Here is a 72089-nt window from a genome sequence, read left to right on the forward strand (position 1 = left end):
TGTCATCACTAAATCATCGAGGGGCCCACATATATCGCTTTTATCCACATGGGGTAAAAGGAACGGATAAACTTCAACCCAAATGCTCGCTTGTACTCACTCATCAAATTACACACAACAATATGTTTTATAACATCCAAGTTACCGGTGCGTTTACATATGTCAATGTGTAACCGACTCGCAACTACAACTCACACGTCTCCGTTTGAAGAATATAAGATATTATCGTCTCATGATTACTCGTGATAAAATCCATGAAGTGATTCAAATGAGCATGGGTTTAATCTAATACTCGAATCTTATTCCAGGAGCACTCATGGATATTGCAGCTATGTCTAAAACATCTAGACATACTACAGACCCATTCATGACAGTCTTGCCTCAATACCTACTTCCAAAGTATGATCGACTGTGGACAGTTTGAATAACCTTGTTATTCGGGAAGTCAAAACATGCAAAGTGAAACACAAGAATAATACTAATCCTATATGGCCCCAAAACTTTTGAGTCATATTGATTACTCATTATTTATTGTATAATGTTTCAAATAATCAACTTAATACTTGAACTAAAACAATAGTTGTCCCATGCTACAAGCATGCACACTATGTTTACCTATGGTCCTTTCTTTGTGGAATAGATCAATTGAAAACATTTCAATGATGCTCATTTCACAATTCCAAATCCTTATGATAAATGTAAGAATCCAAGATTCTTTGCCATTTACTGAAATCTGTTAGATTCTAAACTAATATGCAATGATCCTCTTGAAATGAATATGCACAAAAGTCACAAAGACTTGGCAACAAACATTACAAAGTATTCCAATGGAGAGCAAGTCCATGGAAACGAAGTCTCACATTCAAAGTACATTCATTTGAACATCCTTCTTGCATTAAGTTTTCTAATCTTACACAGATTTAATGAATAACTTCCACCTACGGAAACATTTCCATATTCCCATTTTGACTATCACTTCTGAACAAGAGTTGCCTCTTTTCAGAATTTGTCAATATGTTCCTTCCAAAATTTAACACTATACTTCCAAATGTCCATGAGTAACCAATCTTTGGTAAGCCTCATATTTTCCTCGACAATTGCTTAATCATTTTAGTCATATACAGTTCTGGTCCTTTTTCCCTCTTAATGCCCTAGGCATTTGGAAAATTCAGAACACATAGAAATATTATAGCATATGCAATCGATCCTATGCCTGAAGCATATGGGATACGATTCATAATGTCTCACATAAAGACATGATCCTAGACCAGTCTTTTGCTATAATTTTTTCTATTATCAATGTTCTCAAAATTCGGACTATGAAGAGGGATGTCGTAATCATAATCAAATATTGAGAACGCAATTAATATTTCCATATATAGAATTTTCTTATATTGAACCATTCCAACATAACATTTATATATATATATTTGACTAAATTTGATTAAAATCTCAATCTAAGCTTGTAGAATTGAAATGAAGTATAATTTCATCTCCCTTAATTATAGCAAACCAACTTTTCAAAACCTGCAACTTTGCAAATTGAAACTTTTGTTTTCTATAATTAACATTGCTAACTTGCAACACTTAACATAATAATCATGCCCCCGCTAACAGGATAATTATCTTCTTATCAGCATAACACTTATGCTCCCACTAGCTTTGACATGTATCCAGAAATCAACTGGACTTCTAGAAATCAATATTTTACTGACTTTCATTACCAAAGTTCAGGTTTCTGATATGAGATGCTTCGATAAGACTTTATCTAAGCTTCCCAAAAACATACACCTTTCCTTAGATAGCTCACATGTGTGTCTAAACAATTTTAGAAGAGGGATGCCGTAATCATAATGTTTAGACCTTTTGCCCCTTCTTACAATTCGAATTATGAAGAGGGATTCTGTAATCATAATCGAATTTGAGAATGCAAATATCACAACTGATATCTTCTTAAAATCTACTTAGTGAAAGCGTTTCCTCACCATCATTTTCATGAATCGAAGAGAAACCTTATGACACTTAGATTTTATGGTGAATGTGTTCCTATCCATATGAATTTGTCAAAAACATAACCACAAGAGGAGGTTAGTGACAAATCCAAACTCATACGAACTGAACTCGTTCAATCTTAACTTCTTGCCACCTGGCAGCACAAGGGCCTACCATTTCTTCCAAGTAGTTATGCAAACAACTGGGAACTCAAAGAACTCACATGCATATTCAACTTTAACTGGAATGGGCGCGGAAACAAGAATATGTCAACACGATAGGCTATAAACCTCAAGACGTGTTCTAGTGATAAACAATACCCTTGATTAGTTCTTGAAACTTTTCAAGATCTTTAAGACTCCCACTGTCCTCTTGACATATAAGATTCTCTTGTCAAGAACCATTCCTTGACAAAGCAAATATTCAAGAGTTAGTGCGGATTCTTATCAAGACAAACACTTCACACAATTGACCTTAGTTGGTCTTTGTTTTATCCAAAACATCACAACTCACCAATTTCAAATGTACAAGAGTAGAAAACACTTTACTCTACATTTAACAAGTGTTATAAACCTTTCTTAAGATTAAGTCACTTGAGTTACAATCTTGGAGTATGACTCTAAGAATTTTTTTCGTACGAAGTATGATTCATCTTCTTGATTTAACCATTTCAACAATTCATGATTCCTCTTCATAGCCAAACAAATGCACCAAGATGTCCTTAGAGGATCAATTGTGATATGGTTTTTCATAATCATTAAGATGATCATAAAACATGATACTAAAGTACTCTCCCATCTTTTCAGATTGGCGAAACATTTATCTTTCTGCCTAATTTGATTCTACTCATTCGTCCTGTCATACATTGACACTTTTCCAATGTTTCAGAATTACACTTAAACTTGTAAGCATAACGCTATTTACTAAACTTTAGTAAATCATGACGAATAGCCTCATCGTCTTTGTGGTGGACCTGATCAGCGCACAAGCAAGTGTACCCGATCTCCTAGTCCTTCACTTGACTCACATATACATGTGAACAAGGAATTAGTCTTAATTTACCAAAGATGAAAATTCTCATTCATAATACAATAAAAGTTACATGATTCCAAGTTTCTATCCAACTGAAACGTGGGTGATGAGAATCTTTCCTTATTTGGTAAATTATGACACTACAACATCCTATGGTGCATATACAACCCTAAAAGCTTTGGATCTATGTTTTCTCTAATTATACATGCATATGGTTTCCAAAGCATTAAGCCTATAACTAGCATGCAATTGACATAAATAATATGAAATACTAGTTAGGATGGCATTAAAATAAGACCTTTCATTTTTTTTCATAACCTATGAATCTTAATGAACTTTTAAAAGAAAAAACTCTTCATTTTCCATAACTTGAGGACAAGTTATGGAGTTCATAAAAACCATTAAGGTCAAATATTCCATTTACACAATAATCAAATAATTTTTCCATGATCTAGATTAAACTCATAATAACAAGATAATTCATATCAACTATTTTACAAGAAATTAGTCTATTACATAAACTAATAAAATATTGAAACTATGACAATTATCTTTTATTTGGATAAGGATAATTATTTTCACAGCATAAAATCGAATTTTTATCAAGAAAACATTTTATAGTAATTATCCAAATCCAAATTAAACCAAGAAATCCAAAAATCTGCCAACCCCGTCACCACCTCGTGGTAAGTTTGACCACCTCGAGGTGAACAGGTAGAATAAAAAAAACGATTTTTTCAAGCTTTGAAAACAAGTAGCATCAAGTATGATGGAAAACAACCCTAGGCTCTGATACCATTGTTGGGTTTTGTATACTACAACATCCTATGGTGCACATACAACCCTAAAAGCTTTGGATCTATGTTTTCTTTAATTATACATGCATATGGTTTCCAAAGCTTTAAGCCTACAACTAGCATACAAATAACATATGTATAGTAAGACAAGTTTTAGACATACCTCTTGATGTTGTTGATGTTGCTAGGAAGACTTTGGCCTTTAAGAACTTAGTGCCCAAAGTGTTGCACCTCTAATGGAATCACAACTCACCTAGGACAAAGGTGACTCTTGAGAGAGAATTTCCATGCACCAAAAACACCTCCATGAACTCCAAGAACTAGTAGTATATGTTTTTAGGTTATGGAGCTTATATTTATATGTAGGATTCCAAGAGTCATGGGTATAACCCAAATCCATACCCATAGGTTTTATGATCCATGGTTCATGTGGCCCAACTCTTTATGTATCCATACATAAACTTAGTCCAATATGGATCATAAGCCCAACACATAAATATATCCAATTACCATAATTAGTCCCCATAGATTTAATTAGTCTCTTTCTATCACTAAATTAATTCCAAATTAACTCTTGATCAATACTAATTAAAACATATGATTTCATATTAATATTTTAGAACTTATAATATATTAATAAATCATATATAAGTTTTTCTCAAGAGTCCATCCTAACAAATTGTCCTGGTGCTATGCAACCCAAATTGGTCATGCTACTCTCGGGTCGAGTACATACCAATAATATTTATGGGCTTAGACATCTAATCCAACACTTATAACCCTAGATCCAAGGATCTACACTTGCACTTCACCCAAAACCTTTTGCTTCACGACAACCCCTCACTAGACCGGAATATAAAGATTCCCAAAGCATCGCTGAGACTACCAGTCTCGCTCCGGATCCAGCTACGAGGCGCCCAAGAGTCCAAATGACCAATCTACTCAACCTAAACACCCCTTTGCGCCACTCACTGACCACACACTCAATCATGTAACCCAAGATCCAAAACCTTGACCTAACGGTCTCTACCAAGCCCACTTGAATTGCCATAAACACACGGGCCTCGCCTACGGGTCCCACCCAAACTAGAGTTGCACAGGCCCAACCTTGCCTTATACCCCAATGGTCCTCAACCTAAAACAGAGAAATGCTCCCCGACAATCCTGCTCGTCGTGCCCACGGCACGAACTGATACTCCTCTAACTCGCGACCACCTCAACGATAGGCTACGTCAACTGGCGAATGCTACGATCCTATCGCAGTCTTACAACACTACTAATCAAACATGGTTACCATCCCTGGGTTCACTACACCCAAACCATCTCGACCCCAATTATATTGAGTCGAACGTGCATTCGATTGAAATCAATCAGGTGTTCAGGTCATGATTCGAAGCCCAAAGCCTCCATCAGACAAGAACATGAAGCAAGGCTCTAACACAACCCTCGACTTGGATCCATCTACAAGCCTGCTATGCGTAACAAAGAAGACCCCGACCAGCTGTTGGAAGTTTCCTGAACTCCCACTTACACATCCTCAATCCAAACTGCCACTTGGGTCGTCTCTCTTCCTGACCAGGATGTGAAACTTGCCCTAGTTCCATACCCGATCCAACTCCCAGAAATTCTAATCGATTCGCCCCCACTTAAATTCAACGAAGCTCTCTCATCCCATAAATTTGATGGATTTCCAACCCATCAAACCCCATATAGCATGAACCGCCTATGATATGTGATTACCAACACTAGCGTTCCATTACTAGCCAAACTCAATGATCGCTCAACTCTTGAATTCAGATAAATACTCCCATAGATCCCAACATCCCGGTAGCCCCAAATGGTTTCCACGATACCACACCAAATCCTTAAGTTCTTATGTTGGATACTAAAAACCATAACCCTTGCTTTGAACTGGCGAATCTTCACCCCAACTTCCATCCTCAAAGAACTACTAAATTCTAACCATCTACCACCCTTGCGAAATACAAAATTCCCCCTGGCACTTCGAATGATCAAATAACTCCTGCAACTGTCACCACCATCTACTCACTACCGCTCCTCCCCTAGTAACGGTAGTGTTTGAACCCAAAAGTTCTTCCATAGACGACTGCCAATCCCACCTGATCAAAAGATAAGACCCAAAAATTTCATTTTTAAATTAATAAAATCAGTATTCCAGAAACATCATTATAATAATCCAGATAAAATGAATGAGTCGATCATCACATCATATCAGAGTAAGTTAAGAAAATGAGGAACGAGGTGGTGTGTGATCTGAAATCATCCTGATCTCCTCCTTTTGAAAACAGAATTACATGAAACATAAACTGATAACCGTAAGCACAAAGCTTAGTGAGTTCCCCAAAATACCACACACAGCACAACACAAATAAACAACTATGTGTTATCAGCAACCATGGGGACTACCTGCAGTCCCAGTAGGCTAACAGCACGCCCAGTGGGTTATAAGCAACCCTGGAGACTATCAACATTCTCAGTCACATATAAACAACATAACACAATAATAACAGCTAGACCCAGCTGGTCATCACAGATACAACTATTCTACCACACAGGCTCATACAAACATGCTAGAGTCACAGAGACAGCTAGCATAATACATATATAATTTAGTGAGCCGACATTGGTTCCTTCGACTCATGAGCACCGGAAGAAGACTCACCTCGAACTGCTGACCCACACTTATAAATCCCGACTTTCGGTCCGACAAATCCTCGAGCTAACAACATCAAATAACATCCAATTAATACTTGAACTTCGATCCATAACTATCATCCCACAATTAAGGTAAAAAGACCATTTTACCCCTTATCTAGTTTGGTCCAAGACTAAGGCCCAATCCTACTATCCAAAAGGTCCAAAAACCAATTAATCATATAAGGCCCAAACATGGCCTAATTTTCCAAATTGGGCCCAAATCACTTTCATGGCCTTAACCCATGGCCCAATAGTGCTCCAAGACTAAAACACTTGAAATCAGCTGAACCAACAAGCCCTAAACATCTAGGAACACAAGAATGACCCAACCCGAAGGCCAACAATTTGAGGCCCACTCTGCTGAGTACGCGGGGCGTACTCAGCTCGCACTTGCAACGTACTTGCCTCAGTGCTTGTACACTAAGTGTACCTGCTTGTACGCCCAACGTACCCTCGCATACAGCCAATCTTCCATTTTAAGCTCTTATTCCATAAAGACTTTACACCACGACCTAGATCTGACTTCCTTGGACTGGTTTATCACGTAAAGTTACTAACTTTACGTTCATGCATGTCTAAATGAAGCTCTTAAGCTTAAAATGGACTTAATATGTGACTTAATGCATGCATGAGACCCAATACCCCATAAATTTGGCACCTTTATGCATAAGGAACACTCAATAAGCTCAAATCCAAAAGGATTAGTCCTTCAAACGTCTTTACTCAACAACCAACCCAAAAAGGGACCAAAAACATAACAAATCAAGCCATAAAGAGATCTAAACATCTACAAGCCAAGGTATGAACTTGGTACGTCCAAATTCTTACAAAAAGGGTGATGATTCTGGATCCATGAACTCCTCAACAAGCAAAGCACCCTCAATCTTTATCACTTCCTTCACAAAGGCCAAAATTGTAACACCCATAATCAGAAAGACCAAGAAAAGAAAGGAAAGGCTCTAAGTCAAGAGTCAACTCGTCGAGTCCAGGGAGGAACTCGACGAGTCGGAGCGGGATCCGGGGCATAGAGTAAGTGACCGACTCGGCGAGTCGGCTAGTGGACTCGGCGAGTCTGGTCTGGATGAGAAAAACCCTAATCCTGAGGGTTATGCCCTATTTAAAGAACATTACATCCCTTCCCCAGCCTCTTTGCTACCCTTTTGAGATCCAGAAACCCTAAATCATGAGTGAGAGTCCTTGGAAGCAATTTGGAGCCTAGATAAGTGGTTTTGTGAAGAGATCTTGAAGATCAAGACGCTTGGATCAAGGGGGTTTGCAGATATTTGGATTAATCTTCAGTGGGAGGTCATCTTGGAGGTAATAAGCTGTTACCTTCACCCTTTTTGCATCTAGATCTATTCTTGAATGAGATTTGAGGTCTATTTCGGGTTTGGGGCTTAGATCTGAGGTTGATACTTCAGATCTAGGGTTGTGATGGTCCAGAATGTCTTAAAGCAGCAGTCAATGAGTCATTGGTGAAGCCCCTTTGTCTTAAACCCTAGCCCTAGAGTATTTTGGGACTATATCTCCTTGGTTTCACGTAAAGTTTGCAACTTTACGTGGGGGGTAGACTATAGAAGAGTGGATCTATGGATTGGAGCCCCTGCATGGCTCGAAAAGCCACTGTATGGATTGAGAACTGGAGAGACTCGGCGAGTCACATGGGTGTACTCGACGAGTTGTATGAATATGTGCATGGGCTCGGCGAGTTGGAAGAACAACTCGGCGAGTCTGTTGAAGATTGCCTAGGACTCGGCGAGTATGTTCTTGGACTCAACGAGTCAGGTCGCAGAACCCCCAACCTCTTCTGGTTAAGACGCAGATCAGTGAGTTGAGCGGTGACTCAGTGAGTTGGACAGGATGGGACCTAGAGATCGTTGAACTCGACGAGTCCTGGGGTGACTCGGCGAGTTGGGTCGTATTTTGAGAGCTTCTGAGTTTAAGGACTCGGCGAGTCTTCGGGTTGACTCGGCGAGTCGAGTCAACTGGAAGGTTGACTTTGACCAGGACTTTGACTTTGACCAGAGTTGACCTAGTTTGACTTCTAGAGTTCAGTTTGGAACTAAGTGTTTTATTGATATTAGTAGCTCGGGGAGCTAGCGGAGCAGCGGTTCAGAGAGTGGTCGGACAGCAGCCAGAGGGTTATCAACAAAGTTCAGCAGTGCGAGGTGAGTCTCCTCACTGTTTGTATGGGTCTACGGCCACAATGCCGACCCATTTAGTTTATGTATGGTAGGAAGACCCGGGGGTTAGCCCTAGGCATTATGCATGAAAGACCAGGAGGAGGCTCCTGGCACACAGTATGTTATTATGTATGGTAGGAAGACCCGGGGGTTAGCCCTAGGCATTATGCATGAAAGACCAGGAGGAGGCTCCTGGCACACAGTAAGTTATTATGTATGGTAGGAAGACCTGGGGGTTAGCCCTAGGCATTATGCATGAAAGACCAGGAGGAGGCTCCTGGCATACAGTATGTTATTATGTATGGTAGGAAGACCCGGGGGTTAGCCCTAGGCAACATGTATGAATGACCAGGAGGTGGCTCCTGGCACACTATATACTATTATGAATTAAAGACCAGGAGGTGGCTCCTGGCACACTATATGCTGAGTAGCCTTGTAGAGTAGTATGTATAGTTGTCTTTATGATGCTTGCATGGAAGACCAGGGGGTGGCCCTTGGCACTTGTCTGTAAGACCCAGGGAGTGGCCCCCAGGCTTGACAAGAAAGACCACGTGCGGCCCGTGGCACTACAGCAAGACTATGTTTGGCACATAACACTTTACTTGATTATGGATATGTTTGTTATGTATGGCTCATGGTTACGTATGGTATGTATGGATTAGTTGGTTTGTATGGTATGTGGTAGCTGGGGAACTCACTAAGCTTCGTGCTTACGGTTTTTAGTTTTGGTTTCAGGTATTCAGTTTTCAGAAGAGGAGCTCGGAAGGGTTGCAGTGCACACACCATGACAAGTTAGCCTGGGATGTTTACTCTGATAATTAAACAAGTGTTTTGGAAATGAAACTATGGTTTGTCATATAAACCCTTTTAGTATGTTTGAATGACTTAATGCTATGAATCAGTAATGTTTTTAAAAGAAATTTTTGGACTCGAAATTTGGGATGTTACAAAAATAACCACCAAATCCTTCTCAAAAGCTCAAGAACACCAATATGAAGGCTAAGGATCAATTTTAGGGTTTTAGGAGGTTTGGGGGCTGGTAAAGAGGCCATTCCTAAAGAATTAAGATGTTTAAATAGGATACACACACTGAAAATCAGGGGATTATGTAGAAATCAAACATAGATATGGTAGAAAGAAAATATGGAATGAAGTTGGTACATTGAAACATGATATTATTTCATCCGTCAATCCCTTTCATTTCATACTAGAATTCATAAATGAATTCACCGTCAATTCATATTTTGGAAACAATATGCTCACAATTTCATGGTAATAATGAAATTGATCAAAGAAACAATTTTCATGAAACCTCATTCCAAGTTGGTTTAGACTCAAAACATCAGGAATTTAGTGAAAACCATTGTTGAGAATTGACAATTCAAAACAAAAATTGAAAAATATTTTTGGATTTTGAAAATTTTGAAAACAAAAGACAAAAACAAAGAAAATCTTTTTGTATTTTTGAAATTAAAAGACAAAAATAAAGAAAAATAGTTACCTAGTGCACCGGCCTATGAACCATGATACCCTCTCGCAACTAAGCAGTAACAATTAAACAAGAACAAAAGAAAATTAGAACTGAACAGTAAAATCAGATATCAGAAAAAAAATATAACAAATCTGAAATGAACGGTAGATTCCAATGGATTCCGAAGTTCGGAACATTTCAGAGAAAAATTAGTGAATTCCAAGATGAACAGTGCTTGTGATGACTTCCAAAGATCGGAACATTCCGGAATTATGCAAGTGATTTCAAAACAGACTTAGCCTCAATCATTCCGAGTTTTTGAAGAACTCGATTAAAAGAAACTTCTAGTAAGGCTTTTGTAAATATGTCAGCCAATTGATCTGCTGACGTAATGAAATGAACTTTAATGTTTCCGTCTTCAACATGATCTTTTATGAAATGATCTCTTAAGGCGATGTGTTTTTTCTTAGAGTGCTGAACTGGATTGTCAAAAATACAAATTACACTTTCAGAATCACAATAAAGAGGAATCTTCTTCATGCTAATTTCATAGTCTCTTAATTGACTTTGTATCCAAATATTTGTGATGTGTATGAAGCAGTAGCAATTTATTCAGCTTCAACAGTGGATAACGAAACGCAGGTATGCTTCATTGATTTCCAGCTAACAAGTTTTCCATCTAAAAATTGACATCAACCTGATGTACTTTTGCGACCAAGACCACAGACTCCAAGATCAACATCAGAATATGCATGTATAAAGAACCCAGAGTTAGACGGATACCATAACCCAAGAGAAGTAGTCTTATGAAGAGATATAAAAATATTCTTCAATTCCATCATATGTGGTTCTCATGGATTAGCTTGAAATCTCGCACAATAGCAAAGTGTAAGCATAATACCAGGACGACTAGTTGTTAGATACAATGAAGAACCAATCATCTACCTGTATAATGTAAGATCTGATGCAGGTTTATCAAGACAAGGAGTGAGCTTTGTCCCAAATTTCATTGGAAATTTAACATTTGAATCACCATTCATGCCAAACTTAGCAAGTAAAGTTTTTGTAAAAGCTTCTAGATTGATGAATCTGCCCTCCAAACTCTGTCTAGTATTTAGTCCAAGGAAAAAGTTAATTGGACTCAGAGAACTCATTTAGAATTTAGTTTCCATCAATTTACGAAATTCAAGAGTCGTATTAGGATCCATTGAACCAAAAATGATGTCATCGACATAAATTTGAACAATCATCAAGGGATTACCTGATTTCTTACGAAAGAAGGTAGGATCAACTAAACCTTGTTTAAATTTTAATTGCTTTATGAATCTAGTTAGAGTTTCCTACGATGCACGAGGAGCTTGTTTCAGACCATAAACAGCTTTATCTATCACATAACAATGATCAGGAAAATTTTCATTTTTAAAACCTAGAGGTTGTTATTTAATTAGAACAAGTGGCTTGGTACTCAAGTTTTTTATTTAACCACTTTTTTTTCTTATTAACAAATTAAAGAAAGTACGTTGCTAATTCTTTGCAGTTTACAGGGTCTTGATCTTCTAGAGACCCAAGTAGAAGTAGAAAGGCGTGGATCATCTTTTGCGCAACTATTAACCATTCCTGAACAAGATGATCCGCGCCTTTCCACTTCTACTAGGATCTCTGGAGGGTCAAGACCATGTTAAACTGTAGAGAATTAGCAACGTACTTTCTTTGATTTGTTACTAAGAAAAAAAGTGATTAAATAACATAAATGGTTTCTTCAATTTCTCTATTTAGAAATGCACACTTCACATCCATTTGATAAACTTCAAATTTTTTGTGAGTTGCATATGCAAGAAAAATACAAATTGATTCCAATCGAGCTACATGAGCAAACTTTTCTTCATAATCAATTCCTTCTTCTTGGCAATATCCTTTAACCACAAGACGTGCTTTATTTTGATCAATGTTGCCAACTTTATCCAGCTTGTTCGGAAAAAACCACTTGAGACCAACAACAGATGCATCTTTCGAAGTAGGAATTAATCTCCATACTTTTTTTTCTCTCAAACTCATTTAGCTCATCTTTCATTGCTTTGACCCAATCAGCACGATCAAGAGCAACTTTAACAATTTTAGACTCGACTTTAGAAATAAAATAATTGACCATGAAAAATTCTATTTTTGAAAATAATGCAGCATGTTTTCTTTTAGTTGAGCATGAGTTATAAATCCTGAAAAAGCATCTCCAATGACTTGTGTTTCCGGATGATCTTTTGTCCATTTTGTCAAAGGTGGATAATTCGGATCATATTCTCGATCAATTTTAGCATTTACTTCTTCAAGTTCCGATTGCACATCAGTGTCATCATGCATTGAATTCTCCCCATGGATATGATCATGATTATTTAAATTACCCCTGCACAAAATCATCATTATGTAAATTAAAATCAGAATTAGAAATTGAAGTAACAACTTCTTCATGTAAAAGTGGAACAGAATTTTCTAAATCCTCCCCCTCAGACGTATGATTCTGACTTTCTTCATGAATTTCAATGTTTTTAATTGCATCATCAACTAATTTCAACAATTCATCTTCTTTGTTATCTTTGGTTTTCTCTTTGGAAGAAATTTTCTTTTCTGGCTCATAAAAAAGATTCAAAAAATCTTCGTAAAGAGTCATAAGAGGACATGTTTGATTATTTGAAGATGGAAACATAATAGGTTTCTCTTTGTTGAGAATTCTTGACAAATTTATCATCGAAATAAACATAATAGTTTTCTTCAATTTTCTTAGATTTCTTGTTAAGTACTCGGAAAGCTTTTGAAGTTAAGGAGTGTCCCAGAAAAATTCCTTCATCAGCTTTAACATCAAATTGTTGGGATGTTCTTTTGAGTTGTAGATAAAACATATAGAACCAAAAACATTAAAGAATTTAACGTTAAATTGACGCTTATTCAGAATTTCATATGGAGTAATTGAAAATCTTTTATTGATAAATGAACAATTCTGAGTAAAGCGTGGAGCTCCAATTGTTTCATCCCACAAATATAAAGGAAGATTAGCAAAGGATAACATCGTCCTCACAACTTCACATAAAGAATGATTTCTCCTTTCAACTACACCATTCTACTTTGGAGTATAAGGAGATCAAAACTTATGATTAATTCCTTTGTTTATCAAGAATTCTTCAAATACTTGCTTTGTGAAATCCGATCTGTTATCTTTTATGATCTTCCGAACTGGTTTTTGCAACTACAACTCTATCTGCTTCACAAAATCAATCATCCTTTTTGTCTTTTCTGATTTTTTCATAAGAAAGAAAATCCATGTAAAACATGAAAAGTCATCAACAATAACCAAGATATATGTGTTACCCCCAACACTTTCAATTAATAAAGGACCACATAAATCAATATGAATTAATTCAAGTGGCTAATCAATTTTAGTATTAGTGATTGAAGAATGACTTTTTCTGCTTTGTTTTCCTATTTTGCAAGTTGCGCACAAATGCTCTTTTTAAAAATTTGAGATGTGGAAGACCATGCACATGATCACCAATAAAAAATTTGTTAATATCTTTGAAATTGATATGCGAAAGTCACTTATGCCATAACCAACTATCTTCCGAACATGATTTAGCAAGCAAGCAAAATGAAGGTTTTCCTTGAATCAGTTTCATATTTATGGGATACGTTTCTCCTTTTCTTTTTGATTTCTAAATCACTTTTCCTAACGCTTTATCAATGGTTTCTAATCCATCTTCGTCAAACGGTACTTTGAGACAAGAACCTACAACAAGTTAAGAAACGCTTATTACATCATGTTACAATCCTTTAATATAACCTACCTTTCGAATTGTAAAGTCTTCATTCATAATTATGTCATATCCTTTGATTTCTCCAATTGCATTGTTAACAAACTTCACGTTTCCACCATCTTTAAAACTTTGAAATTCTCTTAACTATGATTTCCTTCCAGTCATATAACGAGAACTGCCACTATCAATATATCATTCTGAACCAAATTGCTCGTCATGAATTACCTACCAAATTAAACCAATTTAGGAACCCAAACCATTTTGGGTCCTTATGAGAGCGTTGATTTTGAATTCAAGACAGGAAAAATCTTAGTTTTATCAATACAAAATGATTTCTTAATCACAATATTATCCAATCCTTCTTCCTTTTTGAAAACTTGAGATTTTTTGTCACAAAGATTAATCTCAACAGATGAAGTTTTTCGATTTGAATGAACTTTTCTTTATTGTGTCATTTTCTCGAAAATTCTTCTTGTTGTTGTTTTAATTTGGCTTCATATGCTTTTCGAATAGCATCTTGATCCAAATACTTTTTCTTTAAAACCTCAACATATCTTGAATTTTCAACATTGATTTTTCCTTGTTTTGAATAATATGATTTTGGTGAAAATGTTGATTTTGCTTTTGGATGTGGAGATTAATGAACATTTTGATTAAAAGATCTTGATGAACTTATAAACTTTTGATTTGGATTTTTAGAAACATCATTAACACTTTTATCATTAACCCTATTTTCCTTTTTCTTCCAAAATTGATTTCTAGCATTCAAAATTTTCATATATCTAGCATTCATTGTCCTTTTATTTGCTTTGATTTCTTCAATTGATTTTTGATTATTTCTTTTTTCCTTTTGAATCATTTTTCTTAATCTCTTTCTTTGAAAATCAAATTGGTACATCTTTTGTGACACTTGTTCCACCATCATATAAAATATTCACCTTGTTTAAACGTTTCGAAACATATTTTCCTTTGACTGTCCAATAAGTCTTTTCAGAAAAACCTTTTGTCTCATCACCATTTTCAATTGGTGCAAACAAAAAATCCTCTTCACAACCTTTTTCATTATCATCATTGACAATTGATGTCAATTCCGATGTATCATTCTTGTTAAGAGCCATTTTCACAAAAACTTAATTAGGTGTTTTCTGAACTTTTGGAAAAATTGTGGCTTTTACTGTCAAATTTTCAAATCCTTTCTTCACAACATGATTTTCAAATTCAATGGAATCTTCCAAAATCAAATTTCTTTTTGGTTCATCAATATTTTTCACAAAATAAGAACAACCAACTTCATCTTCAACCAAAATCTCACTCATTTCGCTTTCATCAAAATCAGAAGTATTTTCATTAGAATGGTCTTCTTCCGATATCAACTTTTTGCATTACAGGTTATATTTCTCAATTGAATTTTGTTTGACTTGTTTTTTATCCTCTTCAATTATAATATTGTTTAATATCAATTTATTTTCTTTGGATTTAGTGAATTCCTCAAGCTTTTCAAGTCCAATCCTGTAAGAATCATGTAAAGATTCATCTGATGAAATCACATATTCACATTTATAACATTCAGCATCAATTTTATTTTCTTTCAATTCAAGAAATGGAAGAATCATTTTATGCAATTTTTCACCAATTTCACAATTAAGATAAAGTTGAGTAATATTATTCTACAATCTTTTTGCAATTAAACAGAAAATATTACGCTGCTTAGTGATTAACCTATTATCCCTCTTTAAATAATAACATCATCTTAAAGTTTAGTTATTTCTATTTTAAGGGCTTCTATTTTCATATTTCTCTCCTCAATTTTGAAGATTTCCCTGCGAAAACTAGCATTGAGATCAGAATTCTTAATACGAGATCGCTTAAGACATTCTCTAAAATTAGAAATTGTGTCACACAATTCCGATAGTCCGGACTCATAACGAGTAACAGGAATATTAAGAGATTTAAGAATAGAGTGTACCTTGTTGATTACCTTCTCACTTTCTCCAACGTATTCTATGACACCCTTTGCAGTGAAATAGGCTTCCGATATGTCACCTTCATCAGTGAAATATTCTTGGTTAACGGAATTTGTGCTTCCGGCCATCAAACATTTTCCTGCAATGTTACTCTTTTCTTCTCTCACAACAAAGATTTTTCCATGAGTTGTCCTCCAAACTTCATCATCTTCGGAATCAGTTGACCACACTTCATGTCACATCCACAAACCGGTAAAACGGCGGAAACGTTCGGGGCGGATGACTACATGTATAGTATCACAAGAATTGCATAATAGTAATCAAAGTACAACAACCATGATGTTGATAAAGTATAGTTTTACATCTGTGTTCAAATCCATGTTTACTTGACACCAAAATGTATGGTAAAAACAAAAAGATGTAAATCAATGAAGCTCCGTCTTCTCAAAACCTGTGGGTACCTGTTTACTGATTCCCTAAGAATACAAGTAGTTCTGAAAAGAGTGTCAACAATTAAGTTGGTGAGTTCATAAGCATATTTGTATGAGAAATCTGTTATTTGTTCCTTGAAAATGTAAGTTTGTTCTTCCAGAAAATCCTATAGTTTCTGTTGTAAATGAATTGTAGTCTTAATACTCTAAGACCAAAACGTGTAAATGTTGTTGTACTCTGAAATAGTATGATGTAGTTTTAATCTACATAAAACCATAAAATGAATGTTTCTAGAAATGTAAATTTCTCTGTAATGGAAAATAGTATACTGTAATTGTATTTGTATGAAATTCCGTGAATGTATGTGTCTGAATCCACCAGTTGTACTGTAAAATACTGTATTATAGTTCTATATTTAATAAAACTATATAAAGTTGTTTACGTATTCGTACACTAATCGTATTGTTCAATACCCAATTGTGAGTTATTATAACCATACTTGATGACCAAAGATGGCCTGAACACGACCTTCTTCAGACGTCGGAATTCGTACGACATTTGTCACACCAGGCCTGCCGGCCTAACTGTAGCTAACAGTTTAGGTGCGGGATTTTCAGTCCTGTATAGATCTATACACAAGTGTCACGCTCTCCCTCCAAGAGACTCTGGTTATAATTTCAGGGCTTGGATGGTACTTACATAAGTACTTGAACTATATCTCGCAAAGTTATATTGACGGTTACGTGTAGAATAAAGAAAAGTCATTTTTTATTAATAAAATCATATGTATGACTCATAAACTATAACTATTATAGTTTATATATTTGTATTGAATCCCAAACTAGTAACGTAGTATGTATATTTTAGTAAAAACGACAAATGAAACTCTTTGAATAGTTTTCATATTAACACAAGATTTCCTTGTGTTTTACTTGTATTCCCCCCCCCCCTTTAAAATATGGAAAATAGTGAAAAACTAGGGGTATGAACTCACTTGATTCGACGAAACCATGAAATTCTGCTGAAAACCGGGTTTTGCGTTGGCAAAGTTTCAAGCCGAAAAACTCTTTTCTCGGAGACTTCGGGTGTTCCGGGGCTTTCTTCTAATGCTAGGGAGGTTCCCTAAGATTTGGGGGTTCAGAGTGGCTTGAGAGGGTGTAAAGTGTGGAAGAAGGAGAAATTTTGCAAACTAAACTGGGAGGTCTCGCATGCTATTTATAGGAGGAGCCTGGCCTTCGGAGCGCAGGGCGTTCCGGAGTGCAGGGTGTTCCTTCGTACGCAGCGCGGAGGAGCGAGGCGCGTGTCTGGGTTCGGAGCTTCATACGTGTCATGCATGCGAAGTGGTTAAGTGGCCAACTCCGGACCAGGTGTCTGCAAACGCGGGACGTTCCTTCGGATGCACCGCGTTCCCCTTCGGACACACCTCTAAAATTGTGCCTCAAATTTCAAAAATTCATAACTTTTGCATACGAGTTCCGTTTTTTACGTTCTTTATATCCACGCGTAGGTGAGACCGTACTCTACAACTTTCATTTAGACTCTGTCGGCTAATTTTTAATTTATTTTTAATGTTATAGTTTTAACAAGCCGGGACAGGAAAAATCCGTTAAAAATTCATAACTTCTTCATTCGACATCCGTTTTCGTCTGTTATTTTACCGTTGAACTACTATTGACGAGATCTCCGATTCTCATTTAGGTTGTGTTGGCTAAAAATCACTCGATCTATAATTCGAATTCCGGGCTACACACTGTTATGCCAAATCTTAGAAAATTCATAACTTCCTCATACGAAGTCAGATTTCGACGTTCTTTTATGCACGTTCTCGGTTTAACGTATACCATGACTTTTATTTCGATTGCTAAGGCTAAAAATCATTTTATTGTAAACTCACTTTTTACGACACACAGCGTCGTACCTATTCTGTCGTGAAACTTTGATAGGCCATAACTTCTTCGTTATAGCTCAGATTTCGGCGTTCTTTATATTTCCGGAATCCTTGTCACGACCACTATAACTTTCTTCATAGATATCGAGTTTATCTAACATTTTATTTTTGACGCTTATTTTCATCTTAATTTATTATATCTTTATTACTTTAAAACGAGTTACAATAGTTGACCTAGACTATTACATTGACTTGAAATAACGGGTTGTTACATTATCCCCCTGTTAGAGGGAATTTCGTCCCGAAATTGTTTCTAATGTGGTACTCATGAACTAGGGAATAGATGTGGATACTTCTGTTTCATCTGATCTTTCTGTTCCTAAGTGAATTCAGGTCCCTGCTTGGCATTCCAGCAAACCTCCACTATTGGTATATGTCTTTGTTTTGTTCTCTTGATTTCCCTGTCCATGACCTCCACTGGTTCTTCTACGAAATGTAGACTCTCGTTTAACTCGATTTCCTCGAGTGGTATTACAAGAGTCTCGTCAAACAGACACTTCTTTAGATTAGATACGTGAAAGTGGGATGAATGTTACTGAGTTCATGTGGTAGATTGAGTTTATATGCTACCGGACCGATTCTAGCAAGAATATTGAATGGTCTGATGTACCTTGGATTTAATTTTCCATGTTTGCCAAATCGTATCATTCCTTTCCAGGGTGAGACCTTTAACAGGATGTGGTCACCAACCTGAAATTCCAAGGGTTTTCGTCGTTTGTCCGCATAACTCTTTTGTCTGTCTCTACAAGCTTTCAGTCGTTCCCGGATTTGGACAATCTTCTCTGTTGTTTCTTGAATGATCTTGGGGCCGGTTAAAGTGTTGTCGGGTACTTGTTTCTTTTCCAGTTATGTATCACCCACTTTAGCTTAGCACAGAGGGGATCTGCACTTACGGCCATAGAGGGCTTCAAATGGAGCAACTTTGATGCTTGTGTGATAGCTATTGTTGTACGATAATTCAATGAGTGATAAATGGGTATCCCAAGCTTTACCAAAATCTATCACACAAGCTCTCAACATGTCTTCCAGCGTCTGTATGGTTCTCTCGCTTTCCTATCAGTCTGGGGATGATATGATGTACTCACGTCGAGTTGGGTTCCCAAGGACTTTTGTAATGATTGCCAAAACCGTGAGGTAAATCTACTATATCTTTAATAGATAATGGATATTGGCACACCATGGAATCGTACTATCTCTTTAATGTACGTCCTTGTTAATTTCTCCATTTTGTCAGTTTCTTTTATTGGCAGGAAGTGCGCGGATTTGGTTAATCTGTCAACGTTTACCCAAATGGTGTCATGACCACCCGTTGTCTTGGGCAACTTGGTTATGAAATCCATAGTCATCCGCTCCCACTTCCATTCGGGTATTTCTGGTTGTTGTAGTAAACTCGAAGGCTTCTGGTATTCTACCTTGACTTTGGCGCAAGTTAGGCACTTGCCCACATAGGTAGCAATTTCAGCTTTCATGTTTAGCCACCAATAGAGTTTCTTGAGGTCCAGATACATCTTGTCTGAACCTAGATGAACTGAGTATCGAGTTTTATGGGCTTCGTTCATGACAACATCTCTATAGCAACCAAAATTCGGTGTCCAGATCCGATTCATGAGATAACGAACTCCGTCACCCTTGATTTCCAAGTTCTTTTCCATTCCTCTTAAGGCTTCTACCGTCATATTCTCGAGTTTCAAGGCTTCCAGCTGAGCCTCTTTGATCTGAGCGGACAGGTGTGAATGGATTGTCATAGTTAGAGACTTTACTTGACGGCCAGAGTATGCTTTTCGACTAAGGGCATCTGCTACTACATTGGCTTTGCCAGGATGATAGCGAATTTCGCATTCGTAATCATTGAGTAGTTCTACCCATCGTCTTTGCCTCATGTTCAGTTCTTTTTAATCGAAGATGTACTGGAGGATTTTATGGTCTGTGAAGATTATACACTTCGTACCATAAAGATAATGCCTCCAGATTTTTAGAGCAAAAACTACTGCTCCCAGTTCGATGTCGTGCGTGGTATAGTTGACCTTGTGGTTCTTAAGTTGTCTCGAGGCATAGGATATAACCTTTCCTTGCTGCATAAGAATGCAGGTTAGCCCTTTCCTGGATGCATCGCAGTAAACTACAAAATTTTCCATCCTTTCTGGGAGGGATAAGATCGGGGCGCTGCAGAGGGCTTGCTTTAGTGTCTAGAAGGCAATATCTTGCTTTTCTTCCCAGTTTAAGGTTACATCCTTCCAACTCAAAGCGGTGAGTGGCTTTGCATTCTTGGAGAAATTTTGGATGAACCTTCTGTAATAGCCAGCGAGGCCTAGAAATTGGCTAATCTATGTCGGGGTTTTCGGGGTCGTCCAGTTTTTGATAGCTTTGATTTTGGAGGGATCCACATGTATCCCCTCCTTGCTGACCACATGCCCTAGGAAATCCACCTTTCGAATCTAGAATTCGCACTTTGAGAACTTCGCATATAACTTCTATGCCCTTAATGTTTCCAATACTTGTCGCAAGTGTTGGCTGTGTTCTTCCTTACTTTGGGAATAGACTAGAATGTCGTCGATGAAAACTATTACGGACTTGTCTAAGTAAGGTCGACACACACGGTTCATCAGGTCCATGAACACTGCGGGTGCGTTCGTTAAATCGAAGGGCATTACCACGAATTCATAGTAACCGTAGCGAGTTCTAAAAGCGGTATTTGGAATATCTCCCTCCTGGACCCGTATCTGATGGTATCCTGATCTCAGGTCAATCTTTGAAAAGAAACTTGCTTTTTAAAGTTGGTCGAAGAGGTCGTCGATTCTAGGTAAAGGATATCGGTTTTTGATAGTGCGTTTATTTAATTCCCGGTAGTCTATGCACATGCGGAATGATCCATCTTTCTTCTTCACGAACAAGACCAGTGCTCTCCAAGGTGAGAAGCTTGGTCTTATGAATCCTTTATTTAGAAGCTCGTTTAATTGGCTGGATATTCCTGCATTTCAGATGGTGCTAAACGGTACGGGGATTTGGCTACAGGGGTAGCTCCGGGAATCAAGTCGATTCGGAACTCGACTTGGCGCTCAGGAGGAACTCCTGGGAGATCCTCTGGGAATATATCAAGGAAGTTACAAACTTCAGGGATATCTTTGATACTTTTCACTTCTTGTTTCTTATCTACCACGTGAGCTAAGAAGGCACAATATTCTTTGCGAAGATACTTATGGGCCTTGATGCAAGAAATGATTTGGAGGTTCGTATCGGGTTTGTCGCCATAAATAATGAGGGTTTCACTACTTGGCAGATTAAGACTAATGGCTTTTTCATAACATAGGATATAAGCACGATGTGGGCTTAACCAATCCATGCCGTTGATAACGTCGAAGCTTTTTATTGAGACCGACATAAGGTCAATTTGGAAGGAATAGTTGTTTAGAGTAAGTGTACATCCTATGTATATGTCGTTTGTGCTCTCAATCTTTCCGTTTGCCATCTCTACGGTAAATGTGTCTTTTAGTGATTGGGATTTTGTTTTAGTAGATGTTTGAATTTATGGCTCACAAAGCTTTTCTTCGCACCACTATCAAATAGAATGCATGCGTAAGAATTGTTGAGAAGAAACGTACCGGTAACCACGGTAGGATCTACTATTGCTTCTTCGTGACCAATTGCCAATACCCTTCGTACACCGCTAGCATTATTTGTGTTGGGACAATCCCTCTTGAATTGTCCTATTTCACCACAACCATAACAGGCCTGACTTACTCCAATATCGGGGACTTGGGTGTTAGGTTGTGTCGGCGCCTTACAGAAACAGGCGGTGTGCCCCTTCCTGTTGCAATTTTTACAATGCATTTCTCTACAAACTCCCGTATGATGTAAGTTGCATTTATCACACTTGGGAAGATTTCCAGCATATCGATTGGAAGGTGCTGGAACAATAGGAGCTGTAGCAGGAACAGTAGCTAGAACAGTAGCAGGAACAGTAGCAAGAACAGTAGCAGCGTGTACTGCCACAATTTGTTGCTTCTTTGAAGGCTCTTGTGATGATTGCCCCTTTCGATTGTTCCAAAACTTCTTTTTGTTGCCTCCTTCCTTGGGTTGCTTGGTAAAAGCTGTCATGGAGCCTTGGTGAACTCCATGATCCATGAGTGTTTGCGCCAGATGTTTGGCACTGTCAAAAGTAAGTGGAGTTAATCCCTAGATATAACGTTTCCTTGGATCGGGGGAGTTAATCCCTAGATATACCTCTCCACTTTCTTACTTTATGGGTTGACCATCCCGGGACATAGAATAGCCAAGTCACTAAATTTGGCCGTGTATGCAGCAATGTCGGAGTTTTTCATCGTCAAACCCCAGAGTTCTTGCTCTAGTTTATGTACCTCGCCTCTCGGGCAGTATTCTGCTAGAATTAGGACTTTAAATCTTCCCAGCTCATAGCATTGGCTACTGGGAGATACAACGACTTGACATAGTCGTTCCACCAAGAGAGAGCTCTGTCTAAGAAAGTGCATGCTGCAAATCTCACTTTGCTAGCTTCAGGGCACGCACAGATTTCAAACACCGATTCTATTTTCTCAAACCAGCATGTTAGATCAATGACACCTCCGGTGCCATCAAAAGATTTGGGTTTGGCATTCGAGAATTCTTTATAAGAACACTCCCTTGGGTGTTCGAGACTTTCCCCGTGATTAGAATTGTGGGCACCACTACCTGCCCCACTAGCACCACTTGCGTTAATTTGAGTCATGGCGGCTGCTACGGAAACTGTTACAGTAGCCTGAAAGACCGCAGTATCCATTGGTGGAGGTGGTGGCTGTGGATAAGGTGGTGTTGCTGTGTTGTTGAAACGCCTGGGATTTCTTCGAGGTGGCATAATTTTGCCATAAATTCAAAAATAAAATGATGATAAGTTTTCAATACTGGCTATGGGAATTCTTAGTGACTTACGTTTTGTGTTCCAACTTTATTATATTTGTAAGTAATTAAGAAAATAGAAAATCTACTAATAAGTATATGATTTCCTTAACAACTTATGAACTCAATGGTAATATCTAATGAAATAAAATGCATGCCAATTTCATTGATGAAATGTTTTAGTACATGGTTCCGAAAAATTTCACCTTGATAAAGGTCTAGAGTACATCAATGAACGGGGAAAATTTTGATAGCATTACGACCTCTGAATAGTGTAATCACTTATTCAACTGGTCGAACTTACATACAATGAAAAATTAGTACTAACGCTTACTCAAAATACTTAGTCTATAATATACATGAGTAGCATAAGAACTACTCGTAGTGCATGGTATTCAGAGAACTGTGGGATGGAGTCATGGAGGTTTGCATCTCCCTTATTCGGTGCTCAGCCTCAATGACACGCCTCTCCATTATATCTTGATGTCCCTGAATCTTTCTCAAATCAGCTCGATTTGTGGTAACTTCCATTTGTAGAGCCTCGATGTGATCTCTAGTACGGTCATGATCTTCGTCTACACGACGAAGGCGGACTGTAGTAACTTCTGTAGTGGCACGAACTTCCATGACTTGGTTGGTGGTTGCTCTTGCTTGCTCGCCTTGACAGGCTATGCGACGAACTATGACAGGTAAATCCCTGTCTGTTGAATCTCCTTTACTGAGGTTGTAGAAACCTCGTTCCATCCCGTAAGGATGGCACTGTCCTTGCTCTCGACTCCATTTTTTTAGATCCACTGCCCATCTGGGCGTCGAGCCTTGGAAGTTTTGTCGAGGATTCTGAGCATCTTGTGGTGGATTGTAAACTTCTGGTTCCGAGTCAGTGTCTTCCTCTTCTTCTTCATTTTCTGAAATTTCTTCAGGATCTTCCTCTGGATCTTCCTCGATCCATCCTTCGTTTCCTTGGTTATGGTAGTGGGGATCTCCGGGGAGGAAAAATCGTGCCATAATGTCTATACGAGAGTAGAGGTAAGAAGCATAGAAAGAATCTAAGCATCTGGTTTTATAGTATCATAAAATACTCCTATAGTATTTTAAATTTATATGATAAAGGTTCTTTGTATGGTTTGTTGGTAAGTTTAGACTCATAGTTCACTACAACCATTCCTCGGCATACATTAGTCACATCCTGGATAAATATAGTTGATCAGGCTATATTCATCCCATATCTAATTACATACCCCGAGACCTACTCGTAGTGTTCAATTTATCTACTACTTTTTGTTTTGTTATTGCTATGACACCGAACAAATAAGTATGATTGTACTTATACTTTTACAAAAATATCGTAATATTTTAAAGTATACTTGTGCGAAAAATGTTACGTCAGAGAGTTTTTGTCCCATTGTATTTATAGTTTGTATATCATATGTGGTTTGATATACTTAGTTTACTATAAACAATGCTCTGATACCAATCTGTCACACCCCCAAATCGGTAAAACAGCGTAAACGTTCGGGGGCGGATGACTACATGTATAGTATCACAAGAGTTGCATAATAGTAATCAAAGTACAACAACCATGATATTGATAAAGTATAGTTTTACATATGTGTTCAAATCAATGTTTACTTGACACCAAAATGTATAGTAAAAACAAAAAGACGTAAATCAATGAAGCTCCTTCTTCTCAAAATATGTGTGTAGCTGTTTACTGATTCCCTAATAATACAAGTAGTTTTGAAAAGAGTGTCAACAATTAAGTTGGTGAGTACATAAACATATTTGTATGAGAAATCTGTTATTCGTTCCTTGAAAATGTAAGTTTGTTCTTCCAGAAAATCTTATATTTTATGTTATAAATGAATTGTAGTCTTAATACTCTAAGACTAAAACGTGTAAATGTTGTTGTATTCTGAAATAGTATGATGTAGTTTTAATCCACATGCATAAAACCATAAAATGAATGTTTTCATAAATGTAAGTTTATCTGTAATGGAAAATAGTATACTGTAATTGTATTTGTATGAAATTTCGTGAATGTATGTGCCTGAATCCACCAGTTGTACTGTAAAATATTGTATTATAGTTCTATATTTAATAAAACTATATAAAGTTCTTTACGTATTCGTACACTAATCGTATTGTTCAATACCCAATTGTGAGTTATTATAACCATACTTGATGACCTAAGATGGCCTAAACACGACGTTCTTTAGACGTCGGAATCGGTAAGACATTTGTCACCCCAGGCCAGCCGGCCTAACTGTAGCTAACAGTTTAGGTGCGGAATTTTCAGTCCTGTATAGATCTATACACAAGTGTCACACTCTCCCTCCAAGAGACTCTGGTTATAACTTCAGGGCTTGGATGGTAGTTAGATAAGTACTTGCAGTATATCTCACAAAGTTATATTGACGGTTACGAGTAGAATAAAGAAAAGTCATTTTGTATTAATAAAATCATGTGTATGACTCATAAACTATACCTATTATAGTTTATATATTTGTATTGAATCCCAAACTAGTAAAGTAGTATGTATATTTTAGTAAAATGAACACAAATGAAACTATTTGAATAGTTTTGATATTAACACAAGATTTCCTTGTGTTTTACTTGTATTCCCCCCCCCCCCCTTTAAAATATGGAAAATAGTGAAAAACTAGGGGTATGAACTCACTTGATTTGACGAAACTATGAATTTTTGTTGAAAACCGGGTTCTGCGCGGGAAAAGTTTCAAGCCAAAAAACTCTTTTTCTCGGAGACTTCGGGTATTCCGGGGCTTTCTTCTAATGCTAGGGAAGTTCCCTAAGCTTCGGTGTTCAGAGTGGCCTGATAGGGTGTAAACTATGGAAGAAGGAGAAATTTTGCAAACTAAACCGGGAGGTCTCGCATGCTATTTATAGGAGGAGCCTGGCCTTCGGAGCGCAGGACGTTCCTGAGAGGAGCGCGGCGCGTTCCGGAGCGCAGGGTGTTCCTTCGTACGCAGCGCGGAGGAGCGAGGCGCGTGTCTGGGTTCCGAGCTTCATACATGTCACGCATGCGAAGTGGTTAACTGGCCGACTCCAGACCAGGTGTCTGCAAACGCGGGGCGTTCCTTCGGACGCAACGCGTTTGTTTTCGGACACACCTCGAAAATTGTGCCTCGAATTTCAAAAATTCATAACTTTTGCATACGAGCTCCGTTATTGACGTTCTTTATATCCACGCGTAGGTGAGACCATACTCTACAACTTTCGTTTAGACTTCGTCAGCTAATTTTGACTTTATTTATAAAGTTATATTTTTAACAGGCCGGGACAGGAAAAATCCTTTAAAAATTCGTAACTTCTTCATTCGACGTTCGTTTTCGTCTGTATTTTTACCGTTGAACTACTATTGACGATATCTTCGATTCTCGTTTAGCTTGTGTTGGCTAAAAATCGTTCGATCTATAATTCGAATTCCGGGTTGCACAAAATCTTAGAAAATTTATAACTTCCTCATACGAAGTCAGATTTGGACGTTCTTTTTATGTCCTCTCTCGGTTTAACGTATACCACGACTTTCATTTGGATTGCTAAGGCTAAAAAGCATTTTATTGTAAACTCACTTTTTACGACACACAATGTCGTGCCAGTTCTGTCGCTAAACTTTGATAAGTCATAAATTTTTCATTATAGCTCAGATTTTGGCGTTCTTTATATTTCCGGAATCCTTGTCACGACCACTATAACTTTCTTCATAGATATCGGGTTTATCTAACATTTTATTTTTGACGCTTATTTTCATCTTAATTTTATATATATATTTATTACTTTAAAACGAGTTACAACAGTTGACCTAGACTATTACATTGACTTGAAATAACGGGTTGTTACACTTTAACTCTTCCATCACTATCATCTTCTTCAACTATCAGTGCTTTTCCGTAACTCTAGGATTTTCGAAGCTCTTCTATTTTCTGAGTGTAGTAAGCTTCATCTTTATTCTTTTTTTTTCTTCTCTTGCATCTTTCTCAGCATAAATTTCTTTGCAAAATGATTTTTGCCATGATAATAGTTACAGTCCTAACCAGAGTCACCAACCAATTTCTTCTCAACGTTTTCTTCATCTTTCTGAAACATCCTATAACCTTCTCCTTTTTTTCCTTTTCAGGAACGGAGTTCTGATTTGGCAAAGTTCCATCACCACTTTTCCTTTGTTAAACTTGTTTCCTTTGACTTTTGAGTAGTTTTTCTTGAAAAACTTTTTAGGATTGCTTAATTACCATGAGTTCTTTGACTTCACTTGTGAATTCATCATCAGTCAAAGTAGTTTTTCTTGAAAAACTTTTTAGGATTGCTTACCATGAGTTCTTTGACTTCACTTGTGAATTCATCATCCAGATTATCAGAATCAGAATCATCTTGAGCCACCTTGGATGATTTGCTTTTAAATCCTTCCGATTTAGAAAAAAAATAAAAATAAATAACTAATGGACTTGTATTTGGAACACGTTTTGCTTCTTTAAGAACTTCCTTCTCATGAGATTTGAGAATTCCAACCAATTTGGCAAAAGAATAGTCCTTAAATTGTGCATGAGCTTTGACAGTTGAAGATAGAAGAGTAGTTTGAGTTGAATTTGTGTCGCTTCTAATTCTCATTTTTCTTGTAGTGTTAAGCAACCGACAAGAACTGAACAAGAAGATTAATACACCTTTTTTTTAAGATACCAACGTATTTAGCGTAATGCTAAAAATCCCTTAAAATTCCATATTATGTCATCTTTGTTAAAAGTCGTTCACTACAAGTTAGTATTAGTGGCGATACAGCATTAGCGATAACATGTTAGTATTAGTGGCAACACAGCATTAGCGGCGACATAGCATTTGCGGCGTGACACAGAGCATTGACGGTGACATGTGGAGCATTTGCAGTGAGGCAACAACGGCAACCTTTTTGCGGCGACGCCTGTGGCTGCTAATGATCGTGTTTCTTGTAGTGGTTCCATTTGAAGTCACTTAGATTTACGAACTTGCCAATTCTAAATCCCTTTAAAATTCCTAGACATTGATGCTTATACAACCAATTACTAGTTATATGGCACACAATATAAACTTAAATAAAAATAATTAAAAATAAAAATAAATAAAATAAAAATAAAAATAAAAAAATCTTAAGGAGCAAAAAAAGGTCGAAGACATCAAGCTTAGTAAAATACTGTGTTGGAGGTCTTCAAACGCTTGTAGCCATACATTTTCACAAATCCTTTTTATAAACAACTGATTCAAGAGCACATAATCTTAATCTTCACTACAAGAAGATTGGGCAACAGCGGCGACGCCTGTCGCCGCTAAGGGTTAGGGTTGTCGCCGTTAATACCTTTACCGGCGACGTGTCGCTGCAAATGCGTCGCCGGTAATTCTTCGTCGCTAATACGCTTCTTGTCGCCGCTAATACTGCACGTCGCCGCTATTGACCTGTCGCCGCTAATACTGAGCGTCGCCGCTAAAGGTTTGTCGCCGCTAATACATATATGTCGTCACAAAAGATGTCGCCGCAAAAACTGTTTTGATTTTTTTTTTAATTTATTTATTTAACATTAAATTTATAATCAATCCAAATATTAATCCATATAGCATTTATAAAATCTGATAACTTTTTATAGAAATATTAATCCATATACAATCAATCCAAAATATTAATCCATACCACATTCTAAAGTATTCTTCCAAATTACAAAACATTTCATAAAATCCTAAAGTAACTACTCGTCCTCATCATTTCCTTCATTATTTGGTGGCGGCAATGAGCGAAACCACTCTTCCAATGCTGCAGAACAGGTCGGGTCCTTTAGTATTGTTTGCAGCGTTTAAGGACATGCCAGCCGGTACACATAAAAGAGGCAGCCTTGTTCTTTGACAAAGGATTGCGCAGGTCTATCGAGGATATGGTGGTATGTGGAGGCCCCTTCTTTGGAGACATTCAGTGGCGTCTGGTTTCCTTACCTATTCGTTTCGGTGGTTTGGGTTTGTACTCGGCATACGAGGTTTCCTCCTACGCATTTGTAGCCTCGAGGGCCCAATCTTTGGCATTACAAGACCACATCTTACGTGACAGTGCCGTATTTGGTATGGACTCGGATTACCTATGTGTTATGACCCGTCTTCGCGATACGATTCCAGGAGTTGACTGTAGCGGTTTCACTAATAAGGACACCGCCCCCCCTAAATCCCAAAAAGCTTTGGCGTGTGCCCTTTTTAGCAAAATCGTCCAAGATATGGAAGTCGACTTCGACATGACTGTCAGACAGAAAGCAGTCTTTGAGTGTCTGCGGGCACCTCATGCTCAGGATTTTCTGCTTACTATACCTATTGATGGTCTTGGGTAACATATGTCTCCTGTGGAGTACCGAACTATCCTTCGCTACCGCCTCATGATTCCCCTATTCCCAATTGACGAGATATGCGCAGTTTGCCGCAAGGCATGTTTGGATACCTTTGGGGAACACGCGGTTCATTGTAGAGAGCTCCCTGGTTTCAAGTACAGACATGATATGGTTCGGGATGTTCTCTTTGATGCTTGTCGGCGTGCTGTTATTTCTGTGAAGAAAGAAGCGCCAGTGAACTTTTTGACAGACCCGCAGGATGGTAGGTCCATACTTAGACCGGCTGACATTTTGGTCTTTGGATGGATAGGAGGGAAGCATGTGTGCGTGGATCTTACTGGGGTCTCTCCTCTCGTTGGTTTGGGGAGCGGGGGTTTCACAGCAGGGCATGCCGCTTTGAAAGCCGTTGCGTGCAAAATGGTAAAGCACGAGAATACATGTATAGAAAATCAACATGTGTTTGTACCTTTTGCATTCGATACATTTGGGTTTCTCGCACCAGAGGCGGTGGAGCTCCTCAATAGAGTCCAACGGGTCATGCATTCTAATGTCATATCTCCTAGATCCACAAATGTTGTTTTCAAAAGAATTGGTTTTGCCATCCAGAAAGGGCTAGCGGCGCAGCTTGTTGCCCGTTTGTCTTCCATCGATATGTATTAAACTATCTTATTTTATAAAGTATATTGAATCGCCCATCATAATAGCATTATAATTAATTATACCATTCTACAAAATATCAACATATCAACATATCAAATACACTTAAACATACATCTACTTTCCATTATAGCATTTACTTTCCAAAATATTACCAAACTACAAAATATCAACATATCAAACCATAACCAACATATCATTATACCATTCTACTTTCCATTATAGCATTGTACTTTCCAAAAATTACCAAACTACAAAATATCAACATATCAAACCATAACCAACATGTCATTATACCATCCTACTTTCCATTATAGCATTGTACTTTCCAAGAAATTACCAAACTACAAAATATCAACATATCAAATCATAACCAACATATCATTATAGCATTCTACTTTCGATTATAGCATTTACTAACAATTACTTGTGATTGTGGTTGTTATTGTGTCACTGGTTGTTCCTGATCGTACATGGACACAAAAGTAGGGGGTTTACGCCCAATGCCTCTGATATGTCTGCGTCGAACACCCAATATTCTTTCAAAACAATTTTTTATATCAGTTGGTGCTAGACCGCTTGCTTCAGAAGTAGCTTAGGTTCGTTGGTTGATCTCCTCGAGTAAAGCATTCTGTATTTCTAAAAAATAATAAAAATCATAAAAATTAGATTACTAAATACCCTTGACGATATAAACACTTATATGAAAATACAAATTAACCACTTACGTATTGTTGCTCGACTGCAGGACTATAAAATACCAATTGGCGATTGGAATTCGCCTTACGAAAAACTTCGATTCGACTGATATCCTATATATATAAATATACCCGAGGAGCAAAGAGAAAGTATGTTGCTATTAATTCAGTTTAATTTTTTAAACTAATTTTATTTTATTTTAATATTAACATTAACTTGATTTTAAAACTACTTTAATTTGATTTTACAATTAATTTATTATTTTTTATTGATTTTTTTAAAATTAATTTTATTTTATTTTATAATTAAATTAAAATTACTAGAAGTACGTTGCTATTAATAACCTAATTAAGCTAAAGTTGTAATGACCAACATTAAGTCACTAAAAGTATGTTACTATTAAGTTGGTTTTATAATTGATTTAGTTTGATTTTATAAAGGTAACTTAATTTGATTCTAAAGGTAAATTAATTTGATTTTCTAATTAAACAAAATCAAACAAATGTATATATACATCCAATTTCAATTTCATGCCAAATTTCATTTTTAAGCCAATATGGTATAAACAAAAATTACAAAAACATACACAAAATGCATAAAAAACTTTGGATTCAATTAAAAGGATTTTTCCATAATAGGGTAAACTTTGAAGATTTTAATTGAAGTTTCTTTGTTTAAGACTAGATTTTTAATTATTTTTTAGAGCAAGGGACCAAAACCGTACAAATCAAAAGTTGAGGGGCTGATCATATATATTTTGTAATGGAGTTTGGTTAAATCAGGAGGTTTGATACCTCCTGATTCCTCGTCATCGATCCTTCATGCGCAGAGAAGCAAGAAAAAAAAATACGGATGGTCTTGTGTTTATCGGTGATCTAATAACAATTCAAGAGGGAATTTCCCAGATATAGCATCAATTTATATATTCATGAACAGATAATAAGCAAGAAAAAAAAATACGAATGGGTCTTGTGTTTATCGGTGATATAAGAACAATTCAAGAGGCAATTTCCGACATAGCACCAATTTATCATCCAAAATAAAAAAATAATAGGAAATAGGAGGAATTTGACCTTGAATGTGGGCAATTTCCGAATTGAGATCAATGGTCGCCGGTTTTGGGGGAAGGTGTGGCGGTCTTGTGGCGGCAGGAGGGGCTAGCACCGACTTAAATCTTCGTTCTCCACTTAGTCGACTGGTGAATGAAAATGAGAAGCAGCAACAAGAAACGAGAGCGAGAGAAGGAAAGAAACAGCAGGAGAAAATGTCGCGGAAAAGGGAACTGGAAAGGGATTATCTGCACGGGTATTAGCGGCGACAGGCAATAGCGGCGACAACTTGGAGGGAAAAGTCAGCGCGTTTTCGCTTTCCTCTACAACCATTGGATTGAAAACAAATCGGACGGATGGGGTAATGTAACGCGTCAATTACATGTCGCCGCTAAAGGAGTCGCCGGTAATGCCAAGATTTCTTGTAGTGCTTGTAACTCGGACATTTCATAAAACTGTCCAAATAAATTCATCAAAGCCTTTTCAATTCATAGAATGCTTACACGTTCATCATCTGATGGCTGCAAGCACTGCCAATTGGATCAGATTTGCATCTTATAACTACATGTCAAAGATAATAGAACATTGTTGTTTAAACAACCAATCTTTGTATTAATTCAATAATAGGAATCAAATAGTATCAAACATAATTGGGGGTGGCGTTGGGTGGTGTTGGAGCCGATGCCACTTTCCCTCCACGTTCTGATCGACTGTTCTCAGCAAACTTAAGACTTGCTTGGTGCATCCCTTTCTGTTTCTCCTCCTCCGTCCATTCAGCAATATAATAATTCTCTTCACTACCTTTGACGATGTCTTGACTGGCCGGAAAAAACATACTTCCCCATTGTGGGAAGTGAACAAAACTTACAGGAAGTGTACAAAGTATGATCATGATACCCATATAAGACAACCCTTTGGCAGTCGAGAATGAGGCAGACGCAAAGAATATTAATTGGGTTAGCCCTGATCCAAAGTTCCCTCCGGCACCGGTCATACCAGAGATGATACCCATTGACCGCCGGGAAATGAAGGGAACGATGCCGAAGGTGGCTCCGCATGCTGCCTGTGCACCGATGGAGAAGAGCATCATAAAGGTGATGGCTAATGGTAGCGAGTTTACTAGGCCTAGGAAGACACAGCAAACACCGCCAGCTGTTTGGAGTAGCCATAGGTTCCAGAGTCGACCTCTCATTCCAAATCGTTTGGCCATGTAATCCGATGTGAACCCTCCAAATGGACGAGCTAGAAGATTTGCCATTCCGAAGCAGGCAGCAATGATTCCGGCAAGGTGAAGCTTTAGATCAAATCTGTAAATAATTCAATGGAAAACAAGGTTTATTTAATTAATTTAATTGCACATATAATCAAACATTTGTGTAGTGTAAAACAAATCCAAACCTGTCATAGAAGTATTCTGCGATCACATTATCAATGGTCAACTCGACACCCATGGAATAACCGTAGAGAAGTACAAAGATCCATGTTCGATAGTTTCTCACAGCATACCACAATACCTACAAAACGAGAAACAAATTAGAGACAAAGGACATACCATAAATGGAAGGTATATAAATGATGAATGGCTTAGCCATCCTAATTAGGTATAAAGGTTTACCTTGCCGAATTTATCTTTGGCAACATCACCCTTCTTCTGTAGAGCACCGAGATTACCATCAGGCAAATCTTGACCAAGAGTCAACACAAATATCCCCATGATTACGTTAAGCCACCCTGGTATGAAAAACGCGATCCTCCAAGCCGTGAACGGCGTTGCCCCGGCCTTCTTGATGATCTCAAACAACACCGGCATCAGGAGTTGCGTGGCTCCACTGTTGGGTTAATCGGTTATTTGAAAAGCAATAGGAAAGTTTTTTTTATTAGTTTTGTTTCCTAGTTTTAGAATAAGAGTCTGAAGTCTTTTTTTTATGGTTTTAGAGGTTCATAAGGTATCTAATTAATTAGTATAAAAGTAGGCGTCATATGTTTTAATGCAATTACTAGTTCTTTCTTTGTTTTAACTTTAAGAGCAAGTTTTCTTCCACTACATTCTTCTTCTGTTTCCGTGTTCCTTGCACCACAAAAGAAAACTAGTTTATTTTCTTACACTTGGTATCAGAGCGCGGTTTCGTTGAAGGGGGTGTGATTCGAGGTTGATTAGAAACAACCCCGATTTCTTTTAATCGGGCTTGTGAGAGACTAACCGGAGGCGCGGAGTAAACGAACGGGAAGACGTCAAAGTGGGTGGCTTTGATTCGGTTCGTTTTGCGGGTGACGGAAGACGGTAAAGGTGGTCGTGACCTTGTCTTGTTATCCGGTGGAAGAGTGCTCTCGGAACAAGCTTGATTAAAGAAGTCGGGGTTAAGGAGAAAAGGATGTTGTTGGTTAAAGAAGGAGGTTCGTTGACATATCAAGTTCTGGTTTTGACTCCAACGAATTATCCGGTGTGGGCGGTTAAAGTCAAGTCGATTATAGATGCACATGGTATATGGGAGACTGTCGAACCGAAAACGTTAGATAAAGCACCAGATCAAAAGAAGTCCAAACAAGCTCTTGCTTTTTTGTTTCAAGCGATACCCGAAGACATGGTGTTGCAAATGGCGGGTTACACCGACCCAAAACAAGTGTGGGATGGGCTAAAAACACGGTATTTGGGAGTGGATCGGGTGAGAACAGCTCGACTTGCAACCTTAAAAAGGGAGCTTGAAAGTTTACGCATGAAGGAGGATGAAACGGTTGATGATTTTGTGACAAAATTATCCGGTTTAGCGTCAAAAGCAAGGAGTCTTGGATATGAGCTTGAAGAAGGTGATTTGGTAAAAAGGTTACTAGATTCGATGCCTAAGTCGTTTCTTCAAATCGTGGCTTCAATAGAGCAATGTTTCGAGTTGGATTCAATGTTATTCGATGAAGCGGTTGGTAGATTGAAGGCATACGAGGAGCGTATAAGAGGAACCGAGAAAGTGGAGGACACTCAAGGTGGGTTGTTGTTGGCTAGTGACGAAAAGTCACATGTTTGTAAGCATTGTGGCAATGAACGTTCAAATCGGGATGACTTTGGACGTGGCCGGGGAAGAGGTCGGGGGTCCGGGAGAAGTCGAGATGGTAATGAACGTGTCCGGGATAAAAGTCACGTTAGATGTTACAAATGTGGTGAGCTTGGTCACTATAAAAACGAGTGTCCTAAATGGGAAAAGGAAGAAGCGGGTCTAATCGAAGAGGAACCGGCATTGTTTTGAACGAGTGGCTCGTATGACCAAACCGATTAAGGGGGTGATTGTTGGGTTAATCGGTTATTTGAAAAGCAATAGAAAAGTTTTTTTTATTAGTTTTGTTTCCTAGTTTTAGAATAAGAGTCGAAGTCTTTTTTTTATGGTTTTAGAGGTTCATAAGGTATCTAATTAATTAGTATAAAAGTATGCGTCATTTGTTTTAATGCAATTACTAGTTCTTTCTTTGTTTTAACTTTAAGAGCAAGTTTTCTTCCACTACATTCTTCTTCTGTTTCCGTGTTCCTTGCACCACAAAAGAAAACTAGTTTATTTTCTTACATCCACCACCCATGTTCCCCCACCCAGCCGCCGTCCCGTTCACCAGCCCGATGATCTTGCTGTTAAACATGGTGCTCATCCAATATTGGCACGACACAAACGTAGCCAAAGAAAATCCGATCATGAATCTAACGGCTATGTAGCCAATAGCGTCACTAACAAAAGACATGCAGAAGACGGTAGGTGCTGACATCATGATGAGGAAAGCACAGCCGTAACGAGGCCCCAACAAGTCACATACCGCACCCATAACCAGCCTGGAGAAGATACTACCGGAAACTGAGGCAACACCGGCGTTCCCGATGTCAGCTTTGGTGAGATCGAGGTTGTCTCGTATGATGGGGACCAATGGAGCAGCAGCGAAGGTGGAGACGAAAGTGGTGAAGAACGAGATCCAAGAGAGGTGGAAGGTTCTCATGTGAGGGTTTGCAAATGAGAAGAGCTTAAAGACTTTTGCCTTGTGTTCAGAGTCCACAGGGAGGTCAAATTTTGCCGTGGTATCAGTGGCGACTATCGGAGACGCCACAGAGAACGCCAGCACTGGCTCCCGGCCGGTGACTCCATGCATGGAGGTTCCTGGAGAACCTTCGATCTCAGGCATTGTAACTTTTGTTTCTCTCGAAATTAAAACGATTTTTGTTGTTGTTTTATTGATATATTTTTGTAATCATCAAGAGTTTATATAGGTGTTTGAGGGACAAAGAAACACTCATATTGTGATTATATGGTACTACTGTAGGATTTAATAATCCAGGCAGATGTCATCATGACTAAGGTTTAAATTACTATATATGGTTAACACTACTAGAAAAATTAAAAATACCTACGAAATTTTCCTACGGAAATATTTCGTCGGAAAATACCGACGGAATACCTACGGAATTCCGACGAAAAACGATGCCCTAAAATACTGACAATATTGTGACGGAATACCTACAGAATACCGACGGAAGACAAATCCGTCGGAAATCCGTCGGTATTTACCGACGGAATAGCTACGGAACTGACAAAAAGACTAATTTGTTTATTTTCCATCACAAATCCGTCGCTAAATAGTAATTTATTAATTTTTTACTATTATTATTATTTATTATTATTATTATTATTATTATTATTATTGTTATTATTATTATTATTATTTCCGTTATTTTTATTATTATGTCCTACGAATTACCTACGGATTTTTTTTATTTTCGACATTTCGGGCACCGGACGTCGTTTTTTTCGCTTCGTTTTTTTTCGCATCTCTATTATAAATTATTGTATATAGTTTTCCCAACTTATACCAGATACCTAGATGTTTATAGTGACGTACTCATTTTGATCGGTTACACATTTCACACTTTAAAATTACAATCACATTAACATATGTACATATACATACATACACATACACATTGACATATCCATTCATATATGCCCATAGAAACATAAATTCATATATATCCATACCCATAGAAACATACATTGTTAGACACACATTCACACATACACATAGATTCATATACAAACATATACATACATACACATATATTCATACATAAACACATTGACCAACCTCTATGAATGTATGTGTCTATGGTTATATGTGAATGTTTGTGTAATTGTGTATGTGTATGTATGTATATGTACATATGTGTGTATGTATGTGAATTAGGGCTGTTCAGTATTTGGATAAAACCGAATTGTCCAATTGGACAATTTGGATTGGACTATTTGGTTCGGATATTCCGATTTTTGGATTGGTTTTCGACAAAACCAAATTATTATTTTGGATTTCGGATTGGTTATGGTTTATAAAATAAGAACCGAACAGTCCAAAAAAACCGAATAACAATTTATTATTTATTTATTTTTAATATATATCTATAATTATTTATTAGTAATTTTGTAATTTATTTTTTGAAATAGGTTCAAAAAGTTTCACCTAATAAAAATTATTAATATGCGTTTTCTCTCAAAAGTTTTTTATCTATAAAATATTAAAATATAATATACCTACATAATAGCTGCTTATAAATTTCAAATCGTAACTAAATAATTTGTTTTTTCTTCTTGTGTAAAATTCGGTAATATTATAATTATATTTTGTTTTAAAATGTTTTAGTTTTTAAAAACCGAATTATGAAAACTGATCCAACCGAATTGTAAATGGATCGGATCGGATCGGATTTGAATTTAGTTTGGACTATTCGGATCCATGTTTTGAAAACCGAAATCAATTTGGATTCACTTGATTGGATTGGATTAAACCGATCCATCCAAACGAACACCCCTAATGTGAATGTATGTGAAAGGAGTAACTGTGCGAAAGGAGTAACGGATCTAAACGTGCACGTGGTTATACACACATATATATTAGGTATAATTTGGTGATAGTATAGATAATCATATATAAGAGAGGTATGAAAAAAACGAAGCGAAAAAAACAACGTCCGGTGCCCGAAATGTCGAAAATAAAAAAAAATCCGTAGGTAATCCGTAGGAAATTACCGACGGAATAGCGACGGACAGCCCCATCCGTAGGTATTCCGTAGGTAATTACCTACGGAAGGGGCTGTCCGTCGCTATTCCGTCGGTAATTTCCTACGGATTACCTACGGATTTTTTTTTATTTTCGACATTTCGGGCACCGGACGTTGTTTTTTTCGCTTCTTTTTTTCACACCTCTATTATACATGATTATCTATAGTTTTTCCAAATTATACCTGATACCTAGATGTTTAAAGTGGCGTACTCATTTTGATCGGTTACACATTTCACACTTTAAAATTACAATCACATTAACATATGTACATATACATACATACACATAAACATTGACATATACATTCATATATGCCCATAGAAACATAAATTCATATATACCCATAGAAACATACATTTACACATACATTCTTAGACACACATTCACACATACACATAGATTCATATACACACGTATACATACATACACATATATTCATACATAAACACATTGACCAACCTCTATGAATGTATGTTTCTATGGTTATATGTGAATGTTTGTGTAATTGTGTATGTGTATGTATGTATATGTACATATGTGTGAATGTATGTGAAAGGAGTAATTGTGCGAAAGGAGTAACGGATCTAAAGGTGCATGTGGTTATACACACATATATATTAGGTATAATTTGGTGATAGTATAGATAATCATGTATAATAGAGGTGTGAAAAAAACGAAGCGAAAAAAACAACGTCCCGTGCCTGAAATGTCGAAAATAAAAAAAAATCCGTAGGTAATCCGTAGGAAATTACCGACGGAATAGCGACGGACAGCCCCTTCCGTAGGTAATTGTACATATGTGTATGTGTGTACCGGACGTTGTGTATGTGTATGTATGTATATGTACATATGTGTAATTGTGTATGTGTATGTGTGTATAGATAATCATGTATTGTAACATCCGGAATTCCATGTATCATAATTTAAGTATTTGTTATGAGATGAGAAGAGGGACTCGACGAGTTGACGCCTAAACTTGTCGAGTAGGATCGCGACTGATGACTCGGATTAATGAATGGACACGACGAGTCGGAGAGTCGACTCGACGAGTCCGCGCTGTATGCAGAAACCCTAAATCTTTGGGCCTGTGACCTATGTAAGGGTCCTTATGGCCTTTATTTGCGGCCACTCATACCCTTGAGAGACACCATTCGAACCAAAGAGCATAAAGAGAGAGAGTGGGAGCTAAATTCTTCACCTTAGAGCATTCTTGCAAGGAAGAAGGAGGGGGTTCAAGCTAGGCTGATTGAGGAGCTCAGATCTTCTATCACTTTTTCAAAGGTTGTTGTTTGAGGTATGAATCCATGCCTATTTTCGTGTATAAAGTAGACCTTATGAATATAGGGTTTCTTTGCCCCTTCTTTAGTTGGAATATGGAGCATGTAGAGTCCCATTGAGGAATAGACATTGGATCTGGACCTTGAGAGGTCCAGAGAGTCCCAACTGTGACAACCCGAAACTTTTTCCGTTATCCTTACCCAGTTTCCGTTAATAAACTTTGAGTTTTCATTAAACTCCGTCAAATTTCTTGGTTTGGGGAAAGACTTTACGTTTTAAATAAATAATATGTATTTTATACGAGTCGGAATAAACCGGAAATCACGCGAAAAACTTGAAACTTCACTCGAAAATACCGAGTTCACGGCCAGGACGAGTTTACGGCCGTAAACTCGTGTACGGCCGTAAACCCGTTTACGGTCGGTGCCAGGTGGACCCCGCCACCGACCATACCCCTGGCCTATAAATACTGGACCCCCACCCTCATTTGAACCTTCTTGGCCGGAAACACCCACTTTCTCTCTCTAAACCTCTTGACCGTAAACACCATAAAGCCCTCCTTTCACCCGAAAAACGCCGGAAATCGTCATTTGGGGCCGTTTGGAAGCCTCTGGAACACTTCTTCGTCGAAAACAAGCACCCTTGTTCTTGAGTTTACGGCCGTAATCCTTCAGATCTTCAAAAGCCGCAAACTCAGTTCACGGCCGTAAACCCAGTTCTCGGCCGTAAACTCTATACACGGCCGCAAACCTTGTTTACGGCTGTAAACCCCATATACGGCCGTAAACAGCTCTTTTGTGGGGAAAAGCCTGTTTCCTCGATTCAACCAAGTCCCAGTAACATTCCTTAGGAGGATTCAGAGGACACGCATGGACTCACCGAGTCACTCGAGTGCACTCGACGAGTCTGGTCAAAGTGGGACCGTTGACAGGAGTTGACTTCCATTGACTTTTAGGGTTTGGTCAACAATTGGACATTTGGATCGTTGGAGGGGTAAAATGGTTTTTTCCCCTTCTTAGAGACTAGAGGAAGGGATTAGTCTAGCCTTTGAGAATCATTGTTAATTAGAGGTAGAATTACTTTATGTGATTAGGCGGAGGCTAGATTGGTACTTCGAGTTCGAGACTTTCCGAGATTACCCGAGGTGAGTCTTCTCACTATATTTTACCTAGAGTGGTATCTATGTGCAGACCGGAGGGTCTTATGTGTATGTGTATGTTTGAGATTTATGTGCAATGTGTTATATGTATGTTATGTGTTATATAGACCGGGCCAGAGGGTCCAACGATTCACGAGGCCAGAGGGTCCTCAACCAGACTGGACCGGAGGGTCCAACGATTTAGACCGGACCAGAGGGTCCAACGAGCTACGGGACTGGAGGGTCCCGCTGAGACACATTGACCGGAGGGTCATACCGAGTTATAGCCTCGAGTGGCTTATGTGCTGTATGTGGTATTTTGGGGAACTCACTAAGCATTTATGCTTACCGTGTTATGTGATATGTGTTTCAGGTACCAGCGAGGATCGCGGGAAGGCGTCAGCATGATTTGTACACACTGATAGAGTATTATGCAATTGTATTTGAGATTCTGGGATATGTTTCTACCGAGATAACTTTTGATACATTTGATGTTTTGAGATTTCATCATGAGATATGTTATGTTTTAAAATTGAAAAACTGTTTTGAAAATTTACGTTGTTACATGTATAACAGAGGTGTGAAAAAAACGAAGCGAAAAAAACAACGTCCGGTGCCCGAAATGTCGAAAATAAAAACAGTCCGTAAGTAATCCGTAGGAAATTACCGACGGAATAGCGACGGACAGCCCCTTCCGTAGATTCACACACGCACATACATTCATATACACGTATACATACATACACATTTACATCATTTTTTATAGTACTTATTTATTTATTTTAATAATTAATAAAATAAGAGGATCTCTCTCATGGCCATAGCTGCTAGAGTTCAATTGAAGTTTTCTCTAATATATAATAAACGATAATGATGTTTTTTAACAATTTAAAATGAGATATTATTCGTTGAGACTTAATAGTCGACGTGTAGTTATAATAATACAATTTATTTTAAATGAGATGTTTATTAACGATAATACATACACACTGTTATGTTTATATTATTATTATTTTCTTTTATATTATTAATATTTTTATTTTGATTATTGTTTTTATTTTTTTAATAATAAATATAATTATAATAATACAATTTATTTTAAAAAAGAGAATGCAAATGAGATTTTATTTTATGTTTTGTTTTTATTTTTATTTTAATTTTGGTTGGAACGGTGACTTCACGAAAAAAATCAAATACATCCGCTTAATTCTCTGAATATTTTAGAACTCCCTCTTTTTCTTAACTTTCCCTCTATTCCTCTCTCATCAATAATCTCTCATGTCGCCCTCCTTCTCGTTCGTTCTCATGCTCTCACATCTGCAATCTCCATCATCGATTCCACTTACACGACCGGCCTGCCGCCACTCGACCAAAGCTCCAACTTCCTGGAACGTCTCACCACCGCTATCACCGCCAATTCAGGAAGACTGGAAGACGATGCTCACCAAACCCTCATCAATCTGCCTCGTCTCTCTCTCTCTCTCTCTCTCTCTCTCTCTCGCTCTCTCTTCTGATATTACATGGGAAGACTTCACTGCCACCGATCCACCATCGTAGGTCAACAACCATCGTCACTTGGGCTCCAACTCCTATCTCCCACCGCCATCAGATTATCGATTAACGAGAAATAGCACAGCAGTTACAAGTAGGTGAAGCACCAGTCGAGTTTGTAGTTCGTATCTTGTAACCCTCTCGTCAAAGTCGTAACCCACGTTGTTCACCCATCACTCATCATTGTTCAATTAGCTATCTCTTTTCAACCATAGACCATACCCGCTCAATCGAAGGTTCAATGTGTAACAAGTCTTTATCAGGTCAGATTCTTACTGTTCTGAAGTTTGATTTCTCGATTATTGAATTTGTTATTGTGTTAATATCTTGAGTTTGTTGCATTGAAATATGTTATTGTGTTAATTTGTCTATTCTTTGAGTATTGCATCTGTTAACATCTATGTGAAGTTTAATTTGTCGATTCACTCATGTCTATTCATTGAGTATTACATCTGTTAGCCTATTACTTCCATCTGTATTGTGTAATTAAGAGTCAAAGCAAGCTAGAATTGATATCTCAATTTTTTTGCATTTGTTGCTTCCCCTGTCTAACTGAGATCAGATCACATGGTTTGTGCTTTGTGGTTTGTTGAAGATACAATAATTAGAAGTTCATTTTTATTTTTGGTGTAATCATAAGTTCATTGTAAATTGTAATCAGAAGTTCATTGACCTTACACAATTACAGTAATCAGATTGTTATTGATTGGTTTTTATTGATTTATTTTTGGTGTTGACTCAAAACTTGAGAATTTTTTTGGTAGTGTAACAATGAGGAACCCTGAATTTGAAAGAGGAGGAGCTACGATGATATTTTTTATGTGTTAACATTACCCAAAAGGATTTGCTAATAAGATGATATTTTTCACTATTATGCACATTAGTAATTAATACTTATTTTCATATTGTTTTCAGGTAAGCTTTTACATTGTTAGTTTGATTCAAGATTGTGGCTCCATTTCACTATTTCAGTGGATAATACTTGCAATATTTGTGGGACAATAGTTGCAAGATAGAGGGCCAAAGTAAGAAGGGAAGACAAGGTTAGAAAGAAAGAACCATTTTATGTTTCTTGTTTGTTGGGCATGCTTTTTAGTCAAGTTACTACATCTTGACTAGTAACTTCTATCATCAAAAGAAATATAGACATGATTCTATTAAAAAATCACTGAAACATTGCAATTGCTTGTCAAATATATAAGTACATTGCCCAAATTGACAGCGGGCGTGAAGTATATTGTTATTCTCTACAATTTCCATTTTTTCCATGTCTTTATTTTATAAATGACTGATGTATTGAATCTGCGATTGTTTTCCAGGTCATCATCCAAGGGCTTAAGAATTATAAAAACTTATATTCGCTTGTAGATTTGCTCATGTAAGTGGTCATTCATTTTTATGATTTTTGATGTAAATTAAGTACAAGGAATATTTTATACAAAGTAGGATAAGAGAAGTGAAATGCATTGTATTTGTATGAATTATATTGACTTGTATTTAAGATATTTTTGTGAAATACACTGTATTTGTTTGACTTATATTGGTTGAATAAGAATTTTATTATAAGGTTATTCTATTGGGTGTTTTCTACATTTTAGGCAGAAAAAACTGATTTTTTTTTAATTTTTTTTACTAATTTAGTGACGGATTACTGACAGAAATTCTGTAGGTAAATATTCCGTCGGAATTCCGTTGGTAAGTTGGTCAAACCAGGTTCTGTTGCTATTCCGTAGGAAATCTGTCGGTAAAACATTCCGTAGGTATTCCGTTGGCAAATTCCCTACGGAAAAGTGTCGTCGGTATTCCGTAGGTAATTCGTCACAATTCCGTCGGTAAAATTTACCCACGAGCGTTTATGCTACGGCCCGTTTTCCGTCGCAATTCCGTAGGTAACACCATATACCTACGGAATACCTACGGATTTTGCCGTAGGTAATTTCAGATTTTCTAGTAGTGTAAAGGGTTGACAAACGAAAAGGGTTAAATTTGTTACCTAGTGGACATTCCCAAAAGGTTGTCAGAGATACAATCTTTAAAGAATCCAAGTAGCCGCATCCTATAGAGAGGAACAGTATCTGGGCTTATCGAATATTGCAAACGATACTTAGATTTTTTTTTGGAAACGGCAAATGATTAAACGGAAGCCTATTCGCATATTTCAACGAGCAAACGATATTTAGATGATTAACAACATATGTTGCAATATGTAACGCTAAATTATTTATTTATTTATTTTTTAACGGCAAATGCATTACTAGCAAGAAGCTAGCAAAAGATTACAAAGTACAAGCATTAATAGGAGACATGCACCGATCAAACCAACAAATAGATTTAAACAAAGACCTATGTTTGATCCAATTGAAAGCAATTAATTGGATATCATCTGCCGTTCTAAAAGGGGAACATCTCCGGTTGTTGAACACCAATAAGTTTCTCGCCTTCCAAATGAACCACAACACCGTATATAACAAGGCCAAAAATAGCTTCTTCCGCTTTTTACCAATAAACGAAGCTTTTAAGCACAACAAGAAATCTTCCATGCAACTCGGAATCAGCGGCATCACACCACACCAAGAAGAAAACCGATTCCAAATCAAAGAAGAAAAAGAGCATGAGAAAAACACGTGGTCGACGTACTCCTCAACATTTCCGCACATCGCGCAAACAGTGGAGTTAAGCACAATCCCTTTTTCAACCAAATTACAAGCTATCAGAATCCTGTTCAAAAGCATCCTCCAAACAAAACAATTAATTTTGATGGGAATCCAATTTATCCAAAAGAAGTTCTGCAAAGTACCACCATCATACAACTTCTGTGCCATCAGGTTCCTCAATGAACGGACCGAAAAACTTCCTGTCAAATCACCTTTCCACAACCAGGAGTTCGGACGATTACAGAAGCGGGAACCCGCAACAACATCTCTTACTCTCACCAGCTCCTCAGATTCAATGCCCCTTCTTGGTTGCCTTTTCCAATCACCAATACACACAACCTTTTCATCAATCATAACCCTCTCTGAGACCATGCAATTCTTATTAGCTTCAATCTTATATAAGCCCGAAAAAGTATCTTTTATAGCCAAATCACCGCACCATTTATCCTTCCAAAAATGAGTTTGATCACCAATCCCCAGATTTCTACAAAAAAGCTCCTCAAGGGAGATATCCCAATCCTTAAGCTCCCAAGCGATTTGGAAAATATTTCGCCAAGTACCTGGAATACCATTCTTAGCAAACGGTTTCCCATCAATACAAGAGGTATTATGCAAGGCTTTGATGCAAGATGTCCAAAGAGAGTTACTTTCAGTTTTTAACCTCCACCACCACTTGGCAAGAAGCGTAATATTCATAGAACGAAGATCACCAACACCAAGACCACCTAACTTTTTAGGTTGCGTGACTTTCTTCCAAGCGACTCAATGTATCTTTCTAGTGTTATCGTACCCGCCCCAAAGAAACCGCCTTCCTAATCTTTCTAATAACTCAATCACCTTTGAATGAGCTTTGAAAATAGAAAAACAGAAGAGCGGAAGACTCCTCAAAACGGACTTACTAAGAGTGAGTCTTCCTCCAAAAGAAAGATTTCTAACCTTCCATGAAGATAGCTTTGATTTGAATCTATCCACAATGATATTCCAATTCTTAGCAAGTTTCATGTTGGCGCCAATAGGAAGCCCGAGGTAAGTAAAAGGAAAAGAACATGGCTCACAATGAAGAATATTCGCAAAACGAGTAACATCAAGATCGTCCACTCCAATACCAAAAGCTCTACTTTTATGAAGATTCACTTTCAACCCCGAAGCCATGAAAAAACATCGAAGAATTCTATTCAAATTGACAAAATTAACTTCGGACCATTCTCCCACAAACATAACATCATCTGCATACATAAGGTGAGATAAAGTAGGGCCATTATGAGGTAAAGAAATACCTTTAAGGAAGAACCGATCACAAGCTTCCTTCATTGAGATGCTAAGACCCTCCATTGCAATAATAAAAAGAAAAGGAGATAGAGGATCTCCTTGTCTCACACCTCTCCTAATAGTAAATTCATTCATAGGAGAACCATTTACCAAAATCGAAGCTTTCCCGAAAGAGAGACATCCTTTCATCCAATTTCTCCATTTGACCCCAAAGTTCATTTGATCACGAATAGAGTCCAAAAAACTCCAAGTAAGAGAGTCGAACGCCTTATCGAAATCCACTTTGATAAGCACTTGTTTTTTAATCTTCTTCGCCCAAGAAAAAATCTCATTAATAATAAGCGGACCATCAAGTAACGAAAATTCATGTAAGGCTAAATAAACATGACAGCTTTGCACCTCAACTCAATCTAAAAGTAACGAAAATTCATTAATATTCTTCTTTTTTTCTCCAAAGGCTATTCATTCAACTTCATAAAACTCAATGAATTGTTATATTATTATTCTATATTTTATACAATTATATTAATTCTTTCTCAAAATACATTGAAGTCAACATAATTCAATTAAACATATTTTTAAATAAATATTTAAATATTTATTTAAGTATTAGAAATCATTTTTCTTTGCTCCGTTGAACTCCAAACATATTGAATACGATGGTGGTATCTCATAATAATAGATTTTTATCCATTGATTGACAACCAAACATCCTATCTCATTCAACTCTTATATTGAACTCTCCATTATGGATGTTCTAATGATCATATAAATGGTAAAACATGTACATTTGCAATAGTTTGCTAACCAATTAGTTGAAAACGTAAAATCTATTAACTTTTTGAACATTGGAAATATTATTAAGCATGAATCTAAATAATAAAATCATTACAAAGTATTAGGGGTTTTACAACACCAATCCAACCTTCTCAACAAGGTCGATCCCTTGATTTTGAAGACCTTATACGAATAATAAAAATCATCAATAAATATAATCTTTTATATATAAAAAATTTATTAATACTAAAATAAGATCCGACACTTAACATTATATTAGTAACTAAGAACCATGATGGAAGTCACAGGATTTCAATGGACTTGCAAAAAAGTAGCAACATATTTCCAACAAAAAATTTCGCTTATGTAAAACAAAATTGGCCTCATTGACAACATGAGCCATGTGTGTTCACACAAAATGCACATCCTACGAGTCAACCCTGCCTCTTAGTACTATTGAGATTATTCTTTCTGCTATTCTCAGTTGTACGTTACTACATGCACTTTTTCGACCACAAAACAACTAATTGAAGGTATAGAACTCGCATGGATCTTGGGATTTATGAAATTTCATACTCTTCATACGAACATGAATAACATTGCTTTAAAAACATTTTGTTCTTTATGGTATACCCATGTAGCATGAGGGAGACATAAAAAATTCCTCGATACACAGAATCAACCCAACTTTGACATCTAGGCACCTAAAAAGGAAAGCACAAAACTCTGTAACCTTGGGTGAAAAATGAAAACATGCACTTCATATTCTCTCTTTTCTTTTGGATATTGAAAATATATTAATCCAACTCAAGCAATACACTCGAGAAAAATTGCATGAAGCGGACGAAAATAATTCAATTTTTAACCCACCCAGTATGGTTAGGATTGAATTTAAGGTTCATATTAGCAATCCAATTAAAGAGTTAATAATAATAGAGTCGAACAAAACTTCAAATTAGGGTTTTAGATTGCTAAAAATATAGTTGTTTATGTAGGTTCAGGTCCAGATACGCCAAAGGAAACACCCAATGACCTTATTGAAATCCTTTTTAACCTTAGACTTAACTTGACGATGAAGATGCAAGGCCTCGAATGAAATCACACCAATTTGACTTGACCACCTAACAACGACCTTATCCCATAACTATTGTGAGACCTCACAGGTACCATAGACATAAGGTTAAGGGTCATACTCTTTACTACATATTGGACACAAACGTCAGCATTGTCAACTTATTCCACCTCATGCCATTTTGAATTAAAATGACCTAAATTTTTTTATAAATGTTCTAAGAGACAAGATAGAAAATATCCCATTAATGTCTAGCTAAGGACTAACCCTACATATCTTATCCCATGAAAAAGGAAACCACCTTACAAATGTTTGGAAGTGGATCCAATTCTTCAATCACCCCACTATTTAAAAATGTATTTTCTAAATTAAATTACAAGGAAACACATTTATACTGTAGTAAAGCCTTTTATTTAGAAAGTAGTTTTGGTTTGATTCGATAGCAAAGTTTCTAAGAATTTTAATAGCTAAAATGTTTTTTACAATCCAACGATCTTACTAAAAACTAATACCTTCCCTATTACCAATTGATCTAGAGAAAAAGGTCCATAAAAAGGATATTATACTTTTCTAAACAAAGAGCGGGTCTCGATATTGTATCATAAACACCTATTTTTAGTCAGAGTCAATCTCACTCCCAAGTTAATTTCACTTTTGGGTAGATCTGATTTTTTTAAACTGAATACATTTATTGGTGTATGGAACCTCCATCACCATTTCCCCAAAAAGGTGAGGTTTTGAGCCCGTCTACCACCAACACAAAGTATTCCTTTATCTTTACTTGCAATCAAATTTTTGAGCTAAACCTAAGCCATTTTTTATTATTCAATCCACCCTCCCCCAAACATAAGTTGAATGAGATTCTCTATAATGTATTTATCATCTTCATCGGCACTCTAAAAACAAAGAGAGAAAAAACTTCAAGGATCCTAAAAGTATATTATGGCCAAGGGTGAGTCTTCCCCTAAAAGAAAGAGAATATGATTTTAACTTAGAGAGATTGGACATGAAGTTGTCTACAGTAAGAGCCTAACTAGCACTCCTAAACAGAAATGTTGTTGATTTGTGTCACCAATATTATTGAAGTATAATAAGATGAACTTGTTAACTAATGTAATCTTGATAAATATTAAACAAGTAAGGATGGTGCAGAGTGCATACTTGTTTGAGTTTATCTGGATTTAAAATACACTGTTATTTAGGGGTGAAGCCCCTAAACCAAAGGGGTATGGGGGCAGCACCCCTAGTAATGAGGTGCAAGGGGTGGCAAACCCTGGAGGGGTCTAAGGGGAAAATCCCCTGGATGGGGTCGAATTTCTAATTTTGAACCTGGTTTTTATACCCTAATTGTGAACCTGGCTTAGTGGCAGTTTTGTGATGGTTAGGGCCAGCCTCGGGAATTTGGAGGCCCTGTGCAATTTAATAATAAAAGGCATGGTAAATTCTAAAAATATAAACAATAAAATTATAATTTTCGTCTAATCTCGTAATATCAGGGTCGGAATGCCCATGACAAGATATGAGTTTTATGCCCTTATGTTTGTACTATATATAAAAACTTCTATAGAGGAAAAAATACACTAAATTTTACAATTAAACAAAATCAATATTGATACAAACCAAAACCTACAAAAATCACAACAATTGCTTCATGCATTTTCTTGAAACAAATACATCTTTTATTTTACAATAATCAAGATTTTGTAAAAATCGACTTAAAATTGCTTTAAATTGATAATCCATTCATTGTTTCTTGAGTCATGGTACTTCAAAGATATGATTTTAAAAGCTTCAACTTTGACAAACTTCTTTCCAGGGAAACAACCGTAACCGGTACCGTTGACAAAATTTTATATGCAACCATCACAATAGGAAACATATCCATTGTTTTTGCAAACTCCATTATTTGGATATTTGTCCAAAGATTTGCAACTTCATTTGCTTTATCCAGCAACATTTTCTACAAAATTTATAACTCAATAATTATATCATTTCCATTAGTATAACATTCTTCCCTAACAATGTGATTTCTAACAAAATATTAAAGACCCTTCTTTTAGTATTAGTCATTTCTTTGTTTTTTTCATTTTCTATTTAGAACACCCAATGGTTGCTATCGGGCATACAACCTTACCAATAAACCACACTTAATGTTTATGTTTTTATTTTAAAAATGCAAGTAATATGGAAAAAGAATAGAATAATGAATCATAAATCATATTTATTTATTTTAATAGCACCATTGAAAGAAAATTATACCTCTTGAACCAACACAAAAATGATGCTCACACCCCCCCAGAAAAGTAAGAACTTGGATAAAGAAGTAAACTACCTGATACAAACACACACACAAAAACTAAGTTAAAAGACATACCTATAGAACTGTAGAAAAGAAGAAAACAAAACATAAAAAATATACCTATGTTATATACCTCATGAATCAGATGTACAAACATAGAGTTAGATTAATTAGAAATTAATGAAAAAAATACGGAACGTGATCACTAGAACAGTAAAATATGCACAAGTCCAACAAATTAGAAATCAAGATATCATATGAGGTTAATAAAATCGAAAAGCATACCTCTGAAGGCTAATATATCCAACTCTCTCTTATCTTCACCTTTAGATTTTGCTATTTCGGTATTCAAAATTAGGTATAAGAAGAAACCGGGACAGAGGGTAAGATGGTATACATAAATCGATTGAAAAGTGTACTAAAAAATTGCAAGACAGAAAAAGACTTTGAAAATGTCGATATATTTAGTAATCGATTGAAAGAGTATATATTCAGAAATCGTGTGTCTTGAGAAGAATATCAACTACAGTCGACTCCTCGTTTTCTAAAGTCTTTTGTCTTGACGCTTCATTCTTCCAAGCATTTTAATTCTCGTACCCTCCTACATTGATAGAATATACTACCCTCTTTGTATTGATTCTTTCCGGAGAGAAATTGGACCCCTAACAGACATAGGTACTAAGTCTAAAAAAAATTGGGCCCCTGTTGGAGGATGGGCCCTGTTCATGGGCACCTCTTGAACTTGCCTAGGGTCAGCCATGGTGATGGTTACAAAACTACCATATGACAGTTTTTGATAGTTTTCAGACAAGGTGGTTATTTCTAGTTTTATTTGGTTATATTATCACATCCACTTTCGGGATTTTTCTAATTTCAGGATAACGGATTGTAACTTGATCGAGTAAGTGTCTTGGGTTTCGGGGGAATAAATTTTAGATCTTATCAGATGTTGATCATATTGGTTAAGTGATTGAAGCCCTTGATTTGTTCTTTAGAGTAAAAAAGGGTAGAATGGGAAAAGTGATATTTTGGACTCTTTACATATATTAATGAATTAAGTCCGATATTCATTAAGTCAAAAGTAATTGGATAGAATTGTGGGGATTGTTAAAACATTCCTGTGCGTATAATGATCACTGAAAACAGATTTAGAATGAATAACTTATGATTGTTTGAAGCTAGAATGAGATCTGAGAAACCCGTCACCACGGCGTGGTGAGAATGTCACCACGACATGGTGAGGTGTGCAGCCTAAGCCCATAAAATTAGGGTTTGCTCCATATTTAAATGCATTGTTCCGTTTTTAGGTCATTTTTAGCCTCCATCTCATCAAGAGCTCCTTGGGAGCAAACCATAGCCTCCTTTTTCATAGATTGAGCTCTTTTTCTCTCTCCCCTCTCATCCATTTATATGATGTTTTGTAGCTTTGAGTGTGGTATTCCCCAGAGAATTGGTTTCAAATCTTTGAAACTAAAAAGATCAACATTTATCTACTTTTTTCGATGTTTGTAAGTCACAAAGCACCTTGCTTTTTGGTATTTTGCCTTTGGATCTAAGAGTTTTTGGATTTTTAGTTCTTTGTTTGATGTTTTAGTCCCTTGGATGTTTTGATCTATGGAGTTTGGAAAACTCCATTATCTTTGGGTGGTGTTCTACTTCGGATCTATATTATTGATAGAGTAGAGAGTGCATGCAAGGGCTCTCTTTACTCTATACACGAAGAAAGTGGGATATTAGACTTCTAAGAAACTAGTTTTTTAGATCTAGTTGATTTGGGATGTTTGAATTGATAAAGCTGGAGACATAATCCATTAAGACAACATTGGGATCCGTATCTAAGCTTTGGAGCTTTGGACTTAAGGTTTAAGAGTTTAATGACATAAGTTGTAATGTATGTTTTTCGCAAAGTGGTGGGGTGGTTGCCACAAAGTAATGGACTATGAGTCTCACATCCGTTTTGTCCTTTAGTGACCATGGCGTGGTCAAGGGGATTGGCTATAGTGCGGTGGTAAGTGTTGAGTTTGACCGTTGACTTTTGACCAGTTTGACTTTTGGTTAAACTTTAGTGGAATTGAATATTTGTCTAAGGTCTGGTCTCGGTTGTCATTAGGTAGCTTATCATTAGCTATTTTTGTGCTAGGGTTGATGGTGAGCTTCTACTGTTTAGCTTAGGTGAGTTTTCTTATTATACTTTATACTACAGTATGGATCCTCTATATGTTAGGATGTGAGTATGATGTAGTGAGTTGTTTGGCAGGCATACTTGTTTAGACAAATTTCTATCATTTTTGGTTTGTTTGTGTATTTATATATGTCAACATATCATGGTCTAGTTGATGGGGGTCCAGCTTTGTGCTGAAGGCCAAAATGGCAGACCAACTTTATGTTGAAGGCCAAAAGGGTGAACTAGCTTTATGCTGAAGGACAAAGGGGCAGACCAGCTTCGTGCCGAAGGTCACTGTGTATGTTTTGTATGTATATTTGTGACACTCTAAAATTTCAAACAAAATTTTCATTTTTAAAACACCTAAAAACTTATGTCACATTTCTCGAAAACCACATTTGTCTCAAATGCCATACACAAATCCACAAAATAACTGATAGTATCCCAGAATCCTCAAACATAGTCTCAAACAGGTGTGTACAATCAAGTCGGCGCCTTCCCGCGATCCTGAGAAGTACCTGAAACACATAACACACAACACGGTAAGCACAAACCTTAGTGAGTTCCCCAAAATACCATATACACAAATAATAAGCCTCTCATGGCTATAACTCGGCATGGACCCTCCGGTCTCATGCGTCTCGATGAGGACCCTTCGGTCTCACGGCTCGGTGTGGACCCTCCGGTCATGTGTCTTGGTGAGGACCCTCCAGTCTCACAGCTCTGGTTGGACCCTCCAGTCCTATATCTCAGTGAAGACCCTCCAGTCTCACAACTCGGTTTGGACCCTCCGATCCTAACTCGGTAAAGCACTGAATAATATAGCATATATCACATATACAAAATGCATAATATCACATAACTCAATGTAAGCACATAGGACCCTCCGGTCGATAACTAAAATAATACCCTCTGGTCACTCAGTATTACCACTCAAGTAAATATAATGAGAAGACTCACCTCGGAAGTAAGCACGTAGATTTAGTACCCCACGAACAGTCTAGACTCCGCCTACACAATATAATTATCTCTAATAAGCAAATCGAAATAACCAATCCGAGATGCTAAGCTAACTCCTTCACTAAATCTCAAAAAGGGTGAAAATACCATTTTACCCCTCCATGGTCTCCAAGGTCCACAATTGACCAAACCCTAAAAGTCAACGAAAGTCAACAGTCCATGTTGACTAAACTCGTCAAGTGCATCTATGCGATTCGTCGACTTCCTTCACTTCCTTTGGAGTATCGGGAAAATCCAACTCAACTCGTCGAGTTGTCTCATCAACTCGCCGAGTTGTAGCGCATCCAGTCTATCTGGGAAAACCCTAACTGACTCGTCAAGTTGGCTCATGCACTAGTCGAGTCCCTCTAGGCCAATTCTCATTCAGACGATTCCAGGCAGAAATAATGTCCCACACTCTAGATCTAGCCTCCCAAGGCTGAAATACCACGTAAAGCTGCAAGCTTTACGTCCATGCATGGCATCTAGGGCTCAAAATGCCATAATAAGCTCTATATGGGGCTTAATGCATAAAAGCTTGTCACTAGCTTGATAAAGCTTGGATCTTTGGGCTCAAGGGACTGCATATGGTCTAGATCTGAAGTCTCAACTCCATGGCAAGCTCAAAACACTCTAGAACTCAAAGAAGGATGGGAAAAGGCCCTAAACTCCCTAGAAACGAGATCTAACCAAACGATGAGCAAGGTGGTGATTTTTTACCTTAAATCAAAAGCTAGGAATGAATAAACACCGGATCCAAAAGCTTCCTCTCGTTTTGAAGCCTTTTTCTCCTCAACTTTCCTCCAAAAATGCACTAAATCACACAATATTAGCCTCTCTTTCTCTCACACAATGTTATAGCTCGATTAGGGTTTCTCACAGAGTGTTAGGGTGATAAGGGAGGCAGAAATGGAGGCTTAAGGTCCTTTAAATAGGACACAAATCCCGAAAATTAGGGTTTTCTCAATCAGCACCTACTCGTCGAGTTGGGGTCCTCCAACTCGTCGATTAGACTCTAAAAATCACGCGGCCATTAACCCCTCTACTCGGCGACTTGGGGCATCCAACTCGTCGAGTTGCTCTAACATTATAAATGTAAATTAATTAAATATTATACTTGGGAGTCGGTGTTGCACCCCCAAACCAGAACGGCGGAAACGTTCGGGCGGAGGACGTCATGTACAGTATCATAACAGTGCACAATAGTAAACAAGCAACAACATCATCCATTGCATTAATAATATAATTCAATACAAGTGTGTTCTGTGTATAGTTTGGAAGACACCAAAATATGAATCAAAATAAAACACGAGTCTCAAATGTGCTCTGTCTTCTCAAAACCTGGTCCAGTGTACCTATCTACTAGTGACCTGAGAATACAAGTTATTTTGAAATAGTAGATCAGCATTTAAGCCGGTGAGTTCATAAGTATTTTAGTGTCAAATGTTTGTATAAGTTTGATGAAAGTGTTTGTAAATGTTTGCTGTAAATGTTTGTAAGCGTTTGATGTAAATGTTTGTATCTCCTAGAAAATCCTATATTTTCTACTTATAATGAAATGTAGTCTTCTACCAAGATCCGACTGTTCTGTATGTTTGTTCTTTTGTAAAAGTGAGTGTTTTTCCCAAGTATGACTATCATTACCAAAAATATAGTTTACATTACCGTTTATGTGAGAAGATCACAATGTGAATGTAATGGGAAAATAAAGATGTACTGTAGTATTGTATATACTAACTACCATTGTACTAACTACCTTAAACCAATTGTTTAATTAAGGTAAAATGTGATGAGATTATAACCATGCTTGATTGACTAGTAAAACACGACGTTCGAAGACATCGAACTGGTATGACATTCGTCACCCGTAGACCTGCAGGTCCCACTGTAGCTAGCAGCAAGGTGTAGGATGGTTAATCCCGTATAGATCTATACACAAATTCACGCTCTCCCTCCAGGAGACTCTGGTTACAAAACGTGACAGAGCAGTATATTGCCATGCCATGAAGTAGTGGCTCACATTAATGTTATAGTATTCTTGTATTTGTATAGTGTGTTCTCTTTGTTCTAGTGTATTGTATGTTCTCTCTGTTCTAGTGTATAGTATGTTCCTCCCTGTTTCTCGTTATAGTATGTTCTTTCTGTTTCTCGTTATAGTATGTTTGAACTGACTCTTTTATATTTCATTGTACTAGAAATAGTGAGTAGTAATCCTCTAAACTATACCTATTATAGTTTACTAGTAAAGATGTTTGAATGACTGATCATGTTTGTACACCTTTGCTACCCAAAGGTATTGAACTGATGTAAGAACTTTTATATCTATACACATATACATAATATATAACTAAGATTCAAACGACACTCGGAAAAACAACCGATACCCTAAGTCCACAACCAAACAAGGAACATGAAATAAGGCGAGTTATCAGTCCTAAGCCCTTTCAACCTTATTTATATAACTATATCTATATAGACATGATTTTGACAATATATAAGTTTAAAAGAGTTTGATAAAGAGTTTAGCATATAAAAGAGTTTTAACCATTTGAATGGTTATAGATGACTTGATGTCAGTTTATAAAATGTTTTGAAATAGTTTGTGTGATAACACAGTTTTGAATTATAAGAAATCCACTTGTTTGATAGTTATTAATCACATGTGATTGATACAATAACTATAATGTTTTCTACTTGTATTCCCCCCCCCCCCCATAAAAGCATTTAAAATCATTTAAAAGATAAGTTAGGGGTATGAACTCACCTGTAGAGAGTGATTTGAATGAAAGATCGATATAGGATGCTAAGTGTCAAGTGAAGTCTCGAGCACAAACGGATCCTATTAAGCATATAATGACACATATATGTATATAATTAGTGTGTATAACAACTAATCATGATAGGGAACAACCTTAGGGACTAGGAAACACTTGGAATGAAGTGTTACAATAGCATATGATTGTACTAAAGGTGTTCACGGCCACACAAGAGTGTGTTTACGGCCAAGATGTGTTCACGGCCATAGAGTTTACGGCCAACACATGAAATAGCAAGGAGTTTACGCCCAAGACTTGAAGGAGTTCATGGCCACACAAGGGTTTACGGCCATGCAAGGGTTTACGGCCGTAAACTCTTAATGTTCTTGCTAAAATGGTTGTTTCTAGGATGTTAATCAAGAGCTTCTACTGAATATCAAGTATATGGAAAGGATACTTACGATTTGGAAGCTAAAAGAGGTGATTACGGCCCAAAGATCTAGTGTATGTTCTTGGTGTTCTTGGTGTTCTTGAAGATCTAAACCCAAAAAGAGATGAATTCACGGATTACTAGATTAAGAAGGATATCAACTAATATAGAAAGAATCACTTACAAATTTGCGACAAATAGAAGTGTTCTTGATGATACTTGAGAGAGAAATGAGTGTTCTTGACTTGGAAGTGTGAGAAGTGAAGAAAAATGAAGTAATATCATACTTATGGATCTAGTTTACGACCAAACAAGAGCTTACAGCCGTAAGCTCTAGTTTACGGCCGTAAACTCCAAGTGATGGACTTTTCCGGCTTGAATGTTGCACAATGAACTCTAGTAGATACTTCCTAACACTCAATCCTTGAATGTACTAGGCTTAGAACACTCAAACAGACCCTAAATAATGCTAAAAGATAGCAAAAACAAGTCTGACTTTGATTGAATTGAATGGCTTTACAAGATAGAAATTTCGGGTTGTCACAGTCGGGGTGTTACAATTCTCCCCCACTAGAATCATACTTCTCCCTCGAAGTCATTCTATGGAAACAACTCTGGGTACTGCTCCTGCATCTCGGACTCCGGCTCCCAAGTACACTCGGATCCCTTCCGATGTTGCCACTGAACCTGAACCAAGGGCACCTCCTTATTCCTCAATACCTTCACCTTCCTATCCAAGATTGCTATCGGCCTCTCAATGTAGTTCAGGCTTTCATCCACCTGAATGTCCTCTAAAGGGACCACTTTCATCTCATCGGCTACACACTTCCTCAGCTGGGACACGTGGAAGGTGTTAAGAATTTGGCTCAACTCTACAGGCAGATCCAACCGATAAGCTACCTTACCCACTCGGGCGATCACCCTGAAAGGACCAATGTATCTAGGGCCCAGCTTGCCCCGTTTCCTGAATCAGATCACCCCTTTCCATGGGGATACCTTTAGGAGGACAAAATCTCCGACCTGAAACTCTAGCTCTGAACGGCACCGATCGGCGTAACTCTTCTGACGACTCTGGGCCGTCAGTAATCTCTGTCTGACATGTTGAATCTGCTCTGTCTTCTTGAGCACTATCTCAGTGCCCCCATCACTCTCTGCCCTATCTCCCCAACAGATGGGAGTCTTGCACCTCCTCCGATATAAGAGCTCGAAGGGAGGCATACCAATACTAGAATGATGGCTGTTGTTGTATGAAAACTCAGCCAAAGGAAAGTAAGTGTCCCAACTTCCACCGAAGTCCATAACACATGCACGCAACATGTCCTCAAGAGTTTGAATCGTCCACTCGCTCTGCTCGTCTGTCTGTGGGTGATATGCGGTACTGAAATGCAACCGGGTACCCAACTCCTCGTGAAATTTCTTCCGGAACCTGGAAGTAAAACGCACATCTCGATCTAACACTATCGATGTTGGAACCCCATGCCATGCTACCACCTCTCGAATGTAGATCTCGACCAATCTATCCGCAGAAGAGCTTTCACTGATAGTCAGGAAGTAAGCGCTCTTCGTCAACCGGTCTACAATCACCCATATCGCGTCGACACCTCGTGCGGTCCTCGGTAATTTGGTGATAAAATCCATGGAAATTTGTTCCCATTTCCACTGGGGAATCTCCAGAGGCTGCAACGGGCCATGTGGACGCTGGTGCTCTGCCTTGACCTGACGACAGGTCAAGCATCTCTCGACTACCCATGCCACATCTCTCTTCATGCAGGCCACCAATAATCCCTCTTTAAGTCCAAATACATCTTGGTGGCTCCCGGATGGATCGCGAATCTAAACCTATGGGCCTCCTCCATCAAAATACATCGAGCTCCACCCATATATGGCACCCAAATCCGCGCACGGAAGGTTATAAGCCCCCGACTATCCGTCTTAAACTCAGAAATCTGTCTGATCACCCGCACTCTCTTACGATTCCCTGGTCTTATGGCTACCACCTGAGCCTCTCGGGTGGTATCCAAGACTGGTGTCATCACCGTCATCCTCATGCACACGTCTCGGATCGGAGCACTCACTACTCTGCGACTCAGGGCGTCGGCTACCACATCAGCCTTGCCAGTGTGATACAAAATCTCACAGTCGTAATCTTTCATTGCATCCAACCAAATCCTCTTTCTCATATTCAGGTTGGGCTGATCCATAAGATACTTCAGGATCTTATGGTCCGTGAATATGGTACACCGGACACCATAAAGGTAGTGGCGCCAAATCTTAAGGGCGAACACCACCGCCCCCAACTCCAAATCATGGGTGGGATACCTCGTCTCGTGAGGCTTTAATTGCCTCGATGCATATGTTATCACGTGTCCCCTCTGCATCAACACCACACCCATCCCTGATATAGATGCATCACAGTAAACTACGAAGTCCTCTACTCCCTCGGGAAGGGCTAACACTGGAGCCTCGCACAATCTCTGGCGAAGAGTGTCGAATGAGGCCTGCTGCTCGGGCCCCCAAGCAAAAGTAACGCCCTTCCTGGTCAATCTGGTAAAAGGAACAACAATCTTGGAGAAATCCCTGATAAATCTCCGGTAGTAGCCTGCCAGGCCAAGAAAACTGCTGATCTCAGATGGGGACCTCGACACCTCCCATCGCATAACTGCCTTGATCTTGGCCGGGTCGACCAAAATCTCATTCTGGTTAACGAGGTGTCCTAAGAACTGCACCTCTCGTAACCAGAAATCACACTTGGAGAATTTGGCATAAAGCCTCTTCGTCCTCAATACCAAGAATCTCCCGAAGATGCTCCTCGTGCTGCTCTCTGGACCTCGGGTATACCAAAATGTCGTCGATGAACATGATCACCGACCGGTCCAACATGGGCCTACACACCCGTTTCATGAGATCCATGAACGCTGCCCGTGCGTTGGTGAGTCCGAAAGGCATCACCACGAACTCGTAGTGCCCATAACGAGTCCTAAAGGTCGTCTTCTGGATTTCCACACTTCAAATCTTGTAGTACCTAAGGTATCAAGATTTCTTCTAATACAACACAAATAAGTATATTACTAGGCGTTTTCAAGATTAACAGTAACAATTTTATACGCCAAACATGTGGACTAATTACCAGGTTAAATTCCCAGATTGTTTTTCCGAAACAACAACTTGATCAAGTCCACTTTAGCACCATGAAAACCTGTAAAAATTATAAGATTTTTCCATATTCCAGTAGTTTAGACTTTTAGCTTTTCCAGGACAACTTGTATAGGCCCATATGATTTTTCTACATTTTTCTATGGATTTTATAAAATCGCATATCAATGCAGCTAATTCTGGACCAGTCTGTAAAAATAACGATTTTCGCCTTAGTTAGAATGAACATCAAGTCAAGGAAAAAGTTAGCGACATACTAGAATAAAAACTTAAGATTTGAAAATTTACGGATCTTAAGTCCGACTCTTGATGATTTTTCTAGAATTTTTTTAAGTCAAGGGCAGAATAGGTATTTTTATGCAATTTCTCATCTTTCATTTTTAAGGGTTAATTGACATCTTAACCCATTAAGCCATAACCAAAAAACGACCCCCAAGTAAGAAATTGAGTTCTTAGCAGTAGAAACAAGTCATGGAGTTGGAAGGACAATTTCAACTTTAAACCATGACTAAAAGTACAATGTTTTTAAGGGAAAAAGAAAGTATGATGCTAAAAGGGAAACAATTTTGGGATTTGAGTTTCCTCCACCAATTAGCCACATATAAAGACAGTTTAGGGACTATTTTGGGAACCTTTTAAATGGTTCAAAACATGCTCTTTATACAGATTAATACCTCATATAAAATCACTAGAGTTGAACTAGAAGGAGAAAAGAAATCTAGCAACAAAAGGAATGCATTGATTCCATAGTTTTGAGCAATTCATGAACATCATTAACAACACATTTAAGAGTGTTCTTAACAAGATTTTGATAGTCATAAATCATCAAAACATACCCAAATTGGCTGAAAATTTAATCACACAAAATCCCAAGAATTGGAAATAGAAAGACACACAACGGAAACCGATATTGCTAGCGAAAATTAATATACAAATAACGGAAACTAGCCTTATTGTTGAACAGGAATTTGGGTCGTTACATGCTCATTGAGCATCTTCAACTGATAAGAATCCTCCTTGAGCATCATTAACAGATGAACATCCTCCTTGAGCATCTTTAACTTTTGAGCATCCTTGGACAATCTTTAGCATCATACCATAAGTGGTTCATCAAGTAACATATGTGGTGCATCAAGACTTCAAGGTGGAACATCTAGACAGTAAATGGCACACTTCCATCCAGGAGTGGACGCGGGATAACATAGTAGGTGTTGCCAAGATGAAATAGGTGTCGCCAATACATGAAAAATAGGTAAAAAAAAAAAATCGAAAAATCAAAAAATTTTCCACTGCGAACAGAAAAAGTAGGTGTTGCCGGTGCCACATCGGGAACCCCTTAGAACCACCCCTGCTTCCATCCCAATGTGGCGCATCCTGATCAAGGATGGCACACCTTCATCCAAGATGGTGCATCCATGCACTATATGAGGCATGTATGCTCCAAAGTGCTCCATTCCTTTCCTAAGTGCTCCAAAGTGCTCCCTTCCTTTGTCTGATGATCTATTCCTTTCTCATATGCTCCATTAACACCAAGTGCTCCATATTGATTTCGGATGCTCCATTGCACTCCAAGTGCTCCGTGTTGATTTCTGATGCTCAATTGCACTCCAAGTGCTCCATGTTGATTTCTAATGCTCCATTGCACTCCAAGTGTTCCATCTTGATTCTAAGTGTTCCATATTAGATAAGACTTTATACGCCAATACTAAGAAGATGTTATAAAGACTAATTTTGGTTTGTAAAGGTATGTCAATACATGTTCAGATAAAAATGTGCATTATATTTGGGCCATTTAATTACCGATTCCATGTTCAATCAATTCTTTTTGAATATGTGCAAAACGTAAATAGAATAAAACTAAACGCATCCTCACTAACATGAGCACCGCCAACAGACAAGCAAAGCTAAGCAAATTCACAACATTTTCCCATACAATATGTGCTCTTTCGAATATAATCGTTTCCGAAACAAAATCATTCGTTGAAAGGAAACTAATATTCAAGACGAAAAATATTCGTCTGCCACATTACTTGTACCTTCCGCTTTGATTTGGATATCTTATTTCCAAAATAAATCTGTTTGACGAAACTAACTATTCTTCATTGCTTCTATATAAAAGTACACATCTGATTTATTTATATATATCAATGAGTAACATACTTGGTTCAAAAGCTCAAAGCACTTTTATTAAAATCGTTATAAAGCTTTAAGACATTTTAAAATTTATTTTATTGTGAAACAATTTCTTCCAATTAGGTTGATAATATGAAATGGTTTTCTCCAATTTCTTTAGTTTTCGAACAAAATACAATTTTATGTTTTTGGAGTACCAAATTCAACATTCTCTGACTAAACATTATCTGATCGCTGAAGTTTAAATTCTTTTTTGGGGGTTGGCATATGAGTTTATCCATCGACATTTTCTATATGTGTATGTAATTGATAATTGGATAAGATATGAAATAAGAAGTCAACGCTTGCTAAGCGAAACTCAATTATAATGTATTTATTTAAGAATGTTAGTTTTTATTAAAATATAAGAATAATTTTGGATCGTTGAATTTAATTAATCAATAGAACAAAGTTGAAATGATGAAAACGTAATATATATATATATATATATATATATATATATATATATATATATATATATATATATATATATATATAAAACAAGAAACCATTTTAAACCTTAGAACCAAAAAACAAATGTTTTATCAACTTTTAGAGAAAATTTTTCATCAAAAAAAATAAAAAAACTAAAAACTAAAAAAATAGATATTCATAATTTTTTATCCTCCATCCATTGATATCAAATTTGATACAAAAAAAAATTGATCTGTTCACATTCACATTGTGAATCTGTACAGATTCACACTGTGAATCTGTGCAGATTCACACTGTGAAATTGTGCAGATTCATACAGTGAATTTATACAAAATTAATGATTTATAGTTCTAATTCATAATGTGAATCTGAACAGATAAAAAAGTGAAAAAAAAAGAATTATCAAATTTGATATCAATGGAATGAAGATAAAAAGTTATAAATTTCTATCTTTTTAGAATTTTTTCGATAAATAATAAGATCTAAAACTTGAAAAAATAATGGTTCCTTGGTTCTATGGTTTAAAATGATTCCTTGTTGAGCATATATATATATATATATATATATATATATATATATATATATATATATATATATATATATATATATATATATATATAGGGTCCAGATCCGGTAGGAACTACGATGACACTTTTCAGTCAATCATCCTCATTAACGGTAATATAGTTAAAGTGCATGGTTTATTGAAAAACATAAATTGGGCCTTTTTTCTCCCAGCCTATCCAGTGCATATTTCCCATTTACAACCTTTTTTCAAGACCTGCTCCCCACTTTGTTAATCCATATATTTTTTTTCTTTAATCGTCTTAAAAATGCTAGAGTACCTGCAGATGTTGTAAAGATGTCTCTTGGAGTTGTCAATTAATATAATCAAAATAATGTTCATCAATGGAAAGCTGTCATGTTTATATAATTTCAACCTCTTTTCTTCATCCTTTTTAATTTCATCAATAAATTAGACTCTTGCTCCTTGGTTTCACAACTGAAACAAGTTCAAGATCTCATCGTCAAATAAAAATCTTCTTGTTTTAACAAACTCATCAACATGATGGTTTCTTTGTCGTCGACTGTAGACTACATGCACTAGGTGTTCGATGTAATGCCCCAGAGAGATGCATTCTCCTAGAATACTTTGATTTAAAGTTATTTCTATCTTTTTTTATTGTGTTTTAACTTCTAAAGTTGAGGATGGAAACAAATTGGGAACGAGAGTGAGCTGGAATTGGTTATATCAGTTTTTAGCAATGTACTTTGTTACTAGACTTGTTGATTCCAAAAGTGATGGGAAAATGCCATTAAAATGGATGATTGGTTTGGAAAGTTTTGAATAAGATATATGGAGTAAGGGACGTATATTAAACTGGAGTATTTTTGGAAAAAAAAAAGAGGAAAATGGTAGTGTGATTTCTCATTCTTAACAATGTTCTTTGAGGATGTACCGGAAAAAGTTGATCTTTTTTTAGGTTTTGTTTATATTTTAATATGGTTATATTATTCTATCTTTTTGTTTTGTAACTTGAAATTGGGAGAAGAATATTAACATGACAAATTATTTTGTGTGTGTGTGTGTTTTTTTTTCTATGAGTTAATTTCTGGTAAAGCTTGATGGTGGGATTTCTAAGTGACTTCTATAATAAGAAAAACTTACTGCTCCAACTATATATAATTATGATAAAAAACATTATTAAAATTTGTTTAATATATAATTGTATTATGCTAAAGTTTTTTAATCCAAAATAAAATGATGTAATTTTTTGCAATTTGTAATAGTAAATATTCAAAACCTTTTTAACAGAGTAAAACATTATCCAATATTTTATGATCCAAAATATATTTTATATATCTACATCGCAAAGTTTTATGATCCAAATTTTTGTGATTAAATAACCATGTGATTTAACAAAAATCCAAAATTGCAAAAAATAAAAATCCAGAAAAATAATGTATATTAGCATACAATGACAAAAAATCATTATGAACCTAACAGTACTAAATTTCATATCCATAACATGCAATTACTGAAAACTAACAATGTGTCGAAACCAAGTTCTTAACAATAAAATCACACAGACCATGAATAAACATATAAAGTATAAGGTTCATGTTCCAAAAATATAAAGTGCATCATAAAAGTTGAGATCATGACTATTAATAATTGAACACTAAGATACAAAATTTTGTATTCAAAATGTATATGATCCAAAAAGAGAAATTAAAAAGATTATGATCCAAAAATTTATGATGTACAAGATGTATCATCCAAAAATATAAGATGAATCATAAAATTTTGGATCCTGACTATTAATAACTGAAATCTATGATCCTATATTTATAGTTTAAAATTTATGATGCTAAATGTCGTGTATGATCCAAAATTCAAGATGTATCATAAAAGTTTGGATCTTTATCAGTTTTAAGTATATAACTGAAGTACTTTTATAATAAAAAAAATATTAATGTACAAGATGTATGATCCAAAAATAAAGGATGAATCATAAAATTTTGCATCGTGACTATTAATAAATTAAATTTATGATCCCATATATGTAATAAAAATTTTATGATGCAATAGATTGTCCATGATGCAAAATGAAATATGCATAAAAAAAGATTGGATCTTTATCATTTTATAAGTATATAACTGAAGCACTTTTATAATAAAGAATATTAATGATCCAGAAAAATAATGATTCAAAATTGTATGATCCATATATACAATATGTAAAATTTATCATAAAAAACATATGATAAATAAGGTATATGATCCAAGAATATTTGAACAATTATAAAAAAAATTATATAATTTTACATTATAAAGTTTTATGATTCAACAATATATGATTTATTTTTTTAATAAAAGAGTAACTATGAGACTTAACAAAATTCCTAAAAAAAACAAAATGTAACAGCAAAACAATGTATGTTAACACGCAATCAAGAAAAACCATTATAAACCTAAAAGTAGCGATTTCATATCTATAAAATGAAATTACTAAAAATTAACAATGTGTCTAAGCCAAGTTTTTTACAACTACACAGACATATCCATTAATATTGTTTTTGAATCATATTAAACGAACTATATATAACCTACAACTAACTACACAACATAGAGATCCAAATCATGATAATTTTGAAAATAACCAAAAATGGCCAAAAACAAACAAACCATTAATCATGTAACTCTAATATATTGAACCGTAATATCAAAATCATGAAAGTAAGCTTCACAGTAAACTACAAATCTTTTTCTTCTTGAAACTTAATGGATTGTTTTCTACAAAACATAAGATACTTTTGTTAGTTTCTAAAAAACAAGACAAAACAACACAAAATCAATTACTAAGTTATTTATATGAACATCAAATTTTGTATCATAAGGGTTCAGATAAAAAAGTCAATTATGAAACTAAGATGCTATAACAAACAAATAATTAAAAGTATATTGCTATTTATGAAATTTAACCATTTCTTTTAGTGGCATAAAATTTGTATATAAGGTCTTTCAGATAACAATAACCAAGATGCAACATGAATTTCCAATGTTATTATAAGACCATATTGACTCTAAACCAAATAATATGTCAGACAATAGTAATCCAATATGTGATATACGTATCATCATGTTCTCTCAAGCCAAAATCATAACATAATGCTATTTTACTCTTTAAATGTAACTAACACTTATTAAAACAAAATCATTGATTTTTATTATTACATAAAGCAATGATACAAACTCTATTTGTACATGACAAATGTATATCATTTTTTCTAACAAATTAATCTCAAGAAAAAACCTTTGATCATATTTATAAATAACTATATCAGTACTTACCATGTAAAAAACAAATGAAAATAACAAGAAAATCTTTAGGAATTTAAATTTTTCCAAGATATGGTTTCTTTAAGACATTAGATCGAATACCTTGCAAGCATCATTGTATTCAAAATCATTTATGGACATAGACATGAGTTTAGAAAGCAATAATCATCACAAACATTTTTACCCGTAAATGATAACAACAAAATCAAACAATAAAATAACAAAAAACAAAATACGTTTATGAAGTTAGGGTTTCAAAACAAAAAACGAATAACAATAGTAACAACAACAAATAATCACAAAATAAGTACTAAAATGGACCAAACCTACTTCGTTTTTACTTGAAATTAAATGGATTCTTCTTCAAATTGATCACGATTTTGAAAAAAATTGAAGATATAGAAGCTAAAATACAAAGAATCAAACTGATTCCCAAATCGTCTTCCGATTTATATCAATTTCAAAAGATTATCCTCGTAATTTACAATAAAATTCATGAAAGAGAAGATGATTATGGAGATTCATAGTAGATTTAAAAACTAGGGTTTATCTGCTTCCATAATCTCAAAATTGACCCAAAATGAAGCTAAAATACGAAGATATGTCAATGATTATCACCAATCTACAAAAATTTCAAAATAGTACAAAGCATTGATGCGTGAATGACGATCGAAAATGGAGAAAGTAATAGAAGAAAGGAGCATGAACGCAGTCTGAGCTTCAATGTCGATAAAAATGTGGGTTGAGGGTTTTCTCCTGCATAATTACCAATTTGCCCAAGAATAATCTACCCCTGGAAGGAAAAGATTCAGAAATTCAGCTTAATTTCAAAAATGCCACCGTATTTTCGAAATAAAAAAATGAAAATTCCCGGTTAATCTCAGCCACTCATCATTCAAAAGCAAAGGACTAGATTTGTCCTCGCGGTTCTTACCGGTTTTTGAGTTCCTACCCGATCCTACTTATATATATATATATATATATATATATATATATATATATATATATATATATATATATATATATATATATATATATATATATATATATATATATATATATATAGGGTTAGGTTATTTTGTTTCTTACATTTATTGTCTGTTAGAATGCACCGATAGGAATTTAGTAAATTAAATAATTATTTAATTAAATAAATATAGATATTAAATGATTTCCATAATTATATGTATATTAAATGATATCCATAATTATAATTCTCTTTTTATGGAAACTAATTAAATCCGTCATGAATGTCAGCAATAACATTCTTTCAGAATGAATTCGCATCTAGATTTTTATATATGATTTCGTATTTTGTTTCAGGACTCACTCACTTAAAATACAATAAAGTTGCATGGAATATGAAGAACGAGAGTGTATTCTACTAGAATACACTCTCATTCTGCTGGAATACACTCTCATTCTTCTAGATATGAATTTATTCTGAAAGAATATTATTGTTGACATTAATGCCAAATTTAATTGGTTTCCATAAAAATGAGTTATAAGTATGGATATCATTTAATATACATATAATTAATACTAAAATTCTATTGGTGCATTCTAGCACACAATAGATGTGAGAAACATTTGAACCTACCTATATATATATATATATATATATATATATATATATATATATATATATATATATATATATATATAGGTAAGTTCAATTGAGAAAATAAAAAAGGTTGAGAATGGGGGAATCGTTCTCAGCCAATCATTTATTTTTGTGGCAAAACGCTCCGGCGTACCGGGCCGACGGAGGATGAGACGATACCTGGGCGGTCCATCTAGATGTCGTAGGCTCAGGAGAGCGACCCAGCTAGTTGTTGTAGGCACAGGAAAGCGACCCAACTAGTTGATGTAGGCTCAGGTGGCGGTCCAGCCCTGTGTCGTAGTCCTCGTGTGCATGAATTTTATGTGTATTGGTGTGTGAGGTATTTTAGGGAACTGTTGGAACCTGAAAGTGAATCTCTAGCAATCCTAAGTACATATTCAGAAGGCTGCTGGTTCCGAAGTTAGATGTGATCCGGAACCTGTCCGGAGTTGAAGAAAGGGAGTGAAGAATTTTGAAGAAGAATGCATTCCAGAACTGATCCTGTAGTCCGGAATGCTTAACGATCCGGAACCAAACCTTCATCTCCGGAACATCACTTGTCCGGAATGAAGTTATTTTGTCTCTTATGCATTTATTAAGTTTGTCTTGTATTTTGATGTAACGTTTCATAGGAGTTAGTCTAATGTTGATTTAGGACAATCAGAATGTCAGAATTATATCTTTTGTCCGGTCCTATGTAAACACCTGGGTTAATTCGCAGTAACATTCTCTCCTTTAAATAGGAGCATTCAATACAAGTCATCGACGGATCTTTTCTCTCATTTTTGGCATTTACTCTTATTACATTTAAAACATTCCTGTTGTTCCTCATTTATTAACTTTACCTTGATCACTATTCACTTGTTCTTAATTAATGTCTTGATCATTTTGTTGAATTGATTATCTAAGACTTGACTGGTCTTTCCAGTATCGACTTGAACATCCATTATTAAGCAGAAATTGATCTCAAGCATTCACTCAAGGTTTGAGTTCTCAAACCTTGTCCCTGCGCAAAGATCTTGTTCTCACAATTGGTATCAGAGCTCGAGTGGTTGTTCTTTGAATCCATAAGATCAGATTATAGTTGGTTTGAATTTACCTTGGTAATTCAACCATTTCTGTGTTAAGGATAAAAGTTCTTCTATATACCAGTTAAGCTCGAAGATATCTTGACTTCAATGGCTGCTTCAAATCCTCAACAAATGATCTCAATGCAAATCGCAAATAGCGTCGGTGGCCCTACACGTGCCCCACTGCTAGTTGTGGAAGAATATGATCATTGTAAAGTTAGAATGGAAAGGTTTTTACTAGCCAAAGAGAAAGGTGAACAAATCTGGAGATCCGTCACAGAAGGTCCTCATGTTCCTGTAAGAACAGTTGTAAGAGATGCAGCTGCTCAACTCATGCGAGAAGATGAAGTTCGTCCAGCCCCTCTAACTGCTGATGATATTGAGAAACTGCATGCTGATCAAGTCGCCTTCTCTGAAATGGTGTTTGGTGTTCCTCCATCACTCTTTGAGCACATCAAGTTATGCAAATCAGCCAAAGAAATTTGGGACACTCTTCAGGATCTGGTTGAAGGTTCAAAAAATATTAAGGGAAAACGTCTCACCTCCGTTGTCAATGACTTTGAAACCTTCACTACCACTCCAGGTGAATCTGTAGCCTCAGCCTCCAACCGCTATCGAATCGTTGTCAACAACATGACTGCTCACGGGATTGTTCGAACTCCTCTCGAGTACAATCTCAAGTTCATTAACAGTCTTGGTAAGGGATGGGGAAATGTAAAGTCTTGTCATCAAAGTAATGGTTCTTTAAAAAAATTGAAACTCTATCAACTTTTTGATGAGCTTCAAGGACATGAATCAAACGTTGCTCAAACCATTAGAGAACTTTCCGGAGGACTACTTGCTCTAGTCAGTTCTTCTGAGTCAACCATTCCGAACCCACTTGCTTCGGAACCTTACAAACCCTCAGTTCCATTACCTCAGCCATCCATGACTTTTTTTCCCACCCACATCTATCCTGACGATGATTCCGAAACCTTGGATTCTGAACTCCGTTTCCAACAAGAATTTGCCTTACTCTCCATGAAATACAAACGACCTTCCAATTCTTCTTACAAACCATACCAAAATAGATTCAGCGCTCCTCACCAAAACCATCCTCAACCATATACTGCTTCGGAACCAAAACAAACCTCCGAAAATCCTCCTGCATACAAGCCTAACCTCACTAAACCAAACTCAGCCCCAAAATCTTCAAAAAATTCCAACTCAGAATACCAAAGATCTTGTGTCATAAATGTGGTCATGCAAACCACTTTGCCAAAGATTGTCTAGCTGATGCTCCACAAAAACCAAAAATCAAGGACTCAGCTTATTATGTCTGAAAAGCACAAGAAATGGCTGAAAGTGAGAAAGCATTTGTTACTACTGTTTCAAGAGATGTCGAAGGATACTGGTCATCCGGAGATGATGATGATGTAGTAACTGGAAGAAACATGTGTTTGATGGCTAGACAAACCGTTGTATGTGATGAAGGTTATTGGTCTTCTGGATCCGAAGATGAAGAAGATGTTGCTGAACCTAACTACTGCTACATGGCCACTAACGATCCACCAGGTCGAAGCATCGTTCAGCAGGTAAAATCCATGATCTCTGATAATAATTTTGATTTGACTTTATGTGAACCTTATCTGACCCAGATTCAAACAGATATGAACACCATCTATAAAGCCTATGAGTCAGCCATAGAAGCCAGTGAGAAGAAAGCCTGTGAACTAAGTCGTCTTAGATTGCGTTTTGAGGATAAGAAATTGAAAATCGAGTCTTTAGAGCATGAACTTGTAATGTCAAAAGATGAATGTATCATTTTGAAAGATAAATGTGAAATCACTTATTCCGAACGAAATATTTTGATTTCTGATAACAAACGCCTCAATGCCAAAATAGATGCTTTGCATAACTCTGTTGACATGCTTGAAGCTAACATTCGGATGACTCATAATTTTCATCATCCATGGTCCAAAGCTCCTGGTCTCGGAAGCGAGTTTCCGAAACCAATTGTTAGTCCCCTGAAGGATTTGAAAAATCTGACATTTATGGGGGAGGTTCCGAACATTAAACATTCGGACACTCCTGTTTCTCCATTGTCACCCCTTCTGGAGACTAAAAGATCTTTTGAGTCCCTAATTCCTGAGTTTCAACCGATAGTTGTTAAATGTCCTGATTCCATGCCTCTTCCGCCTCTGATAAACCTGGACCTGAATCAGACCACGGAATATCATCATAGTCTTCCAAATTGTGTAGACCATGTTCCTATAAGCAATCACGTCAATAACTGTGTGATTGAGGAAATTATTCCGGAAACAACTGAAGTCAATGCCTCGGAATTTGCATGGGCATCTCTAGATGATAAAGTTGAAGGATCAAGCAATGTGTCCTCTGACTCATGTGAATCGGACTCTGTAGTTCTTTCAAAAACCAAATTGGTTCCCGTTACTCCCAAGTTTTCAAATCCATCCAAAGGACAATCCTCTGGATCCTCTCCTCATCCTAAAAAAAACCAATGTTGAATAGAAAAGATGTTGTAGATCCCAAGGTAGAAGCTAGGAATGCTTACAAAAAGGAAGTTAAGGATAGACAAAATTCCAGGTTCCTTGCCAACTCTAAACCAAACTCATCTCGGAACAACACAAGGAAGTCCTTGTGTCAACACCATAGTCAAAATTCGTTTGTTCCAACAAGAATTCTAAAGAGACCTTCCGAACCTCCTGTTCGTTCGGAACCAAAGGAAGTCCTTAGCTCCAAATCTCCTCAAGCTCATGTTAATGTCAAAACCATCCGAAACACTTCATCAACGCCTCAAAATGTTTCATCTGTCTTTATTGCAAAATCTGATGGCACAATTTTTAAACCAAAAATCTCTAAGAACAATGTGTCATCAAACAAATCCACCAGCTCAAAAACTACTGTTTCAAAATCTTCAAACAAAAATCTTGGGTGGAAAATTAAATCATCTGTTAACGAAACAACTGACTCGGAGATAACAAAAAGTGTCAATCCTTCAGATACCACCATTCTGAAGAAGTTAGCTCCGAAAGTAGTTGAATATGACTACTGGATAGATGAAAAGACTTTAGCATTCTGTCTGTTTCCAAAGAACTCAAGTAATCTCACCAAGAAACATGTAGTTGTACAAAAGTCACAATCAAAGTCCAAAGTCCATGCCTACGTCCCAAAGTCTAACTCGGAGCCTAAAAGCTCCATTGCTCATTAATTTTGCAGGCACTTTGTGCTTCGGAGCAAGAAACAATATGGTATATTGATAGTGCTTGCTCCATGCACATGATGGGGCAGAAGGATTTTCTGCGAGATTTAAAGCTCTCTCCAAATGATGGTTACGTGACATATGACAACAACTCAAATTCTCAAATTCG

The 72089-nt window shown here is 36.7% G+C and overlaps 2 protein-coding genes and 1 long non-coding RNA gene across 3 annotated transcripts; 1 reads left to right on the forward strand and 2 right to left on the reverse strand.

Moving 5' to 3' along the window:
- Nucleotides 1-11930: 11930 nt before the first annotated feature.
- On the reverse strand, nt 11931-12248 carry LOC145119627 (putative mitochondrial protein AtMg00820). The gene has a single exon (XM_079055319.1). It carries the CDS (start codon nt 12246-12248, stop codon nt 11931-11933), a length of 318 nt encoding a protein of 105 aa, XP_078911445.1.
- A 20152-nt stretch (nt 12249-32400) lies between these two features.
- On the reverse strand, nt 32401-36128 carry LOC145157242 (high-affinity nitrate transporter 2.1-like). Its single transcript, XM_079076310.1, has 4 exons — nt 35528-36128; nt 33595-33803; nt 33378-33493; nt 32401-33286 (listed from the first exon to the last, which is right to left on the reverse strand). Exons 1-4 carry the CDS (start codon nt 36126-36128, stop codon nt 32620-32622), a joined length of 1593 nt encoding a protein of 530 aa, XP_078932436.1. The 3' UTR covers nt 32401-32619.
- A 5580-nt stretch (nt 36129-41708) lies between these two features.
- On the forward strand, nt 41709-43559 carry LOC145106324 (uncharacterized). The gene is made up of 3 exons (XR_013707540.1): nt 41709-42284; nt 42937-43064; nt 43341-43559. It is a non-coding gene; the product is annotated as an uncharacterized LOC145106324 (long non-coding RNA).
- Nucleotides 43560-72089: the final 28530 nt, after the last annotated feature.

This window comes from Lactuca virosa, chromosome 1 (genome assembly GCF_052849685.1).
Source record: "Lactuca virosa cultivar CGN04683 chromosome 1, Lactuca_virosa_CGN04683_v6, whole genome shotgun sequence".
Lineage (NCBI taxonomy): Eukaryota > Viridiplantae > Streptophyta > Magnoliopsida > Asterales > Asteraceae > Lactuca > Lactuca virosa.

What these genes read in the sequence shown, in the direction of transcription:
- LOC145119627 (XM_079055319.1), bottom strand. Translation starts at nt 12,248, where the DNA reads ATGAGTTTGAGAGAAAAAAAAGTATGGAGATTAATTCCTACTTCGAAA.
- LOC145157242 (XM_079076310.1), bottom strand. Translation starts at nt 36,128, where the DNA reads ATGCCTGAGATCGAAGGTTCTCCAGGAACCTCCATGCATGGAGTCACC. An exon ending in CCAAAGATAAATTCGGCAAG is followed by an intron (nt 33,494 to 33,594) that starts GTAAACCTTTAT and finishes CTCGTTTTGTAG; the next exon opens with GTATTGTGGTATGCTGTGAG. An exon ending in GCAGAATACTTCTATGACAG is followed by an intron (nt 33,287 to 33,377) that starts GTTTGGATTTGT and finishes AATTATTTACAG; the next exon opens with ATTTGATCTAAAGCTTCACC.